Source organism: Zingiber officinale, chromosome 2A (genome assembly GCF_018446385.1).
Source record: "Zingiber officinale cultivar Zhangliang chromosome 2A, Zo_v1.1, whole genome shotgun sequence".
Lineage (NCBI taxonomy): Eukaryota > Viridiplantae > Streptophyta > Magnoliopsida > Zingiberales > Zingiberaceae > Zingiber > Zingiber officinale.
In genome coordinates this window covers 58,936,669-59,008,757 of record NC_055988.1, presented here as the reverse complement: position 1 = coordinate 59,008,757, position 72,089 = coordinate 58,936,669, and the positions used below count along the sequence as shown (strand labels likewise).

The following is a 72,089-nucleotide window of genomic DNA, read 5'->3' as shown; positions in this document are numbered from 1 at the left end:
ACTTTATGTCTTTGATATGCATAGTAGTGAATTTAACAAGTAGCAATAATTATGTTCCCTTATTTGTTTCGGTTAATCACTACCCGATACCCGTTATATGATTGATTGTTTGCTTGTTTTGCATCTCATGTATTCCTTACCTGCTTATACATGCTTATAGGGGTAGTGATATACCATGCTTCACCATGTTCAGGACCTAGGTTTTATACCTTCAGTGTACCTTTGATTTGATTCGTTGACCTATGGTGCACATTTATATATATATGGATTAGCTCAGGATATTTTGTGGTTAGTGCCATGCACCATTTGCATGATTGCATGCTGTGCGATAGTCCGCTCCATTATTGTTGAGCACATCGCCAGTTACATGGATCTGCACACACCACCACTCATGGGTTAGTGGTCGATTCAGGTAGTGTGTGTTACAGCAGGGACTTTGTTTGGCTCTGTTGGTCCGCTCATGGGTAGCATGATGCAACGTGTTAGCCGGCAGGGATTCCTCCCCGTCATCGTGTACCGGGAGTTGAGAGCATTGCGCTCCCCCATTTATGATTTGGGATTGGAGGATAGGTGTACTCCGACAGCATCCCGTCCACTCGATCACTCATCAGGAGCAGTGACGACAGAGTGCACGGTTGTCAGAGCCCTACCCACTCGGCCTCACTATTGTGTGTGAGATGAACGACTGGCGTCAGGAGTGACCAGGACGCATCATTGGCATCATATGCATGATGCATTTATTGCTTGTGTTTGTGTTTGCTGCATTTATATGCTGTATATTGTTTGGACGCCTATGTTTGACATGCATACAGGATTTCTATGCCACTCGGACTATTTGTCCTTATACCCAGGTCCTGGTTAGTACAGTTTCTCTTCTGTTTACTTCAGTTGCATTTTTATCTTTCTTTGATCAGGAGACTGTACGCATGATTATTGCTAGGTGTTATTTCCCTACTTTGCATATCAGTTGTACCTGCTGAGTGTTGGACTCACCCCGCCTCCATTGTTGTTATTTTTCAGGTTGATGCAGTCAGGAGAGAGTTCCAGTTGCTAGTCCCTGCAGACCTCGAGGATATTATTGGTCTTTTGGTTTTCTTACATAGACTATGCTAAATTTGTTTTGTTTGATGGTATGGATATGGTATGGATTTTTGTGATGTCGATGGATGTGGTTTGGTTTTGCTTTTACTACATGCCTGCCTAGACGACAGAAGAGGTAAATTGATCTTATCGTCGGATTTGTGTTTTATGAGTGTAGTTGAGTAGGGTGGATTTTGAGTCTTCTTATCATTGCTTATTAAATTGCATGGAATGTCTGTGTGTTGTATTTTATTTCTGTTATTATTCCAACCGCATGTGGCTAAGGTATATGGAGATGTAGAAAGTTTCAGATTGTCCGCCGTATAGGGGAGATGCTGCCGAAATTTCTTCGGACAAGGACTCATCCGGGGCGTGACAATTTATTTGGTATCAGAGCCAGGTTTGCAAGTCAAACTGGGCATTTTCGGATTTTCGTTATGGTTATGTTTCAGATTTTCGTTTCGGATTTATATGGATTTCCGACGATTTTCTCGTTCGGAATTTTGAGGTCAAATTGGGGACTGGTCAGCGACGGAACATCTCCAGACATCAAATAGGTATGATGTTTATTTTATGATTATTATATTGGTAGTAATATTTGTAATATAACTTAACAGATATGAGGAGATCTACGCGTATTGCGACGAGACGTGGTGCTGGACGACCACGTACGAGGACCACGGGATCTCTGGACATGCCAGAGATGCCTACTGTTGATGAGCCTGTCAGTCAAGGACAGACTCAGCATATTGCAGGCGCGTCGGGATCTCAGACCCCGATGGCTCCTATAGAGGTACCTATCTCGGCTGTGCCGAGTGTACCTATCCCTACGGTATTTCCGGTACCACCAGGGGTACTACCGGCATACCCCACACCTGCACCGACCCAGCCTACAGTGTACCCGACACCAGTGGCACCTGTGCCCCCAGTGCCTACAGTAGTAGCAGCTGCTCCACATCCGGTACCATTACCTACTGTACCTCCAGCTGCGGCCACTTTTGTTCACCCGGCAGTACCACCGACGGCTTATGCTCCAGTTTATACAGCAGCACCGGGAGTTCCTCCTCCGGTTTTTTCCGCGGTACGACCTGTAACACCAGTTCTAGTGGTTCCTCCAGTTCCTGCAGCCGTCCCGACACAGCTCACTGATATTGTCGCAGCACGAGCTAGGATTCCAGCATTGGCTGAGTCGATGAAGACTCGATTCACTCTCTTCCGAGGAGACCTCGATCCGGATATGGCTCTATCATGGATAGAGACCATGGAGTAGACCTTCTTCTATATGGCTTGCTCCGAGTGGGAGAAAGCAGAGCTGGCTACTTTTCATTTACGGGATGAGGCTAACGCCTGGTGGATTACTCAGCGTTCTATCATCGGCGAGCGGAACGTCACTTGGACCAGGTTCAGAGAGGCTTTTGAAAGCCGTTTTTTCCCAGTATCATATCAGATGGCTCGCCGGCAGGATTTCATGAGTCTGCATCAGAACAATCGCACGATGACAGAGTATAATACTGAATTCAACCGGTTGGCTAAGTTTTGTCCAGAGTTAGTTGTGGAGGACAGATCTCGTATGATGCAGTTTATACAGGGACTGGATGGTTATCTGAAAGTACGGCTTGCCAGTTTAGGGATCGTATCTTACTCAGATACACTGGATCGAGCTTTGATGATAGAGTTAGCTCAGTAGAGAGCATTTCCGGACAGGAAGAGGAAGCATACGGGTCAGGCATCCGGACAGATCCAGCAGACACCGGCAATAGGACAGCAGCAGAGTTGTCGCAGTCGGTCAGGTCAGGGTACTTCTGGGGTATCTCATAGGCCTCAGAAGTCAGGGCGGTCTTCTTCAGGACGTTCTCGGTTTTCTCAATAAAACCAGCAACCACCTCCCAGTGATACTCATTGTTTCAGATGTGGATCCAGAGATCACCTCACCCCAGCTTGCTCTCTGGAACAGCCGGTTTGCTTTTATTGCAAACTGCCTGGGCACCAGAGCCGAGATTGTCAGCTGAAGGCTCAGCACACAGCTTCCGGAGGTCAGGACAGAGGGTACAGTCTAGTTAGTCAGGGGCATATCGAGGAGGGCAGAAAGCTCAATCTTCACATCGTCATCAGGGGACAGCTTCACCTGCAGCAGCATTTGGCATGCTTGGACAGGAGTACTCCAGTGCTTCCATAACACCCCAGAGTTCTGTTCCAGGACCTTATTATCCGACGCAGGGGCAGTATCAGATGCAGCCTCAGCCTCTAGGCCAGTACCAGACTCAGTCCTAGTCATCGGCACAGTATCAGTCACCGTCCTCTCAGTCTCCTCTGGCACATTATCCAGCACCGCCTTAGTGGCAGGCTTCTGCCCAGCCGTAGCAGCCGCTAGCAGCATTACCACCTCCTCCTCCGCCAGAGACTGGACGTGTTCATGCGATTACCAGAGAGGATGCGCAGCGAGCCGACAGATCCATTTTCCGCGGTACGATTTTCATTTATGCATTTCCGCTGATATATTGATTGATACTGGTAGCTCACACTCTTTTATATCCCGTACCTTTATGCGGGAGATTGGTAGATTACCTACTTTTAGACTGCAGCGATTGACCGTCTCCCTACCGTCCGGTGATACTTTAGACGTCACCCAGGAGGTCAGAGGTTGCCCGTTAGACTTTGGCAACATGATACTTACGGTAGATCTTCTAGTATTGGAGATGATCGAGTTTGATATCATACTTGGCATGGATTGGCTGTCAGTATATCATGCTACCATTGATTGCCAGACGAGGGTGGTCACCTTTCGGCCTCCGAACCAATCCTCGTGGAGTTTCACTGGCATCAGAGACGACGGCATCTCGATTATTTCGGCGATTCAGGCGCAGAAGCTGCTGTCTCACGGCTGTCACAGTTTCCTGTTATCTCTGATTAGTACTGAAGACAGCAGTAATTCGCAACTCTCCGACGTTCCTATGGTCCGTGAGTACCCGGATGTGTTTCCAGAGGAGCTACCTGGTTTGCCTCCCAGAAGGCCAGTGGAGTTCGCTATTGAGCTGATTCCGAGAACCGCGCCGACATTGAAAGCTCCTTATCGTATGGCACCAAAAGAGTTGAACGAGCTGAAGGTTCAACTCCAAGAGCTTTTAGACAGGGGATTCATTCGCCCTAGTGTGTCCCCATGGGATTCTCCACTTTATTTGTCAAGAAAAAGGACGGCACTATGAGGCTATGTATTGACTATAGACAGCTGAATGCAGTTACCGTCAGAAATAAACATCCTTTACCACGGATCGAGGATTTGTTTGATCAGCTCAGAGGTACATCAGTGTATTCTAAGATTGATCTGTGATCCGGATATCATCAGTTGAGGGTCAGAGACTCAGATATCCAGAAGACAGCTTTCCGTACGAGATACGGTCATTATGAGTTTTTGGTAATGCCATTTGGGCTTACCAATGCTCCAGCAGTGTTTTTGGACTTGATGAACCGCATTTTTCTGGAGTATCTGGATCAGTTTGTTATCGTTTTCATTGATGACATATTGGTCTACTCGCATTCCGAGGAGGAGCATGCACAGCATCTTCGTATAGTCTTGGAGACTCTTCGACAACATCGTCTATATGCGAAGTTCAGCAAGTGTGCTTTTTGGCTATCCTCAGTCAGTTTTCTGGGACACGTGGTTTCTAGTAGAAGTATTTCCGTAGATCCTCAGAAGATCGAGGCTGTCATTGGCTGGGAGCAACTGAAATCAGTTCAGGAGATCTGTAGTGTTCTGGGATTGGCCGGATATTACCGACGTTTTGTCGAGGGTTTCTCGCGTATTGCTATGCCGCTGACACGCCTTACCAGGAAAGGCGTGAAGTTCATGTGGTCCGAGGATTGCGAGATCAGCTTTCAGGAGCTAAAGCGGAGATTAGTGTCGGCTCCAGTTTTGGTTTTACCTTCTGGAGAGGACGGATTTGTACTCTACACCGACGCTTCTCTACAGGGTTTGGGTGCTGTTCTGATGCAGCACGACAGAGTAGTCTCTTATGCTTCTCGAAAGTTGAAGGAGCATGAGAAGAACTACCCAGTTCATGACTTAGAGTTAGCTGCCATCATCTTTGCTCTGAAGCTTTGGCGGCATCATTTATATGGTATTACATTTGAGATTCTCACTGATCATAAGAGTCTCAAATATATTTTCACTCAGAAGGAGCTTAATCTCCGACAGAGGAGATGGATGGAGTTCCTGAAGGACTATGATTGTACCATTAGCTACCACCCGGGGAAAGCTAATGTGGTTGCAGATGCACTCAGCAGGAAGTCCAGAGGGACTTTGGCTTGCCACCAAGTTTCAGTTACATACTTGGTTCAGGGTTTCTCTGAATTAGATCTTGAGGAGCAGGGACCGACAGAGCAGGGTATTCTTGTTACCATGGTTGCTCAGTCGTCGATCAGACGAGGATCCGAGAGGCCCAAGCCAGTGATCAGCATTTGCATTTTATTGGCAGTCAGATAGCTTCCGGGCAGCAAACCGAGTTTACACGAGACGAGGAGGGTATTATATACTTCCGAGGCAGATTATGCGTACCTCAGTCTCATCCGGTCTTACAGGAGCTACTCCAGGAGGCACACCGCTCTCGATTTACGATCCACCCAGGCGGGACCCGTATGTATCTAGACTTTAGGCGTTCCTATTGGCGGAACGGCATGAAGAAAGACATCGCGGATTTTGTAGCTAGATGTCTTGTTTGTCAGCAAGTGAAGGCTGAGCACCAGAGACCTGCAGGATTACTTCAGCGGATTCCTATTCCTGAGTGGAAGTGGGATCACATCACTATGGATTTTGTAGTGGGATTGCCGAGGACACGACGAGGCCATGACGCGATTTGGGTAATCGTTGATCGATTAACCAAATCTACGCACTTTTTAGCAATTCGGAGGACTGATTCCCTGGATCGATTGGCAGATCTGTGTTGCCGAGAGATCATCAGACTACATGGTGTTCCGTTGAGTATCATTTCGGATAGAGATCCACGGTTCACGTCTCGTTTCTGGCAGAGTCTGCAGCAGGCCTTGGGCACATAGCTCCGTTTCAGTACAGCCTTCCATCCACAGACAGATGGACAATCAGAGCGGACCATTCAGACTTTAGAGGATCTGTTGAGGTCATGTGTTATGGATTTCGGAGGCAGTTGGGAGGACCATCTGCCGTTGGTAGAGTTTGCCTACAACAACAGCTTTCATTCGGCTATCCAGATGGCACCGTTTGAGGCGTTGTATGGTAGACCTTGTTGGACACCCGTCCTCTGGGATGAGGTTGGAGAGGCCCAGTTGTTGGGACCTCATAGAGTTCAGCAGGATGCAGAGTTGGTCCGCACTATCAGACGGAGGATGTCAGAGGCGCAGGACCACCAAAAGAGTTATGCTGATCGGAGACGTAGACCACTAGAGTTCTCTGTTGGTGACCATGTATTTCTACGAGTTTCACCCACGAAAGGGGTGAAGAGATTTGGCTTCAGAGGTAAGCTAGCTCCGCGGTACATTGGTCCTTTCGAGATCTTGGAGAGGATCGGAGCGGTAGCTTACCGACTGGCACTACCACCGTCCCTGTCAGGCGTCCACGATGTATTCCACGTATCTATGCTGAGGAGATACGTACCCGACCCAACACATGTGCTGGCAGATATCCCAGTTCCAGTTCAGCCTAACATTACTTATGAGGAGGTTACGGTACGGATTCTCGACCGGAAAGAGCGTCAGTTGCGGAACAAGACTATCTGGCTGGTTAAAGTCGGATGGCAGCATCATTCGGACGAAGAGGCTATTTGGGAGCTCGAGGATACGATCCGAGCTCGATACCCCCATCTTTTCACTTGAGATATGTGATTTAATTTACCGTTCAGCATTCATCTTTCTATTTGTTGTTAGTACTTGCTGATGGTATATAATGAAATTTGGGGACCAAATTTTTATTAGTGGGGGAGAATGTAAAATACCGAAAATAGGCGAATATTAATAAGGGAATTTTTCAAAATTTTTAGAAATTTTCCGGGAATTTTTCGGAGCTCGTATGGACGAGTTAACGGGGATAAAAATGGGGCCCGGAAAAGCCTGTTTAAGTTACCCCGTTTTAGCGAGGAAATGTTTCTATTTCTTTATCTTTATTTCCTTTTCTTTATTTGTTTTCTTTCTTCTCTTCCTCGCCGAAAACCCGCGCGCCCCTCTTCCTTCCCCGTCGCGATTGTGCCCTAACCGCACTCGGCAGTTTCATCTCCTTCCGCGTGATTAAGCCGTGAGCACTCCTCTTCGTTTTCCCTCTTCTTCTTCACCTTCCTCCCGACTTCTCTCCGCTGGATCCTTTCTTCTTCTTTCCCTTCCGATGCCGATCCTTGGCCACAGGAGTTTCAGCGCTGGCAGCCGAGCCCTAGCCGCCGTCGTCGCACGGAGCAGAGCCTCTCCTTCTCTGCCTTCGTGTCGGCGCCACCGCCGGCCAGCCCGTGCCCTAGCCGAGCCTTCTTCCTCTGCAAAGTGTCACCACCGCACGAGATAGCGATGGCCACCCTCGACCGCTGTGCCCTAAAGTCCTCACTCTCCTCTGCCGTCGCCCCTGGCCGTGGAGTTCCCAGCGCCGCCGCCGCCTCACGGGACATCGCCAAACCCGATTTCCCTCGTCTCTCCTCCTTCCCGAGCCGCACCAAGCGCTGCCATCACTTGAGGCCGGACGGAGCAGTGCAGACCACTACCTCTTCAGTTGCCCTAGCCTTTGTCCACTGCAGATCAACTCACTTGTTGTTGTGCCATCGACAGTGTTGATTTGGGGCTCAAATCATAGAGGTTAGGGTAATGCCCTAATTGGTTGTATAGGGTATTTAATTGTTGCTGTGGGTTTTATTGTGATTCTGGCAGTGTGGAGGATTTCCAGCAGCAATTACTTCGTTGGCAGCAAGTTGTCCTACGGGGCAACACCTGCGGAGGTTTCGGATTAAGGTAAGGGTTTAGTGTATGGATTGAGTTGGCACGTTCTTGATACAGGTTGTTTTAGATATAAATTGTTACATATATATATAATTTATTATGGAGTGATTTAGGTACGTTTTGATATATGATAAATTATAGTTCATATTTGGAATTTGATATTGGTTAGGTATGATTATTTTGTTGTTGGTGAATTATACTGGGTGGTTAGGTTGATTAGGGTTTACCCTAATTTAGCCTTAAGGATTTTATTTAGCCATTTCTTTGGATTGTATCTAAATAAAAGTATACACATTGATATCACAGGACTTTGACGCGAGACAGGTATCTCGATGTCGGATTTGGACATTCCTATTGGAGGCGAGTACTTTTGACTTTATCTCTTTGATATGCATAGTAGTGAATTTAACAAGTAGCAATAATTATGCTCCCTTATTTGTTTCGGTTAATCACTACCCGATACCCGTTATATGATTGATTGTTTGCTTGTTTTGCATCTCATGTATTCCTTCCCTGCTTATACATGCTTATAGGGGTAGTGATATACCATGCTTCACCATGTTCAGGACCTAGGTTTTATACCTTCAGTGTACCTTTGATTTGATTCGTTGACCTATGGTGCACATTTATATATATGTGGATTAGCTCAGGATATTTTATGGTTAGTGTCATGCACCATTTGCATGATTGCATGCTGTGCGATAGTCCGCTCCATTATTGTTGAGCACATCGCCAGTTACATGGATCTGCACACACCACCACTCATGGGTTAGTGGTCGATTCAGGCAGTGTGTGTTGCAGCAAGGACTTTGTTTGGCTCCGTTGGTCCGCTCATGGGTAGCGTGATGCAACGTGTTAGCCGGCAGGGATTCCTCCCCGTCATCGTGTACCGGGAGTTGAGAGCATTGCGCTCCCCCATTTATGATTTGGGGTAGGAGGATAGGTGTACTCCGATCACTCATCAGAGTGCAGTGACGACAGAGTGCACGATTGTCACAGCCCTACCCACTTCAGATTACTTCAGTTGTATTTTTATCTTTCTTTGATCAGGAGACTGTACGCATGATTAGTGCTAGGTGTTATTTCCTTACTTTACATATCAGTTGTACCTGCTGAGTGTTGGACTCACCCCGCCTCCATTGTTGTTATTTTTCAGGTTGATGCAGTCAGGAGAGAGTTCCAGTTGCTAGTCCCTGCAGACCTCGAGGATATTATTGGTCTTTTAGTTTTCTTACATAGACTATGCTAAATTTGTTTTGTTTGATGGTATGGATATGGTATGGATTTTTGTGATGTCGATGGATGTGGTTTGGTTTTGCTTTTACTACATGCCTGCCTAGACGGCAGAAGAGGTAAATTGATCTTATTGTCGGATTTGTGTTTTATGAGTGTAGTTGAGTAGGGTGGATTTTGCTTATTAAATTGCGTGGAATGTCTGTGTGTTGTATTTTATTTCTATTATTATTCCAGCCGCATGTGGCTGAGGTATATGGAGATGTAGAAAGTTTTAGATTGTCCGCCGTACAGGGGAGATGCTGCCGAAATTTTTCGGACAGGGACTCCTCCGGGGCGTGACAGCAACTCTTAGGCCTTTGCTTGTCATATCATAAAGCATGCATACTTGAGCATATAGCCCATCATAAGAGTCATTATCATGCATGATTCATAAGCATACAAAAATGAGCATATGACATATCATAGGGAAACATAATCATACATGGAAATCATTAACTAGCATCTCCTAATTCATATCATAGCATGTGAGACACATAGTAAATCATAATTTGGGTCTCTAACTCTAATTCCATGAAGTGGCCGAAACTTGCCAACCCTAGGTTACAAGTAACATAAAAGCATGTAAACCCTAAACCAATTTCATATCATAAACCATAAAGAACATCATGAGCATATTTAGTTTAGGTTCTAAGCTTCCTAGGTCTTTGGTCTTGTTATGGTCGAAAGTTACCATGCCTAACCCTAGGTTACAGGTAACATAAAAGCATGTGAACCCTAAACCAATTTCATATCATATACCATAAAGAACATCATGAGCATGTTTAGTTTAGGTTTTAAGCTTCCTAGGTCTTTTGGTTTTGTTATGGCCGAAACTTACCAAGCCTAACCCTAGGTTACAAGCAACATAAAAGCATGTGAACCCTAAACCAATTTCATATCATAAACCATAAAGAACATCATGAGCATGTTTAGTTTAAGTTCCAAGCTTCCTAGGTCCTTGGTCTTGTTATGGCCGAAAGTTACCAAGCCTAACCCTAAGTTACAAGCAACATAAAAGCATGTGAACCCTAAACCAATTTCATATCATAAACAATAAAGAACATCATGAGCATGTTTAGTTTAAGTTCCAAGCTTCCTAGGTTCTTGGTCTTGTTATGGCCGAAAGTTACCAAGCCTAACCCTAGGTTACAAGCAACATAAAAAGCATGTGAACCCTAAACCAATTTCATATTATAAACCATAAAGAACATCATGAGCATGTTTAGTTTAAGTTCCAAGCTTCCTAGATCCTTGGTCTTGTTATGGCCGAAAGTTACCAAGCCTAACCCTAGGTTACAAGCAACATAAAAGCATGTGAACCCTAAACCAATTTCATATCATAAACCACAAAGAATATCATGAGCATGTTTAGTTTAAGTTCCAAGCTTCCTAGGTCCTTGGTCTTGTTATGGCCGAAAGTCACCAAGCCTAACCCTAGGTTACAAGCAACATAAAAGCATGTGAACCTTAAACCAATTTCATATCATGTACCATAAAGAACATCATAAGCATGTTTAGTTTAAGTTCTAAGCCTCCTAGGTCTTTGGTCTTGTTATGGCCGAAAGTTCAAGGATATGAAACTAGGCCTAAGCAACATACAAGTATAAGAATATCAAGCTAACTCCATGTCCTATCATAAGGAAAACCATGAGCATATTAGATTTGGTTTTTAAGCTTTCTTAGGCCTTTATTCTCATCATGGCCGAAAGTTTAAGGAACATGAATATAAGTTCTAAGCGTCATACAAGCATAAGGACATTAAACTAATCTTCTATCATAGGGTACATATCATAAGAAACATAGTGAGCATGTTTAGTTTAGGTCTTAAGCTTCCTTAAGTTTTGTTTTTGTACTTTGGTGGCCGAAAGTTTCAAGAGGCAACCCTAGATTTTTTTTTCATAATCTTAACTCATGGAAAAACACATGAACTACTTGTACCACAGGTGAGGGGATACTTACATTCTTTTGCTTGGTTTTTCTTAAAAAGAAGTACCCTTGTGAAGAGGAAGAAGAAAGCTTCTCCTCCTAGTTATTCTTTGTGCTTCTCTTGCTTGTAAGGAGTAGATCTTGAGGACTCCTTCTTGTGGATTAGTTTTCTTAGGGAGAAAACCTTAGCTTGGATTCAGAAATGGAAGAGGGAAGAGTCCTAGGTCTCGGTGGAGGAGGAAGAAGGAGAAAGAAGGAGGAGGAAGAAGAAGTAGCCAAACTTTCTTTCCCTTCTCTTCTCTCATTCCTATTTATTCTCGATGAAAATGAAAAATGTCCCAATTCATCCCCTTGACTCCTGTATTCTCTCACCCTCTTCATTCCCACGAAAATAGCAAGAAGGGAGGAGAAAAAGACAACTTGTCTTTGTCTTTTGCTTGCCTCTTCTCTTAACCAAGAGAAAGAGGAGGAAAGCTACTTGATTTTCTCTTGTTCCCTTACTTACTCATACTCTTACTTTTAACTACAATTTTCATTCTTTTCTATTCATATATCATTCATGACTCTAGTGGTTATCATACACCAATTTAGCTTTATCTATTATGAGGGGTTCATGGTTCAAGCCTTAACTTCTCTTTCTTTTTATTTCTTTTTGGTTCTATTTCCATTTCCCTTTTATTCTAAAAGAGAATACTCATATGTATAGCTTAAATATTTCATGGGTGTTACAGCTTGTAGAACCACCAAATGGTGTAAAAACTGTTGGGTGCAAGTGGATCTACAAAAGGAAAAGAGGGACAGACGGGAAGGTAGAAACCTTCAAAGCAAGGCTTGTTGCGAAAGGGTACACTCAGAAAGAGAGAATCGATTATGAGGAGACCTTTTCACCGGTAGCTATGCTTAAGTCTATTCGGATACTCTTATCCATTACTGCTCATATGGATTATGAGGTTTGGCAAATGGATGTCAAGACAGCTTTCCTTAACGGAAGTCTTGAAGAAAACATCCATATGAAGCAACCAGAGGGGTTCATTGAAAAAGGCAAAGAACATCTAGTGTGCAAGCTCAATCAGTCCATTTATGGACTGAAGCAAGCTTCAAGATCTTGGAACATCTGGTAATCCAGTCATATGGATTTATTCAGTGTCCGGATGAGTCTTGTGCATACAAGAAGTGTAACAAAAGCATGGTGGTATTTCTTGTACTATACTTAGATGACATTTTGTTAATAGGCAACAATGTCAATGTGTTATCGGACGTAAGGGTATGGTTGTCCAAACAATTCAATATGAAGGACTTAGGAGAATGTGCACACATTATTGGGATCAAAGTCATAAGAGATCGCAAGAAAAGGATGTTGTGTCTATCTCAAACTTCATATATAGCATGCAAAACTCCAAGAAAGGTTTCTTGCCTTTTAGGCATGGAGTAGCTTTATCTAAAGAGATGTCTCCGAAGACATCAAAGGAGATAGAGGACATGAAGGCAGTTCCTTATGCTTCGGCTGTGGGAAGCCTAATGTATGCAATGCTGTGTACGAGACTAGATATCTATTTTGTCGTGGGCATGGTTAGCAGATATCAAAGTAACCCTGGACAAGGACATTGGACTGCTGTAAAGCATATATTGAAGTACCTAAAAAGGACTAGAGATTATATGCTAGTTTACCAAGCAGGTGATTTGCTCCCTGTGGGGTACACGGATTCAGACTTCCAATCAGATAGGGACAATAGTAAGTTTACATCAGGCTATGTGTTTACTTTAGGAGGTGGAGTCATTGCATGGAGGAGTGTTAAGCATAAATGCGTTTCAGACTCAACCATGGAAGCTAAGTATGTGGCAGCCTCTGAGGCAGCCAAAGAAGATGTATGGCTTAGGAACTTCCTAATGGACTTAGATGTGATTCCTGGTTTGCCCAAAATCATCATAATTTATTGTGATAATAGCGGTGCAGTTGCAAACTCGAAGGAACCACGAGCCCATAAGGCAAGTAAACATATAAAGCACAAGTACCACCTGATACGAGACATCGTGAAGCGAGCAGAAGTTGTCGTCGCCAAGATTGCATCAGCAGGTAACCTGCCAGATCCTTTCACTAAGGCCCTTCCGACGAAATCTTTTAATCGGCATATGGAGGGGATAGGAATCAGATGTATGACAGTAGATATGGCAGCTTAGTCTTTTAGTATAAGTGGGAGATTGTTAGTGTGTATATTAAAAGCCTAGCTTTTGTAAACATTTATTTTGAAATAAAGAATCACATTGGTCAAAAATATCTACATTTGTAGTTGTTTAATTAAGTGGGAGATTGTTAGTGTGTATATTAAAAGTCTAGCTTTTGTAAACATTTATTTTGAAATAAAGAATCACATTGGTCAAAAATATCTACATTTGTAGTTGTTCAATTAATTTATATTGGTGATAACATGGTGTGTGGTGTCACACACAGAAGATCATGTTATCAGTTCTTTATAAATTATAAACAGATGCTCACTACTAAGATGGAAAGGAACAAACCGTTGGAATAGTCGTAGTGTAATTAGGTATTAGTTTATCTTGACTAATAAATTACACTAGTACACTCTAAGTGTATTGAGTAGAACCATTTAAGGTAAGTTCTTTTTATACTGACTTAATAAAAGAACAACACCTTAGTTATTATGGAAGTGTGTGCTCTTAATCCTAATATAATAACAAGAACATATATTTAGTATATATTTCTTTAACTTATCAAAGGGTGAGATTTAGCTCGATAAATCAAAAGGCTTGATAAGTTGGGAAATGATATTACTTATAGTGTGTATTGTTGATTATAGAAGGAAACTGTGTCCTAGTAATCTAGGTTGAGAATGTCCCCAAGAGGAGCTCATAAGAATTGTCATGTTAAACCCTGCAGGTGGACTTAGTCCGACATGACGATGAAGTTGAGTGGTACTATTCTTAAACTAAGACATTAATTAAAATGAGTTGTCAGTAACTCAATTAATTAGTGGGCATTCGATATCTTAAACACAGGGAGATTAATACACACATGATAAGAAGAAGCCCATAATGTAATTTGGCATTGATGCGGTAGTACAATAATAACTCTCCAGTGGAATGAGTTGTTATTGATGAACTTGAGTTGTGTGTTCGGGGCGAACACGGGATACTCAAGCTCGTCGGGAGGCCAAAACCAATTTCTCCTCTAGGGCCCTGTCGTAGCCTCATTAATGCCTCACATCCACCCATGAAAAGCCCATCTTGGTGTCCAAGAGGGGGCCGGCCCAAGTCTTGGTGACCAAGCCAAGGGTCGGCCACAATCTTCTCTAAAGGGGCGGCCATAAGTCTTGCAAAGGGGGCCGGCCACATAATTCAAATTATGAGGGGTGTTTTAAATTTTTAAAATCTTCTCTTTATAGATATCTACAAGTTTTGAAAGAGATATTTTAAATTATAAAACTTTCTTTATTTGAATTAGGTCACATGGTTTAAAAGAAAGTTTAAAAGTTTTAAAACTTTCCCTTTTTAACCATCCTTATGGTTTTTAAAAAGGGAGTTTTAAATTTGAAACTTTCCTTTTTTTTGTCACCATGTCAAAAAAGAAAATTTTAAATGAGAAGTTTTAAATTTTAAAACTTGTTTTAAAATAAAGAAAACTTTCCTTTTCTAAAACATCCACATTAGGAGATTAAAAGAGAGCTTGTAAAATTTTATAAGAGCTTTCTTTCTTTGCTTATAAAATTTTTACAAGGTTTTTATTTCCTTCCTCTTAGGGTCAGCCACCCTTGCTTGGTGCCCAATCAAGGGGCCGGCCAATCAATTAAATCAATCAAAGAGGAGAAAAAGGAATTAAAAAGGAGGAAAGGAAAAACAAGAGGAAGATTTTAATTTTTTGTAAAAATCTTTCCTTGTATGCATTGGGCAAGTATTATAAAAGAAGGGGAGGAGAGGTCTCATGATAGATCAATTCTTATTCTCTTACTTGTGCTCCCTCTTGTGGTCGGTCCTTTCCCCTTGCCTTTTCTCTTGCTCTCTTTTATTTCTTTGTGGTGGTGGTGGTCGGATTTTAGAGAAGGAGGAAGAAGCTTTTGGGTAGTGTTCATCTTGGAGGATCGTCGCCCACACGACGTCCAAGAGGAGGTGAGGAATACGGGAGAAGATCTCGAGGTTATTAGCATACAAAGAAAAGGTATAACTAGTAATTGTTTTCCGCATCATGCTAGTTTTTCTTTGTATGAATTCCAAACACAAGAGACATATAATTCTAGAGTTTTGAATTTGTGATTCAAGTTTGTGTTTTTTTTTTTTTGTTTTTCAAATTTGTGATTCGATTGTTCTTTTTAGTTAAACCTAGAGTTATATAAGGAAATTAAATATTAGCTTTCCTTGAAAGGCTTTGTCTAGGCGGTGGTGGATGATCCCATACCCAAGAAGGACTAGTGTCTCCCCATGCAATCCTAGAAGCCAATTTTAGAAATTAATATTTATTGAATTTATAACATAGGTGGATTTGGATCAATAATGTTAAGCATCGTTTGTGATCCAAATCTAAACCATTAAGAACAGATAAGTTAAATTTGGAATTAATAATGTTAAGTTTCGTTTGCGATTCCTAATTTATTTCTAAAGAACACAACAGGTTGTTTAGGAAAGGTTCGACACTTGTATAAAATCTTTATACAATGGAGCCGGTATGATCTTCCTAGGACCAACCAACAATAGGACCTAAAGTCTTCTGATGACGACTCATCCCACGTTGCTTGTAGCACCTTCTTTTTTCATTGCTTCTTTGTTTCCTTCTAGTTTGGACAGTTTGCCTTGATATGTCCCTTTTTGTTGCAGACGTAGGAAATGACTTCGGACTTAGCTTTTGGACTTGGTTGCGTCATCTTTGACTGAATCACCTTCTTGATTTCTCTTTTGGTGAATCCCTTCTTCTTCTTATATAGCTTCCAAACTAGGTTCACGAGTTCAGCGGTAATTTCATCATCTTCTTCTGAGTCTGATTTATCTTTGGACTCGGGTTCGATCGGATACTTTTTCTTTATGTCCTTCGTCTTGCTTGTACCTGCAACCAACGCAATACCTTTCTCGGCCGGAAGTGCGTTAGTCTGTTCATGCAATTCCAATTCTGAAAATAATTCATCTAACCTAATTTAAGAGAGATCCTTAGAAACTTTGTAAGTATCTATCATGGATGCCCACAAAGTATTTCTTGGAAAAGCATTGAGGGTATACTTTATAATATCACGATTTTCTACTTTTTGACCAATTATGTGGAGACCGTTGAGCGGATCTTGGATCCGAGCATGGAGTTGACTCGCTGACTCACCATCCTGTATTTTAATATTGTATAGCTTATTCAAAATTAAGTCTCGTTTGCTTACCTTGGTGTCGGAGGTGCCCTCATGCAACTTGATTAGTTTTTCCCATAATTTTTTGGCACTGTTGAAGGGGCCTACTCGGTTCAACTCTTCTTTGGTTAAGTCGCACTGGAGGATCTGGGTTGCCTTTGCATCAGCTTCAATCTTCTTACAGGTTCGTGCGTCCCATTTGCACAGGGGATGAGTACTCCATCTTTGGTGGGGCATGTGTTCTTCTAGTAGCCAAAATCCTCGCCGGAGAATAGTGGTAGTCGTGTAGTGTTGTAGCCTTCTTGGTGGGTCATTTAAAAAAAGACTCTTGCAAAGATAAAAATGATGAAGCTTATTCCAAGACTTAGTCTTGGATTAGTAGTGCAGTAAGAAAATAAGGTAATAAATCGGCTCGAATGGTGTTGCACCAATTTCAAGAAAAATACAACGGATCGACAAAATTTGTCAGAAGAGGTTATTAGACCAATCCAGACTTATAGCACAAATTTGAAAATGAAAAAGAAAAAAAACATAAGACTTTATATTAAAAAATGGATGAAAAAGCGACAAAAAATGCTCAAACAGTAGTTGTACCAATTCAGAGCAGCCCCACTCTGATACCAATTATAGGATTATTGCTCACTAGAGGGGGGTGAATAGCGCTCATAGATTTCATGTTCGTTTTAAATCAAAAAAGAGATAAAGGAAGTGGAATAAAGATAGAAAGAAAACAAGACAATGCTAACACTTTGATTTACTTGATTCGGAGCTTGTGACGACTCCTACTCCAAGGCCGCACGTGAGAGTACTTTCGATGGGCAAATACTATAAATTCGAATAAGTTACAAATACGAATAAGTAATTAAGTACAAGTAACTTGACAATTAAACAATATCGGTGACTTTAGAAATAGATCTTGAATATAGTCATCGTCGAGGCAGTTTTCAAACGTTAAAGAGGCATTTTCTGAGCAGTATACAGAAGCGAAAGTTGTTCAGAATGTTGTATTGTAGCCTCTGGTTGAAGCCCCTTTATATAGCCCATTCCGGGCGCTTGGACCACACCCGGATGCCCAGACTATAACGTAGGTTGATCCAATCAACGCGCTCCAACTTGGCGACTAGATAAACTTCGGCGTTCCTGGCGCCCGAACCGCGAAGGCGCCTACCCAGGCACCTCGCCCGGGCGAAAGCTTCCCGATGCCTGGAGCAGCTCTGGGCGCCCGGACCACCAATTTCCAACACTTTATTTTTCTTGCAAAACAAGGTAAGCAATAATATATAATGAAATATAAGTTTTGACAGTTTTCGAACTATCCGGTTCTGACTTTGAGTTTCGCTGAAACTCTAAGTCGGACTAACACCTTCTGTTTCCTGTTCGAGAAACGTGTCCTCACCTACTCTTCTCAGGAGAAATTATCTTTTGCCAGATCGGTCCTCCAGACCATCTGGACTTCTGCTCAGCATCTGAGGCTTCAGGACTTTTCTGTTGGGCGTCCGATCCCCGACCCGTCCAATCTTCCGCCTGGTGTCCGCAACCCCCGGGGCTTCCACTTAGAATTCTCGATCTTAGGATTTCTCCTAATGTCTTCAACCTGCTAAGATTTCATCCAGTCCCCCAAACCAGGACTTCGTTACTTAACCGCAATTAGGACTTTCCTTTGCTTAAGATCACTTAAGACTTTCCCGTACACTTAGTTCAACTTATTAGATCACAAAATAACTTAACTCTGAACCCCTTTGTCATTATCAAAACACAGGTTCAATCATCTGGTACTTCCTGCACTAATAGATTCCTCATGCTGATCGATTGGTAAACACCAATCGATCAGCTGATTGATTCTGAACCCTTCTGTTTGCGAACTTGAGAACCTCAATCGATCAAGCCTTACGCCAATCGATTGGTAAGCACCAATCGATCAACCGATCAATTTGGGAAGCTTCTGTTCGCAAATACGTAACTCTCAATTTTCCAATCGATTGATATCATAAAACACCCATTTCTAAACGTGATTTTCTGCCCTAAAATCGCACTGCCAATCTTGTTCTTCGCATATGATGCGAAAAACTCAATTCATAGGTTAAATCTTAATCTATCCAACATTCAACGAATATATATCAATTTCACTCATCCATATGGAATCAAATGCAAAAATTGATGTATTTGTATCAAAACGTTGAAAAATAATCCTTACACCTTAAGAACTTATAATAATCCAATCCTATGCTCTGATACCAATTGTTAGATTTGCAATACATCATATATATACTAAAGGATGTATCTACAACAGGATCTAACTTCTATCAATTTCTAAAGCTCAATAGAAAATGAAACAATAGCTCATGAATAGCTGACCTAATTCCATCACAATGCTATAGCCTCTTACGTTTCACCAGAATATCCAACGAACGCAGCAGATGTCTTCCACAGGATTGAGCTGGCAAAATAACCACATTTCTTCTCAATGAGGGAGAAGAAGCTGGAAGAAGCGAGCTAGGTTCAACATGCCCTAATGAACCTTATCTCTTCCTTTTTATACTTGGCCCAACCTATCGAGATTATCCACCATAAAAGCCCATGTCTCATTAACAGTTCATCAATATTAATAAACCGGGTTATTGAATCTACATATTAAATCAACATCCATTTAATTCAAACCCTCTTTATATGTATTGAAGCATTAGATCACTTAATTGGATTTAATTACTTTATAACAATTAGTTATGTTTGTATCAATCAAGTGTGAGTTCAACCTTATTGAGATTAAATCCACCCATATGGACTCAATTGGATCTAGTTCACTCACGTAAACTTAATCCTACACTAACACCAAATACAACACTCATAGCAAAAGCCATTCACTAGTTATTTCTGAAAGGGGTAAAAAACAGACTTCAATCAGCTGAGAATACTTTATATTCCAACTGGTAAGCTTTTGTGAAAAAAGAAGGCCAACACAAATACGTCGATAAGATACTGCTAACGGTGGATGCTCCGATAAGCATGTTCATGACAACTATCTGGAGTTGGATTGCCTCCAAAGGTGATGCACCACCCATAATGAGCCCTGTCATTGCACCTGGAAGAGAAATGAGACCCACTGTTTTGGCATTGTCCACAACTGGGGACAGTGCAATCACAAGAGACTTCTTAACTTGCTGATGTGCTGCTTGACGCGGAGTTGCGCCGAGAGCCAATGCCGTCTCCACCTAACAAAGAGGTAAAAAAAAACTTTTCTACTTAGCCTAATCTGAATAGAAATTAGCATAATCATACGAGATTTATGCAATCTCAACTAACAATCACCAATATTTGGTGCTTCAAGTTATGGGGAGATCCAGAAAAATTAAGCAGACGAGTTAAGGGACCGACCAGGTTCTTTTGCACTTTAAGATCTTCCCGCAGCTTCTTCATGGTAACACCAGTGACGGTCATTGCATTGCCAACCATCATGCCGGCAACAGGAATGATGTACCTTGGAGTAAAGGGGAAGACATTCAGCACGACAAGCAAGAACATCGTCACTGATGTACCTGCCAGAATAGAGATTCCAGCTATACATTTCCCTCGCGGTACATGTTTTGCCCGTTGACCAGCTGTATAACCCGCAACAGATACCTACAAAAATAAATGCATGACAAACACATTGAAATTTCATTCTAAACATGCACGATTGATGGTAGAATTACTATCCTTAAGCTAACCTTAGAAAATATAGCACGATAGAAACTACTAGGTGGAAATGTTTTACAAACTTAAGTGATAACTACTTCAATTGAATATGTATAGACTATTACAATTTACAGCCTATACCGGAATTGATAGGTCAAATTTTTCGTAAAACCTTTCATTCGTTGTCTTCTTCGTACATGACAGCAAAAGTAAGCCACTTTGCCAACATCACAAATAACAAGAGCAGCAGAGAAGATGATTCTTTTAAGATATAGTAAAAGATTATCATATACTAACGGCATAATCCAGGTAGGTTTACCATTGTCAATGTACGATTTAATTTGTAGAGAAAGAAGAATCCATATTCTGCATACACCCATTATATTCTAGTTTTATATACAGAGATGTGGAGGTGTGTGAATGACTTGCCAATCAATCAAAGATAGCTGCCATAGGTAGAATTACAGGTACAAATGTTATTGTGCAGCATACAACTGGTACTATTTATAGTTGATATTTCGACTGTGTCTATGCTATATTACCGTTGATTTTTTTACTATTACATCGCTGCAAACTCTACAAGAGGTGGTGGACATTGAGTTTGGTCTCCAATAAGTGGAAACATTGCCTTGGTAGAGATTTTGTAAAAATATCAACAATTTGATCACAGACTATTGTCAACTTGCTATACATTCTTGTTCAAAGTAAAAAAATTATCCCCCGTAGTAACCAACTACAACTTCTCGATTTACCTCTTCACAGATGATAATGGGGTCGACCGTGTAGGGCTATTGGGTGGCGGATTCCATCTTTTTTGCTACAATTGTTCAAAGTAAAAAAATCAACTTCTATCTAGTTTGTACGGGAATTAAAAATAGATTGGCAACTAGATAAGTTGCCCCAATGTTGTTACGCCAAATGTTGGATACGTTGTTGATGGATAGGTGTAGCTCAGATAGAAGGGGGATTGAATTCAAATGACTTTCAATGTAGGCTTGGGATGACCATGTATTCTACTTGAGTTCTAAAAAAAAACATTATTGATTACATTTTGGTGGCCCAAGAGCTCAAATTCCTCCCAATAAATATAACGAACCCACAACATTTGTCTTTACCAGAACTAGTCTAATCCACGTCATTATATGCATGTAGTTCCCTCGTCAAGTGACAACATACGAAGAATTATGCCATTGAGGGGAGTATTCATTTAACCACTTCCCAATGTTGCTTAGGAGGTGAATGAATAAGTCGAAAGACACAATTGACTATAAAGGCAATATCTAGTGTGTAATGGTAACATAATAGAGTGCTCCAATGATGCTCATATATATAAGGATCAAGCAGAGGATTGAAGGATGTTAAAGTTTTACTACGATTTTTGCAGAGATATGACGTGTTCTATGCAGTTTTGCTCATTTAAGTAACCTAGAGATATATTCACTTTGAGATAGAAGACAACCTTCTCAATGTGGAAGACACTTAATACCAAGGAAGAATCAAATACTATGTCTTAAATACGAAATTTTTAGCTGGTATAACAAAGCAAATCCTTAGTGATTAAAATGTCACCACCACATAAATAAGGATGTGTATCGTGGAGCTAGTAGTACCACTAAATATGATAGATGAACCAATTTTAGATTCAGAGCAACCTTAAGTGTATAGCTAATTGGTTAGACGATCAAGTCATGCTCAAAGTGCTTAGCTAAAGACCGTAAACAAATCTCTTAAGTTGACAGGCATGTGTAGGGTATTGCAAATGAACAAACCCTATGATTGTTTCATAATCTCAACTTGAACTTGAACTTGAACTTGAATTTGACCTTGACCTTCTTAATAATTGGTCAAAAATTATGAGATACGTATAACCTCATTTATAGACGAGTTGACCCATTTAATTAAACGTGTAAGACAGCTTATACACAATTCATGTGGCAAGACTCATTTAATTAAACATGTCATAAGCACACATGAAGCCATTTAACAAACTCAAATAATACAACTATTTTTAATTATGCAAATTCTTAAAATCCATATGATTATATATTATAATATATATGCTACTATACTATATGTTTATATCTTCTTTATTAGAATATATATTTATAACTTATGCAAATTACTACCAAATAACATGTTTACCTTAAACCTAATCCCACAAAATTGGAGATCAAGTTGTGCGAATGGGTTGTGTCAATTTTTGTATACAAAATGAAAATATACATATCATTGTGAACTGAAAGAATATCTAGATGGATTGAGAAACAATTGTAGACAAATCAAAATAGAAGCTTCATAGCTATGCTTGTGACCAACATAACAAGTCATCTACAGCTTAAAAAATTAAAAAACATTGTTTGCTATATAGGACCAAATGAACATTGACTTTGATACCATGTAAAATAAGACGATTGTGGAGTAATTTTTTTTAATATGTTAAAGTGATCATAACGATATGTTATTTCATAGAGATGATGGGATACATAAAAGCAAATACATATGTGTTAGTACACTACATGAAAAGTATATCACAAGTTTGAAAACTTTAGGAGGCTAATCAAGAAACAATCAAAGATAACAGAACAAAAATAAATGCAAATCAGTAAGAGAACAACAGATTATTAAACAATCTCTTTAATCTAAATAGAGAAGAAGTTGCAGCCAGCGTTATTATAATTAATATCAGGTGTGAAGTCAAGAATAGGAGCTAACTAAGGACAAACAACAGCGACGGAGATTCAAGCAGACTCTTTGGAAAGCTGCCCATTGAAAGGAAACAAATGAGTCCCTTGGTCGAGAATCTATCAAACAACTTCAGTTCATGTTATAAGAAACTCTTGATCTTCTCATTCCGTCTCCTATTGGTTGAGACTTCAGCATTCAAAGACTCAATAAGCTCGTACATTGGTTGATCTACAATGCTACAAAAGAGCAAGAAGTCTTAGTTCTTTCACTCTATAGTAAACAGGATCCAACTACAGCCTTTGATCTGAATTGCCTTCCTTTTTTAGTAGTTTGTAGCATTGTGTCGTAAACTTTTTTATAATTCCTCCCTCTTTGTTCCTCTCTTATGAGCTATCAGATCCTCAATAGTTTAGTCAAGTTCCTTCCTATTGAAGGATCTCTTTGATCAAAATAGTGGTCTTGATCATGGTTTGAAATCTCATACCATACCAAGTAAAATGGTCAAAACATATCGTTCAGATAAATTATTAAAACTCGATACCCCTTGGCATAGACAATGTATCCTTTCTATGTTTCATCTCCTTCCTCCCTCAACATTCAATCAATCATTGACACCATACATCGGAACGTCGGCACAATATTGAAATAGTATTGTTCTAGTCAAACACCAAAACTCTAACACGACTTGAGATTAGGAACCTTGGTCCTAATTAACTTTTACAAAAGCATAGAATTATTTTTTAATGGTTGAAATCAAGTAGCGACCATAAGGTAATTTTCTCTGTGTGTTGAAAATTTTACTCCAATTTAAAAATTAAGATACATTTTTTGAATGAATCTAATTTTTCAAAGATAGCCTCTAGCTAGAGGCAAATGAAAGTGAATTGTACACGAGGATGAAAGATATTGATATTATACTCTTATTTGACTTAAGATAAAGGGTTGTTTTATATGGATCCAATTCTTCAAAAATAGCCTAGGCAAATGAAATGAATATGTATAAAAGGATGAAACATTTTGAAATTATACTCTGATTTAACTTAAGATAAAAGGTTGTTTTATATGGATCCAATTCTTCAAAAATAGCCTATAGAGGCAAATGAAATGAATTGTATATAAGCATGAAAGCTATTGATATTTCCTCTCTAAAGGTAAAAAAAGAATGCCACAAGGAGAACTATTTGAAAGCATAAAAGGTACTCGACAAGTAAAGGCCTTGCTTGCAAAAATAATGCCATGATGAATGCTAACAATCTGGCTTTAGAATGGTGAAAGTAAGTGTTTGGGTATATGATTGCTATTTAGCTCAAATACCCTCTTTTTAGACTAAGAATTAGATGGGAATGACAAAAAGGGCCTTCATGTATTGCAACAAAAGGTGAAGTCGCCACCTTAGCAAAGGACCCTTCATGTATTGGGCAAAAAAAAAAGGCAATTACGCTCACCCTAGCGCCCCGTCAGCACACCCTAGGACCATCACAAGGAAGGTAAATCATGATGACTGAGAGGTAAGATGGATGGGAAGGTGAGTTGTGTCGGGTGTTGGGATTTATGCCCCCGCCAGTCTCAATATTCGACCTTTCGCTCATTGGGCAAATCTGTTAATAATAAAGTTTAGAATAAGTATTATATTAGTTTTTATTCTTTTCTTTTATTCACTTAAGTTGTCACGTGTATTATTATATACCTGTGGTATATATATATGTTGAGGGATGTACAACAAAAATCTAATCTCAATAATAATCCTGATTCTTTACTCCGCCGTCTCTTCTTCCTCACCTATGTTATTCTTCGCACTTCTCACAGAAAGTTCATCATGGTATCAGAGCTACCGCCGCCGCCAGCAAACACGATCATTTCTCCAACATCATCAACCACACAAACAAATCCGGGTATGATTCATCAAACTACAGTTTCTACTTAGCAGATTCCTATCATTCAATCTACTCTCAATCCTCTTCCAACACTTCCTTCGATGAATCAACCTTTTTCTGTGAAGTTAGATGAAAACAACTATTTGATTTGGAAAAATCAGTTCTTGAATATTGTGAATGCTAATGGATTAGAGGAGTTTATAGATGGGGCTCGCCCTTGCCCTCCCAAATTTCTTGATTCCAACAATCTAGTTGCAAATGCTGAGTATACCAGTTGGCAACGCTACAATCGTATGATAATGAGCTAGATTTACTCATCGTTGACTGAAGGTCTCTTAACTCATATTTTTGGGTATTCAACAACACACGATATTTGTTTAGCTTTAGATCAAATTTATTATGCCCCATCATTTGCTTGTGTGGCAGAATTAAGAAGTATGTTGCAAAATCTGAAGAAAGACGGTCTCTCGGCAATGGAATACATTCAGAAATTAAATGGTATTTCCAACAAGCTTACTTCCATTGGAGAACCTATTTCTTACAATGATCATTTGTTATATATATTGGCTGGTCTTGGGAGGGATTACAATGCTTTTGTAACTTCTATACAAAATCGTGGCGACTGACCCTCCATTGAAGAAGTGCATAGCTTATTGCTAAGCTACGAATATAGATTAGAACGGCAAGATTCTGCAGATCAATTGAGCTCTCTTCAAACCAATATAGCTCATTTGTCTATGACAAAAAACCACCCTCATCCTAGACAGCATCGAGTCTCCACACCATCAAGCTTTCCAAATACTCCTCAATCCAAATTCCTTACACCTTACACCTTACACCTCTCCAAATGGTCTTCTCAACAAGCCTTCAACTACACAATTTTACAACTAATGGAAACCTCAACAGAATCAAACCACTCATGCCTCAAAACCACGTTGTCAAATTTGTCTCAAACTTTGGCACACTGCAAATATTTGCTATCATAGGGCAAATCTTAATTATCAACCAGCGCTTTCTCAACCAAAGGCTTTCAATAATTTTATTACCACTGATATGTCTTCATCTTCCAGTAGCTCAGCTGTGTCTAGTTTCATTGCGACGGCTGATACAGTGGGAGATCCTAATTGGTACATACATGGATTCAGGAGCAACTCATCACTTTACCCTGGATATGAATATGCCGGATTCTGCCACTCCTTTTACTAGCGTTGAGCGTGTGACAGTTGGTGATGGTAAGAACATTGTTATTTCAGATATTGGCAATTCAATTTTACCTGCCTATTCTAAATCTATCAAGTTGTCTAATATTTTCCATACTCCTGCCATGTCTAAACATCTGATTAGTGTTTCTCACTTGTGTCTTGATAATAAAGCTTATGTTGAGTTTCATTCCACATTTTTCTTGGTTAAGGATCAGGTCACACACAAAGTCATTCTTCGGGGAATCCTTGATCATGGTCTTTACAGAGTATGCCCTCCCGCATCGTCTTCTGCTTCATCTTCTACATTGCCTTCAAGTCTTTTTCAAGTTCATGTTGCTATTTCCTCTGATCTGAATCTCTGGCACAAGCGTCTTGGTCATCCGTCTTTTGAAGTTGTTAATCAAGTTTTAAGGTCTTGTAATGTCTCTATAAACAAGTCTATTTCTCTTGATTTTTGTAATTCCTATCAATTGGCTAAGAGCCATAAACTGTCTTTTGCTTTATCAAACTCTCGTGCACTCAATAAATTTGATCTTGTTCATACTGACTTGTGGGGTCCTTCACCTATTTCATCTGTAACTGGTCATAAATATTTTATGTTGATTATCGATGATTCTTCCAATTCTCTTGGCTGTATTTGTTGCATTCTAAAGATGAAGCATATACCACTTTTGTTACATTTTACAATATGGTGCATAATCAATTTAATATTTCTATCAAAAATGTTCCTTCTGATTGGGGTGGTGAATTTCGATCCCTCACAAAAATTTTTGCTTCCAAAGGTATTCATCATCAATTATCATGTGCTTATACTCTAGAACAAAATGGAAGAGTTCAGCATAAAAATCGTCATATTGTCGAAATGGGTCTCTCTTTTGACTTACTCTAATATGCCTCTTAAATTTTGGCCCTATGCATTTTCTACGGTCATATTTCTTATTAATTGGTTGCCTACAACAATCTTACAACTCAAGTCTCCTTATAGTGTTATCATAGGCGCCAAATTATACCTATTTTCGGACTTTTGGTTGTGCTTGTTTTCCCTTTTTACGTCCCTTCAATTCCAATAAATTAGAGTTTAGGTCACGTCAATGTGTATTTTTTGGTTATAGCTCTAAATATAAAGGATATCTTTGTTTTGATCCTTCCAATTCCAAACTATATATATCTCGTCATGTGATTTTTAATGAGGCATTTTTCCCTTTTAGTTCCCCATCATCCTCTTATTATGTTAATCTTTCAGGTTCTTCACAAATCGTTACAACTCTTCCTATCGTTAGTTCTTTTCAACCATCTGTATCTCTATCACCACCCTCTAATGCTTCACTACTTCCTACAACATCTTCTACACAGTCTTCTTCTAGTCCTTCAGTCCCACTTCCACTGCCACCTTCTAATGCTTCACCATTTCTTGCAACATCTTCTACCCGTCTTCTTCTAATCCTTCTGCCCCACCTCCACCTCCTATTCAGTCTCCTCCTTACACTTCATCTTCTTCTCATCCCTCCAACTCTTTAGACGTTGGCTTGCCACATATTGATACAAATGTCATAGCACTAACTACAAATGCTCATCACATGGTAACTCGAAGTAAGTTTGCCATATTTAAACCACGTGTTTTGCTGACTATTCTTTCTAGTAATCAATCTGAACCAAATACATACAAGTAGGTTGCTAGTGTTCCTGAGTGACAACAAGCTGTGCTAACTGAGTTTCATGCGTTGATGCTTTAAAACACATGGTCTCTTGTTCCAAAATCAGAAAATATGAAAGTTATTGGTTGTAAATGGGTTTATCGTTTGAAGTTAAAACTGGATGGTTCTATTGATCAATACAAGGCCTGTTTGGTTGCTAAAGGATATCATCAAACTACATTTATTGACTATATTAAAACTTTTAGTCTTGTTGTCAAACCTCAAATAATTCGGGTGGTTCTTACCATTGCTGTGTCTCACAATTGGCCTATTCGTCAATTTGATATTCAGAATGCTTTTCTTCATGTTGACTTACTGAGACAGTTTATATGGAGCAACCTCTTGGGTTCATTGATTCTTTTTGCCCAGATATGGTGTGTAAACTACATAAATCATTGTATGGGTTGAAATAGTCGCCTCGTGCATGGTTTACAAAACTTAGTCAAGCACTTCTGAATTGGGGTTTTTCTGGTTCTAAGGCTGATACCTCCTTATTTTTCTTCTCTTCAAGCCGTGGTATTCTTATTGTGCTTGTCTATGTCGATGATATCATTATTACTGGTCGCACACAGAGTCTTATTACTTTCTTGATTGATTTTCTTAATTAATAATTTACTCTGAAGGATCTTGGACAATTGCATTATTTTTTGGGTATTGAAGTACATCACTCTGATATGGGTTTGCATCTCAATCAAACGAAATATATTACTGATCCTTTGAAGAAAACTGGCATGTTTGATTCCAAACCATCTGATACTCCTATGTCTTCAACTGCTTCCTTGTCTCTATATGATGGTGTTCCCTTAGAAGATGGCTCAGACTATCGCAGCGCTGTTGGTGCTCTTCAGTATTGCACAATAACACGTCCTGATCTATCTTTTGCTGTAAATAAAGTATGTTAGTTCATGCATTCCCCTACTATCTCTCATTAACAAGCTGTTAAGCAAATTTTGAGGTATTTGCGTGAAACCTTGTACCATGATTTATCTATTTCCCCAATTTCCTCTTCATCTTTGGTGTGTTATACTGATGCTAAATAGGCTTCTTGTCCGGATAATCATCGTAGTACAAGTGGCTATTGCATATTTTTTGGAGGTAATTTTGTTTCATGGGCTTCTTCGAAGCAAAAGGTTGTGTCACGTTCTAGTACTGAATCAGAATATCGTGTTGTTGCTAATGGAGCTACTGAAATTGCCTGGTTGGAATCTTTGCTTCGTGAGCTTCTTGTTCCTTTGGATTCTATACTGTGCATTCTTTGCGATAATATGAGCACTATCTCCCTTTCTGCAAACCCGATCTTGCATGCCAGAACCAAGCACGTTGAAATTGATTATCATTTTGTTAGGGAACCTATTGCGGCTCAAACTCTACTTGCTCAGTAGACTCGCTCATCTGATCAGCTTGCGGATACATTGACTAAAAGTCTGCCAACTTTCATATTTCTCTCTTTACGTTCCAAACTTAATGTTCTTCATAGACCCTTAAGTTTGAGGGGGGATGATAATAAAGTTTAGAATAAGTATTGTATTAGTTTTTATTCTTTTGTTTTATTCACTTAAGTTGCCACGTGTATTATTATATACCTGTGATATATATATATGTTGAGGGATGTACAACAAAAACCTAATCTCAATAATAATCCTAATTCTTTACTCCGCCGTCTCTTCTTCCTCGCCTCTATTCTTCTTCGCACTTCTCACAGAAAGATCATCATCTGTCATTCACTCATCATCTCAACTAAACCCATGGGGCAAAGGGCCCTTCATACATGTGGAACCGTCACATTAACGGCCACCCTACAACGACCCATGTCATATGGAGAGAGGTTCAACAAGAGCACAGGTGGCAAGCGTATGGCGAGGCCTCTACAGGCAGTGAAACCCTGGGATCGACCCCCGTCCGATTTAGACAGAATATCATGTGCTTACCATCTATGTCAAGCCCTGGGGCAAGGGCCCTTCATGTATTGTAGCATATAAAAGGGTGTTTTTTTGTTCATGCATGAATCTTAAAATGGCTTCATGTACAAACCTTAAAGTACTATTTTTTTTTTTTTTTGTTTGTTTCATAACTCCAAGGTGACATAAATTATATTATAGGTGTTATCAAATTATATAATAGTTGTCACCAAATTGTAGTTGAGGTGGTACTAAAATATATCTTATATGTTACTAAGTTGTATCGAAGGCGTTATCAAATATATTTTAAAAGACATCAAATTTACCTTCCCAAAAAGAAGTGAATTTCCACCCAAGCTGGAAAATCACAAGACAAATTAAGAAGAGTATACAGCAACCCAGTTGCGATCGAAGCTTCGATTTTGTTTCGAGTAAAGAAGAGTACCATGAATAAGTAAGCGAGGATGATCCAGGCGGTGTTCTTCTGGGCAAAGATGAACTGGAGGACGAAGCCGATGATAGATAGCTGGAAGAAGGCGCGGGCGATGGCGTAGATCATCTCGCCCTCGAGCTTGAGCTTCTGGGCGAAGGAGAGAGCGACGGCCATCAGCACCACCGACAGCGCCGCCACCGGCTTCAGCATCCCCTGGAGGAAGTCCACCCAGAACGACGCGCCCGACGGATCCATCGACTCCGTCACCCCGCGAAGTGACAGTAGAGCTAGGGAAGTGACAGTAGGAGAGAATCAAGAGATCGCAAGGGAGCCTGCAGTCCACGTTGCCTTATGGGGGAGGGGGGAGGGAGGGAATACAGCGGTGGTGGTGGTGGCGGATAGTGACATACAGAGAGAGCGAAAGAGGTAGTATGTGGGCGAGGGCGCTTCCGAGGGAAGGGATCATCTCGTCGCGTCGTCGATGACCACCCACCCACCCACCATTTTTTTTCTCTCCTTTTTCTTTGTAAGGGTACGTTTACATCAGACAAATGTCCCAACGCTCTCCGATTTTAATTGGTATATTTTACACTTCTTTGTACGGATGTGCAATACTTAAACTGTCTAAATAATTAATAGTTAAAAAAAAGTCAACTAATAAGTATACACTGTTATTAACTAGGCGAGTAAGAAATTAAGGGTGCGTTTCATACGTGCGTTTTTCATTTTCATTTTTTAGAAACACGTATTTTCTAGAAAACAGAAAATAATTTTTTATCATTTTCTGTTTTTCTAGAAAACGCTAGCTATTTTTTTAGAAAACAAGCACGAAAAACACAAACCAAACACTATTTTTCAGAAAATACACGTTTTCCAGAAAATGAAAATGAAAAACACATATACCAAACGCACCCTAAGATTTTAATTCTTTTAAAAGACCAAACTAATCGCTATTGCTTTTGAGGAGGCCAGATCCTCTGATCCAGAATCTTTTGGATCAGAGGAGGCTCTGCATATTCATTGGTGGGATGAACTGGATCCCACCTATTTAACAGATGGGGTACAGTTCACTCATCCAATAAACATGCAAAGGTCCAGGATTGATCCAGGGATCCTGGAGCAAGGATCCCTGCCCCTTTTGAGATAGGGGCATAATTCAAAACAGTATTGATATTTGTTGACAGAGCCGACCCTGGGTTAGGATTATCGGGCTCCTCTCCAGGGCCTAAAAACATCTAAAAGGCTATATATATATATATATATATTAATGTTTTTCATCCCTCACCGAAGCCCTCGTCAAATTCCTCACTAAAGCCGAACACCAGCGATTCTCCTCGCCAAAGCGTCGATTCTCCTCACCGAAGTGCCCTCGTGATTCTCCTTGCTGAAGCCCTCCTCGCCAGGCCTTCCCTCTTTTGTTGTGACGACTACGGGCCCTCCTCGCCACGCCTTTCCTTCCTCATTGCAACGACTACTAGCCCTCTCTGGCTCTCTTAAAGGTGTGACTTGTTACTTCATGCTTCTGTAAACTCTAAAAGGTCTTCATCTTTACTTTTATGTTTTTATCTCATCTGTTCCAATCAAACCGTACAACTTTGAATTAAAAATAGGGTTTGTGCTCCCATTAAACATAAAAGTGAGAACAATGATATATGATGTCAATCAAAAAAGATAAAGAATACATCAATTTGATGCACAATTTTGCATCAAAGCAGGATATTTATTGTAGGTGTATGGTTCATTAGCAAACAAATAGACGTGGATAGGCCTATGACAACGCAGTTTAGATGATTAGGTCAAATTGCTCAAATAAGGAGTCATTCCTAGAATTCTTCTAGACATTATGGATAGAAACAAATTGAATCACATACTGCAATCAGAGTTTTATAACTCTCAATTATAATATGTATCAAATGAATCAAATATGTACTCTCAATTACAAAATGATTTTTGGTGGAATATTTTTTATAATGACTCCAAAGTTAAGGGTGTTCTACTAACTGAGTTATAATTCTTGTTATAGGCATTTCATATTTGAATATAGAGACAATTTCATATTAAGGTAAATGCATGTTTCATAATTTCACATAATAGCTCTGTAAGATTTTTTATTGTATTCAAGCTTAATATAAAGAAATTAGTATTACTTGAAAATCTTATTCTATTTATAGTTTCTGAAATGATGGATATTGTTTTAATAAACAATCTAGTTAACTCACTGAGTGGTTAGAATATTTTTTTTTTGGAATCTTATTTTACTACTATCTTTAATTATATGAATAAAGTATTAACTCCTAAATAATTCAATTATTTTTTTTATATAAACTTGCAGGATATCTATGCAAGATCTTATATTAGTGGATTTCGAATTAAAAAAAATTCTCCATATCATGTTTTATTGTTCTTTATTTATTGCTTTTTTGTTCATAATTATCTATCATCATGAAAACAATTCTCTGGATATCAAAAAAGATTAAAAAATAAAAAAGAAGAAGAAGAAGAGATAGCACAAAGCTTAAGAGATTCATTGAATAAATATTTTGAAAAAGAATCACATAACACAACAGAAAACTTAATTCAGATTTTAGCTAATGAATCAAATGCAAATGAAAATTTTGTTGAAAATAAGAATGATGATAATGAAGAATTTGTGAGAAATGAAAGTGATGAAAATGAGAAATTTATAGAAAATGAGAATGAAGAGAATACAATTTTAATAATTTGGATGAAATTGAACTTGACAAAACTAAAAAAAATGTGGAACCGCCACATTAGCGGCCCCCCTAGAGCCGGTCCCACGAATATGGAGGGAGGTAAATGCAGGTATACAGCTGAAAGTGCATAGCCGAGACGCTAACCCCAGACAATGACACCCCAAGGATCGAACCCTGGACCTCTCGACCACGAAACCATGCGCCCCCAGCTGTGCTACGCCCTGGGGATGAACTTGACAAAACTAAAGATATTGATAAGTGTTGTGATGATGAGCATACAAATGAATATCAATGTTCGACACCTAAATATGATTTGAACATATTTGATCCAAGATTTGGGATACTCTTGATACAAAAATAAGAGATTTACTTATGGAAAGAGGTCCTAAAAGAGAAGATATTCTCAAATTTTCTTTAGATAAAGAATCTCGACACTTTTCTCATACTTACTATGTCCAAATGTTACCAAATGGTGAGACTCACTATGTCCAAATGTTCCCAAATGGTGAGACTCGTGATCGAAAATGGTTAGTGCACTCGAAAGAGTTGGACAAAGTATTTTGTATTTGTTATAAGTTGTTTAAAGTAATACATACCCAAAGTAATTTAGCAAGAGAAAGAGTTAATGACTGGAAACATTTATTGACAAACTTAAACAACATGAAAATAGTGTTGAACACCTCACTAATCTAAGAGCTTTTGTTGAACTACAAATGAGATTAAAGAAAACATTGATAATTGATAAGGAAATACAAGAAAAAATTAAAAAGAACACAAAACATTGGAAACACATTATGCTAAGAATAGTTACTGTTATTAAATGTCTTGCTATACATAATTTGGCGTTTCGTGGTACACATGACAAAATCTATGAAGATGGTAATGGTAATTTTTTGGGTCTACCTGAAATAATTACAGATTTTGATCCAATAATGCAAGAGCATTTTTGACTCATTCAAGATAAAAAGATTCATTATCATTATCTTAGTTATAAAATTCAAAACAAGTTAATATCTATTCTAGCCTCCAAAGTTAGGAATGCAATAATTAAAAAGGTAAAAGAGATAAAGTATTTTTCAGTAATTGTTGATTGTACACCGGATGCAAGTCACAAAAAATAAATGACTCTCATATTAAGATGTGTAGATGTTTCAGATACTCCAATTAAAATAGAAGAGTATTTCTTAGAATTTATAAATGTAGAAGATGTTGGTGCAACATCCCTCAGGTCAAGGTTGACCTGGTTGACCAAGCTTGAGTCCTGGTTTGGGTTTCGATATGGTTTCGATGTTTGACAATGCAAGGTTGATTGAAGAAGAGTTAAGTAGGTCAAGGATGACCGGATACTTGACTGGGAAGTCCTAACTGGGATGTTAGGCAGAAAGGAAATCCTGGTGAGTGAAGCCAGGTGAAAGTCCTAGTGAGTGAAGCTAGGCAGAAGGAAATCCTGGTGAGTGAAGCCAGGTGAAAGTCCTAGTGAGTGAAGCTAGGCAGAAGGAAATCCTGGTGAGTGAAGCCAGGTGAAAGTCCTAGTGAGTGAAGCTAGGCAGAAGGAAATCCTGGTGAGTGAAGCCAGGTGAAAGTCCTAGTGAGTGAAGCTAGGCAGAATGGAAGTCCTGGTGAGTGAAGCCAGGTGAAAGTCCTAGTGAGTGAAGCTAGGCAGAATGGAAGTCCTGGTGAGTGAAGCCAGGCAAGGGAAAATCCAGATCGGACATCTGGTGTTGAGAAGTCCAAGTAGGTCAAGGGAGTGACCGAATACTTGGCACAAAGAGAAAAGTCCAAGTGGGTCAAAGGGATTGACCGGACACTTGGTGGGAAGGCCTAGCAGGTCAAAGGAGTGACCAGATGCTAGGCATGATGTACCAATAGGTCAAGGTTGACCGAATGTTGGTTTGAGAGGCTTAGGACTTGGTTTTGGGCAAAAACCAAGAGCTGGATCGATCAGTGGATCGATCCAGGCCTTTCACGGCGAACAAAGAGCCTCTGGATCGATCAGTGGATCGATTGAGACGCTGCTGGTTCGCGCGATAAGCGCTGGATCGATCCGTGGATCGATCCAGGCGTTTTCTCCAGAGCACAGAGGCGCTCTGGATCACTCCATGGATCGATCCAAAGCCTCCCCGATGGATTGGGAGTTTTCGAATCGATCGGGATCCGACCGTTGCGTCGTATTTGAGCTGCAGGCGTGCGATGGCTGCGGAACGCTCTTCACCGATTCATCTCAGATCTTCACCAGCTTCTCCACAGCTCTTCTCAAGCTCGAGATCGCCAGTTCTTGAAGGTTCTTGGAGGCTCTTCCAAGTCAAGAGGTGGATCAAAGCAAGAAGAAGAAACTAGGGTTAGGGTTTGTGCACTCATTGTAAGCTTGTAAGCTTGTATTTCTTTACTACCCTTTCTTCTTCTTGTATTGAGTCTTGTAGGGCTTCTCCTCCTTTGGTAGTTACCATAAAGGAGAGTTTTATTAGTGGAGGGTGTGTGTGTTGGTGTGGATCCTTGGACTAGTCACCTCTTGTGAGGTGGATACCAAGTAAACCAACCGTGTTAGCGTTGTGTGATTTGTTTCTGTATTTTCCGCTGCGCATCTTTGAAGAAACAAGCAACGCCGAACACCGGGCACGCGACGAGCTATTCACCCCCCCCCCCCTCTAGCTACTTTTGGTCCTAACAAGTGGTATCAGAGCGAGGCCGCTCTTCACCGGAATCATCGCCGGAAGGGTCAAGCATAACAAGAGGAGCTAGAGGGTGAAGAAGTTGAAGCAAAATTATCAAAGTCAAAGAAATTCAAAAGCTCAACTTCTACAATGGAATTCCGAGATGGACTCGGATTCGACACGAGGGTGGCTCCACCATACACTTCCACGAGCTTCGATTCTTGGAAATCAAGAATCGAAAATTTTCTTATGATGGAGATAGAGCAATGGTTTGCTCTAATGGAAGGATTCAAAGCTCCAACAAACTCCAAGGGCAAGCTTCTCAAGAAAAGCAAATGGAGCTCGGAGCAAGTCCAAAGGTGTGAGGCCAATGACAAAGTGACCAAGCTTTTGGTCAATTTATTGCCAAGCACCATCCTTTGCAAAATTGGAGAATTTGAAGATGCAAAGGAATTATGGAGCAGATTGGCCAAGCTTCATGAAGAGATCCCCTCCACTGTACAAGAGCAAGAAGAATCCAGAGAGGGTGACTCTTTGGAGCAAGACCAAGAGGAGGACTCCGAGGTTGAGAGATGCTCAACCTCCGAAGAAGAAGTCCAAGAAGAAGCTTCATCTTCAAGGGAGTGCAATGAAGAGAACAAGGAGGGAGCATATTCCTTGTTCAATGTACAAGATGATGAAGCCTCCACCTCTAGGATTGAGGGGGAGTGTAGATCAATGAACCCGGAGCAAGAAGAGGCCTCCACATCCGGGTCAAGTGAAGAAGAAGAAGATGGTGCCACCTCCAAAATTCAAGAAATATCAAATGGAGGAGCAAGTGTCATCCCTACACAAGAAGGTATAAATGTTTCAATTAAAAATAAAAATCATATAATATGTTTTGAGTGTAGGGAAAGTGGGCACTACAAGAGCAAGTGTCCCAAATTGGCCAAGAAGAAGGGTCAAGTGACACAAAAGGGCAAGGAGAAGCCCAGGAGACCACCCCCGGGACAAAGAAGAGCAAGGAGCACATTGTGTGCTTCTTGTGTCAACAAAAAGGGCATTACCGAAGTCAATGCCCCAAGGGGAAGAAGATGGTCAAGGCTCAAGGAGGCACTAGTCAAGGGGGAGCCTCCAAGGTAAAGAAGAAGGTAACGTTTATTGAGCCTATCCCTTTACGTTATGATAAAAAGCATGATAGTTCTAATTTTTATCATTTTAATGCAATTTACCATAAGAATAGAAAGCATGAGGGCTTTAAGGAAAAGCATATGGCCCTACATGTCAAAACTACCCAACCTAAGGTTAGGAAGGTAGATAGACACTTGGGCGGGAACACTAAGGATAATAGATACAAGTCCAAGAATAAAAATGCTCATGGATCAAATGAAAAATCAAATACTAAGGACTTAGTGAGGGAAAATCAAGTCTTGAGGTCAAGGCTTGATAAAATGGAAAAGACCCTAAAAAGGGATAGAAAATATCCTAAAATGGCAAAATAAACATAGTCTAGGTCTAGGAGCACAAAGGTCATATAATGGCCATAGAGGTTTGGGACACAAACCCAAGGCTAAGAAGGATGTGCCCTCTTACCATAGGGTTCCATATAGTTATGGAACCAACCCTAGGTCTAGTGGTCAAGTCAAAAATACTAGGAAGGTTATTCCTAAGAGTATTTTTGCAATAAATGTGACTAAGACTTCTAAGAAGTCTAAGAAAGTCACTAACAAGGTCACAAGGGAAGCAATCCCTAGAGTTGACCTAGAAAATGTGACCAAGGCTTCTAAGAAGCCCAACAAGGTCACTAGGAAGGTATCTAGGGAAGTTATCCCTAGTGAGTACCTAGAGCATCCAAGGAGCACCAATAGGTGTTGGGTTCCTAGGAGCATCTTCTCTACCCCATAGATGGGTTAGAGAGTGTCAATTCCGATTAGAAGGGTAGTTAACCCAACTTTGAGGAAATTGACACTCAAGGAGCATTTTCAAGGTTTTTGTTAACCTTTGAAAATGAAATAGAATTATTATTTACTCCTTGAAAGAGTAAAATGTGTCTAATGGTGGAAAAATTGATTTTATCTTAAAATGGCATAAATTGGGAAAACCTAGAGAAATATCAAGTTGGGATTTTGGTATTCTCTTAGAAATTTAAGGCAATCCGGGCCTTGATTTATATGATTACTCTTGAGGAAAAATGGAATATGCCAACATTTGAGGACATGCTTATTTTTTAAGTGGCATAAACAAATCAAGAGAAATAGAAATGTCAATTTAGGTTTTGGCATTTCTGTGAAGCATTTAGGGCAATCTAGATTAACTTCTTTAAGTTAAAACAAGTAGTATATTTAGAGTTTAGCTAAGTGGTTAAGGATACTTAGGTAGGTAATCTAGGTATATTTTATTTATGCTAAACCTTGCCATGATTGTTTGCCCATAATATGCCATGACATCATATTTTATTTGTATTTTGCATTTATGACTTATCATGAAAAATACAAAAATACCATGTCATGACATTCATACATCATGTAGTTATAGGATATTTTCTTTTGAAAATTATTTCCTTTTGATGTATGTCATAACATAATCATGTATTAAGTTTAATTCCTTGTAATTAAGGACAAATGGCATTTGACAACACTTATTAACAAGTGACATCCTAGGTGGATGTCTAATATCTCTAAAATGTCTAGATAGATATGCATGATCCCTAGAATAGGGCAAAACCAAAATCTCACATCTCACAAGGACTATAAGGTGACTTGTATGTGTTTTAGTGCACATTAGATACAAGTGAGATGTTAGGAAGATGAATAAAACTCATGATGTTGATTTAGTGCATTCCTTTGAGTTTTAGGTTCATCAAAACACAGAGTTATGTGTTTTACCATTATTGGGAAAGCTAATGTACACATCATGTGCATTAAGCCCAAGGAATGTGATGGGATATTGGTTTTGAAAATTATTTTAAAAGGCTTTTGGAAAACCTTGGTGAAGGCTATCTTTTGATAGTAATCACCATTGAATAGTTAAACACAAACTCGAAGAAAACGCTAAAGTTTTAGCAAGTTTTCAAGCTTGTGTCAATCTTTGAAAATATGATGTATTTTCATAGAAAACTATTTTTCCATGATAAAGTATGCCCTAAATAATGTTTACACAAAATTTCATGATTTTTGGATTTTTGTAGAATTTTCTAGGGGTTTCTGAAGTTGGTTGAATTTGAAATTTAGCAACTATCAGAGCTCCGATCGATCCATGGATCGATTGGAGTGTCTGAATCGATCAGTGGATCGATTCAGAAGGCCATTCTCATGAGCAAAAGCTCGCTGGATCGATCAGCTGATCGATCCACCTATCCTGAATCGATCAGTGGATCGATTCAAATAGGTTGAATCGATTGGAACCCAACTCCAATCGATCCAGGACGCTGATTTTGGCTGGGAAAGCTTACTTTCAGCATTTTGAACCTATTTTAGTCTAAGTAACCATTCCAAACCCCTAAAAATACATTTGTATACATAAAACGGGTGTTTTCGTGTGGAAAACAAGGATGGATTGGTTAAGGAAGGCTAAGTTGAAGTTTAGGTTGAGGTTTGTTTCAAATTTTGAATATTTGAACCTCAAAACTTCTAAAATTGGGTTTCCTAAAGCTTTAGGGATTCCAAGTCATTGTTGGTGCAATGACAGAAGTTACCACCATGTCTTTAGGGGGAGGGACTCTTTAAAGACATAAAAATTATTTTTCATGAACCTTGGAAGGTGGTTAACCTTCCGTTAAGAACAAGCTCAAGGTTGAGCATTTGAACTTTAATGGGGAGTGGATATCCTCATTGTTCAAGTGGTTTCAAGTGGAAAATGCTCAAGGATGGGCATTTGCCTACATTGGGGGAGAATGTAGGGTTAAGGATAATGAAGGGTATGACACCTTCATTATCGTGTTGATCACAACGAGTGAAGTTGTGAACAACGATGAGCAACTCTTCAGGGGGAGAGTTTTCAACAAGTGAATTTGTTGATGTGTGCCCAAGAATGGGGCATGGTTTGATGTGTGCCAATAGGGGGAGAATGAAAGGGAGTAAGTTAGGCTTTCATTACCTAGAGGGAGTTTGCCCTCTTAGGGGGAGAATGAAGGGCTTAACTTATGTATTCATTACCTAGTGGCATGAAGAAGGTTTAGGCTATGGGATTAGCCTAACTTGTTAGTTAGAGCCCTAGAGCCAATCATTTGATGATTGTATGGACTCATGTATATCATATTCTTGTATATATATTAAGGCATTTGGTTTTTGGTTATTATGCTTATTTGTATTAGTGCCAGATAAAATAAGTATAGTAACATCCTTGAGTAGAAGGTTCTTACCTATATCAATCGATTAGTTGAATCGATAGTGAGATGATATAGGGAACACTACTCTAAATTATTCCTAGTCGAGTATTAACATTCAGGAACAATGTTAATACAATAAGACCAGCATATAGGTCAGCTCGATGACTTGATCTCACAAGTTATGGATATAGAGATATCAAGCTGACACATGGGTATGCATTAGAGAATGTATACTGAATGACCCGCCATGAGAAAGTATCATGGATCGTTATATGAGTGTCATATACTTTCTCATGTGGCTATTAGTATGACTATTAGTCCTTTGACCTGAAGTCACCATGGATCCCTACATAAGGAGTTATGTACTTTGGTTTCGTCTAACGTCACCCGTAATAGGATGGACTATAAAGGCGATTACTGGGTATGTAACAAATTATGCAGAGGGATGTGAGTGATGTAGATGGGATCTATCCCTCCCATATGACGGGAGCGACATCAATATTCTTGATAAAGTAGACCATGAAGTGCATGACCATGCCCAAATGAGTCAACATTAGATGTTGAGCTCATTTGATCGAGTGAGTCTACTTGGAGTTCAAGATTTAGATTGATTAGAGGATGACACGGTCTATGCCTCACATTGATCAATCTAGATGTCTAGGATAGAAGGACAATGTCATATATTGTGAGGAGTCGCAATTAGTAATCACAAGGTGATGTTGGATCTCGACATTCTTGTAACTTGGGTAGTAATGATGTGTTGCTAGATACTGCTCATTACTTATGCTCCTAAATGGGTTTAGGGCATTGCCAACGTTACAAGAACCTATAGGGTCACACACTAAGGACAATTAGATGGAGATTTGGTTCATATGATGAACCAAGAGGATTAGATTCATTTGATGAATCATATTGGATTAAGAGTAATCCAAATTGGGCTAATTGAGTTGGACTCAAGTTGATTCATGTATTCAATGAGTCTAATTTAGATTATGACTCATTAAATCAACTTAATTTAATGAATTAGATTCATTATATTAAGTTGGCTTGAATCATATGATTGGATTAGATCAACCATGAGAGAGATTTGATCAAGTTTGACTTGATTTGAGAGGAAGAGAAAAAGTCATGTTTGACTTGACTTTTTGCCACATCAATAGTGAGTTGGCAAGATGTGGACCAATAGGATTGCTCCACATCATCAATGTGTGCCACCTCATGGAGGTTACAAGCCTCCATAGCATTTAATGTGGCCGGCCCACATTAAATGAGGAGGTTACACTTATTGCCATGTCATTTAGTGAGGTGGCAAGATGTGGACCAATGGTGTTGATCCACATCATCCTAGAGTGCCACCTCATGGGGGTTACAACTCTTAATGGTCTCCACATTAATTGGAATTAATGTGGAGGTTACACCTCCTAGAGTGGCCGGCCACTTTGTGAATGAATGGGAATTCATTTTTCATTCATGTGGTGTATTAACTCTTCTTCTCCCTTGAGTGCTCTCTCTTCTCTCCATGGTGGTTGCCGTGAGGTTCCAAGAGTGGAGAGGGTGATTTGAGTTAATCCAAGAAGTCCAAGAAGAAAGGTAATACTTTAGAGGAGTGTATTGTATTCTCTTCCTTGCTTTCCTTTCTTCTTCCATTCCCATCCGAGAGCCCTAGAAAGTGCTAGCACACTTGGGGTCTCTCTTCTCCATCCTTGAGTGCTAGAGAGCACTCCTTGTTCGTGTGGATATCACTAGAGAAGTATCTACTTTGATACTTTAGAGATCCGACGTGTACCTTGGACGAGCGGGATAAGCGAAGGGCACGCTTCGAAGGTATAACCCTCATCTAGTGTAGATCTAAAGGTTTTACAAACTCGTACAAGAAAAAGGTTTTTCGATAATTTTGTTTACGAATCTTTGCACGAGATCCATGGCTTTGGGTGACTCGGGGTTTCTGCGACGCGAAAAAGCGGTTTTCGCGGCCCGAAGAACCCAACAGTGGTATCAGAGCCACGTGCAAAGACTTGTACGAGTTCGTTTGTATTTTTATGAAAAATATACCTTCTGTGATTTTCTGTAAAAATTGAGTTTTTAGAGTTTTTATGAGTAATTTTTCCGTAGAAGCGAAGCACAAGTGTCTCGGCACTTGTAGGCTTCGGCTACCGGAAAGTTTTCGTTTTGTCCCAAATCCGTTTGGGACAGCGGGGTCGGGTGCCATTAGATCGCAAAGGAGCAACTCACGATGGTTAGATCGTGGGTAGGGCCATTGCCCCTAACCCCGCAAGGGAATTTGCTTCGCGATTGCACCCGAAATCGCTAAAAACGAACCCGCCGGGAAGATTTTTCCGAAACGGCAATATCTCGACCCAAATCGTTTTGGGACAGCGGGTTTAGGCGCTGTTGGATCGCAAAGGAACCCTCGCGATGGTTAGATCGCGGGTAGGGGCGCTGCCCCTGGGCCCCGCAAGGGGATCCGTTCCGCGATTGCGTCCGAAACCGCTAAACGAGACCGCCGGGAAATTTTACTCGTAAAAATTGTAAAAATTAATTTTAAAATTATAGAAAATTATGAAAATATATAATTTTGAATTATATATTAACTTTGTGATAGTCATGACCCAAAAACCCAATATGATTGGTTGTGTTGTAATTCATAATACGGCCTGCGTGCCGTTATGTGTTTGCGCGTGTTGTATGTTTTATTTATTCGCGACCTGCGCGTCGTGCCTTCTCTTATATTCTTGTTGTAAATTAGATTTAGACTCGAATGTAACTCGAGTTTCAAATTGTAATGTACAAATTGGAGCGGTGGAGGGTCCACACGAGACAGAGTTCCGAGGCGGGCACGAGCAACACAAGGTGGTCAAAGGGAGGAGCTTGGAGAAGTTGTTGACCCTAGGTTGACCAATCGATCTTCTCATTGGCTTGAGAAGATCGTAGTAGGGCCATGACTAAATCACAAATAGATTAATTAATTGCTTGTGTATGTGATGCATATTTAATAAGTAGTTAATTAATTAGTGCCTTACGATTAGATTAGATCTAAGTCGTGCACATGATGCACCCTTGCGATTAGATTAGATCTAAGTCGTGCACAAGGTGCATCCTTTTTCGATTAGATTAGATCTCAATCGACTCAACTCTAATGTCTAACCGTGCTGTGATACCTATCACTACCTCGATCACATGTATTGTTGAATCTGCCAAAACAGAGCAATACATATTATCTTGGTAGGGTACGGAGGGACAATTTTGGTCCCGGCTATCAACGCATGGGTGAATACAAACTCAATTAGATTAAGTATTCCTAGTTACTCGGGTGGATCGAGTTAACTATAGGCATTCTTCCAACGGTTGGAAAAGATAGGTCAAAATCACATCTATATTAACTCTCGGGCGTATTAGCCAAAGCTAACTCGAGTTTTAATATAAATGCGGATATTGATTTTATAAACAAGAGTTGCATAGAGATGTAATTGGTAATCGTTACCTACCGATCATACTAAGCCTTGGGCGTATTAACCAAAGCTAACTCAAGGGTTAGTATGATATGGATCTTGTCCCACAAGAACTATAGAATTCAGTGGGAGCATCATTTAATTAAAGGCCTAATTAAATGATTTTAAAAGAATATGATTTTCTGCAAATTTTCTGTTGTAGATAACCATGACGTCAAACATGAATTCCTTCTCCCTGCGATCTGTCCTTGAGAAGGACAAGCTCAACGGAGCAAACTTCCTGGACTGGTACAGGAACCTGAGAAGGAACGTAAACTGTACGTTCTGGAGCAGCCCATTCCGGAGGCTCCTCCTGCCAATGCCCCGCGAGCAGACAAAGATGCTTACAAGAAGCATCAAGATGACGCATTAGATGTGTCTTGTCTAATGCTCGCGACCATGAACTCTGAGCTTCAGAAGCAACACGAGTTGATGGGCGCTTTCGATATGGTTGAGCATCTTCGCCAACTATATCAGGGACAAGCGAGGCATGAGAGATTTGAGATCTCGAAGGCACTGTTTCAGTGCAAGATGTCAGATGGGGCTCCTGTAGGTCCTTATGTACTCAAGATGATTGGGTACATAGAGAACCTACAAAGACTGGGGTTCCCACTTGGCCAAGAGCTGGCCACTGACTTAATCTTGCAATCCTTGCCGGATAGCTATAGTCAATTCGTTTTGAACTATAACATGAACGAGATTGACAAGCCACTGCCCGAGCTACTTAGCATGTTACGAACTGCTGAGATTAACCTTAAGAAGGTTAAGCCCATTCTGATGGTCCAGAAGCATAAGGGCAAAGGCAAGCCCAAAGGCAAAGGAAAGTCCCAAGCCAAGGGCAAAGGCAAGGCACTGAAGCCTAAAGGAGGGGTCGCCAAGGATGCTACCTGCTTCCACTGCAGTCAGACCGGGCACTGGAAGAGGAACTGCAAAGTATACTTGGAGGATCTTAAGAAGAAGCGAAGTGAGACTTTCACTTCAGGTATATATGTTATAGAAGTCAATTTATCTATTTCTACATCATGGGTATTAGATACTGGATGTGCTTCTCACATTTGTACTAATGTGCAGGCGCTGAGAAATAGCAGAGCATTGGCAAAGGGCGAGGTAGACCTACGAGTAGTTATCAGCTATCTCTGCCCTCTGGGCTTGTACTAAATTTAGATGATTGTTGTTATGTGCCTGCTCTTACTAAGAACATAGTTTCAGTTTCTTGTTTAGACAAGAAAGGATACTCTTTTATAATAAAAGATAAATGTTGTTCTGTTTATTTAAAAGATATGTTCTATTGTAGTGCACCACTAATAAACGGACTCTATTTCTAGACCTTGAGAGCCCTATCTATAACATTAGTACCAAGAGGTTCAAGTCAAATGACATGAACCAAACTTATCTCTGGCACTGTCGCTTAGGTCATATAAATGACAAGCGCTTATCCCAGCTCCATAAGGATGGTTTGCTGGACTCATTTGATTTTGAATCATATGAGATATGCGAGTCATGCCTACGAGGCAAGATGACCAAGACTCCCTTTAGTGGGCACAGCGAGAGAGCAACTGATTTGTTAGGACTCATACATAGTGATGTATGTGGCCCTTTCAATGTCGCTGCTAGAGGCGGTTATAGATACTTCATCACATTTACTGATGACTTCAGTAGATATGGTTATGTGTACTTGATGACACATAAGTCGGAATCCTTTGAAAAGTTCAAATAATTCAAGAATGAAGTACAGAACCAGCTTGGCAAGAGTATTAAGGTACTTCGATCAGATCGAGGTGGTGAATACTTAAGCCATGAGTTTCGTGACTACCTAGCTGAGTGTGAGATTCTCTCCCAACTCACTCCTCTTGGAACACCACAGTGGAATGGTGTATCCGAAAGGAGGAATCGTACTCTATTAGATATGGTACGATCTATGATGAGTCACACAGATCTTCCGACATACCTTTGGGGCTATGCTCTAGACACGGCAGCTTTCATTCTCAACCGAGTTCCATTCAAGGCCGTGATAAAGACACCATATAGGATATGGACTGGGAGAGATGCCCAGGTGTCTTTCATGAGGATTTGGGGTTGTGAGGCTTACGTACGACGTCAAGTCTCAGACAAATTAGGACTCAAATCCGACAAGTGCTATTTCATCAGATATCCTGAGGAAACTAAGGGATATTACTTCTACATTCCCAGTCAGCACAAGGTAGTTGTGGCAAAGACTGGGGTCTTTCTAGAAAGGGATTTTGTTTCTAGAAAGACTAGTGGGAGCATGTTCGATCTTGAAGAAGTTCAAGATGCGAATAATAGCACTGAAGCCTCGATGGAAGTTGAACTGGAACCACAAAGTGTTGTGGATGATGTTGTTCCACAAAGAGTTGAGGAACAACAACCAGTTCAAGTAGACATACCTCTTCACAGGTCTGATAGGGTATGTCATCAGCCAGAGAGATATTCATTTCTCTTGTCTGACCATGATGACATTGTGCTCATAGAGGATGAGCCTACCACCTACCAGGAAGCTGTGATGAGACCAGATTCTGAGATATAGCAGATGGATGTCAAAACCGCGTTTCTGAATGGAAACCTACTCGAGGATGTGTACATGACACAACCTGAGGGTTTTGTAGATCCACAGCATACTAGTAGAGTATGCAAGCTGCATAGGTCCATTTATGGACTAAAGCAAGCTTCGTTTGGTTTCGATGATGCAATCAAACAGTTTGGTTTCATCAAGAACGAAGATGAACCTTGTGTCTGCAAGAAGGTTATAGGGGACGTAGTTGTCTTCCTCATATTGTATGTGGATGACATACTCCTCATTGGGAAGGACATCCCTATGCTTCAGTCTGTCAAGAACTGGCTAGGGAGTTGCTTCTCAATGAAGGACTTAGGTGAAGTATCTCGTATTCTAGGAATACAGATCTATAGGGATAGATCTAGGAGATTGTTTGGCCTAAGTCAAAGTACATACATTGACAAGGTACTACTTCGGTTTGCCATGCAGAACTCCAAGAAGGGATTTCTGCCGATGTCACATGGCGTGAGTCTTTTGAAGACTCAAGGTCCCTCTTCTAGAGAGGAGAGAGACCGCATGGATCAGATCCCTTATGCCTCAGCCATAGGATCGATCATGTACGTCATGCTATGTACTCGACCTGATGTCTCGTATGCTTTGAGCATGATGAGTAGATACCAGTCAGATCCAGGTGAAAGTCACTGGATAGCGGTCAAGAATATTCTTAAGTACTTAAGAAGGACTAAAGAATATTTCTTGAAATATAGAGGCAATGATGAGCTAACTGTAAAGGATTACAGTGATGCCAGTTTCTAGACCGATCAGGATGATTAAAAATCACAGTCGAGGTTCGTGTTTTGCTTGAATGGTAGTGCTATGAGCTAGCAGAGTTCACAGCAGTTCTACAACGTTTCCATCTCATTCGAGAGATTATCGATAGAAGATATGTGAAGATTTGTAGAGAACCTACAGAAGCTAACATCGCAGATCCCTTGACCAAGGCTTTGGCACAGTGAAAGCATGATGATCACACTAGGTCATTAGGCCTTAGAGCCTATACTGATTGGCACTAGTGCTAGTGGGAGATTGTTAGTTAGAGCCCTAAAGCCAATCATTTGATGATTGTATGGACTCATGTATATCATATTCTTGTATATATATTAAGGCATTTGGTTTTTGGTTATTATGCTTATTTGTATTAGTGCCAGATAAAATAAGTATAGTAACGTCATTGAGTAGAAGGTTCTTACCTATATCAATCGATTAGTTGAATCGATAGTGAGATGATATAGGGAACACTACTCTAAATTATTCCTAGTCGAGTATTAACATTCAGGGACAATGTTAATACAATAAGACTAGCATGTAGGTCAGCTCGATGACTTGATCTCACAAGTCATGGATATAGAGATATCAAGCTGACACATGGGTATGCATTAGAGAATGTATACTGAATGACCCGCCATGAGAAAGTATCATGGATCGTTATATGAGTGTCATATACTTTCTCATGTGGCTATTAGTATGACTATTAGTCCTTTAACCTGAAGTCACCATGGATCCCTACATAAGGAGTTATGTACTTTGGTTTCGTCAAACGTCACCCGTAACAGGGTGGACTATAAAGGCGATTACTGGGTATGTAACAAATTATGCAGAGGGATGTGAGTGATGTAGATGGGATCTATCCCTCCCATATGACGGGAGCGACATCAATATTCTTGATAAAGTAGACCACGAAGTGCATGGCCATGCCCAAATGAGTCAACATTAGATGTTGAGCTCATTTGATCGAGTGAGTCTACTTGGAGTTCAAGATTTAGATTGATTAGAGGATGACACGGTCTATGCCTCACATTGATCAATCTAGATGTCTAGGATAGAAGGACAATGTCATATATTGTGAGGAGTCACAATTAGTAGTCACAAGGTTATGTTGGATCTCGACATTCTTGTAACTTGGGTAGTAATGATGTGTTGCTAGATACCGCTCATTACTTATGCTCCTAAATGGGTTTAGGGCATTGCCAACGTTACAAGAACCTATAGGGTCACACACTAAGGACAATTAGATGGAGATTTGGTTCATATGATGAACCAAGAGGATTAGATTCATTTGATGAATCATATTGGATTAAGAGTAATTCAAATTGGGCTAATTGAGTTGGACTCAAGTTGATTCATGTATTCAATGAGTCTAATTTAGATTATGACTCATTAAATCAACTTAATTTAATGAATTAGATTCATTATATTAAGTTGGCTTGAATCATATGGTTGGATTAGATCAACCATGAGAGAGATTTGATCAAGTTTGACTTGATTTGAGAGGAAGAGAAAAAGTCATGTTTGACTTGACTTTTTGCCACATCACTAGTGAGTTGGCAAGATGTGGACCAATAGGATTGTTCCACATCATCAATGTGTGCCACCTCATGGAGGTTACAAGCCTCCATAGCATTTAATGTGGCCGACCCACATTAAATGAGGAGGTTACACTTATTGCCATGTCATTTAGTGAGGTGGCAAGATGTGGACCAATGGTGTTGATCCACATCATCCTAGAGTGCCACCTCATGGGGGTTACAACTCTTAATGGTCTCCACATTAATTGGAATTAATGTGGAGGTTACACCTCCTAGAGTGGCCGGCCACTTTGTGAATGAATGGGAATTCATTTTTCATTCATGTGGTGTATTAACTCTTCTTCTCCCTTGAGTGCTCTCTCTTCTCTCCATGGTGGTTGTCGTGAGGTTCCAAGAGTGGAGAGGGTGATTTGAGTTAATCCAAGAAGTCCAAGAAGAAAGGTAATACTTTAGAGGAGTGTATTGTATTCTCTTCCTTGCTTTCCTTTCTTCTTCCATTCCCATCCGAGAGCCCTAGAAAGTGCTAGCACACTTGGGGTCTCTCTTCTCCATCCTTAAGTGCTAGAGTGCACTGCTTGTTCGTGTGGATATCACTAGAGAAGTATCTACTTTGATACTTTGGAGATCCGACGTGTACCTTGGACGAGCGGGATAAGCGAAGGGCACGCTTCGAAGGTATAACCCTCATCTAGTGTAGATCTAAAGGTTTTACAAACTCGTACAAGAAAAAGGTTTTTCGAAAATTTTGTTTACGAATCTTTGCACGAGATCCATGGCTTTGGGTGACTCGGGGTTTCCGCGACGCGAAAAGTGGTTTTCGCGGCCCGAAGAACCCAACATAACTTACATGTGGTATTGTAAGTGATAGTGTTGGTATTGTCAAACATCAAAAAGGGGGAGATTGTTGATGCAACATCCCTCAGGTCAAGGTTGACCTGGTTGACCAAGCTTGAGTCCTGGTTTGGGTTTCTATATGGTTTCGATGTTTGACAATGCAAGGTTGATTGAAGAAGAGTCAAGTAGGTCAAGGATGACCGGATACTTGACTGGGAAGTCCTAACTGGGATGTTAGGCAGAAAGGAAATCCTGGTGAGTGAAGCCAGGTGAAAGTCCTAGTGAGTGAAGCTAGGCAGAAGGAAATCCTGGTGAGTGAAGCCAGGTGAAAGTCCTAGTGAGTGAAGCTAGGCAGAATGGAAGTCCTGGTGAGTGAAGCCAGGTGAAAGTCCTAGTGAGTGAAGCTAGGCAGAATGGAAGTCCTGGTGAGTGAAGCCAGGCAAGGGAAAATCCAGATCGGACATCTGGTGTTGGGAAGTCCAAGTAGGTCAAGGGAGTGACCGGATACTTGGCACAAAGAGAAAAGTCCAAGTGGGTCAATTGGATTGACCGGACACTTGGTGGGAAGGCCTAGCAGGTCAAAGGAGTGACCAGATGCTAGGCATGATGTATCAATAGGTCAAGGTTGACCGGATGTTGGTTTGAGAGGCTTAGGACTTGGTTTTGGGCAAAAACCAAGAGCTGGATCGATCAGTGGATCGATCCAAGAGCTGGATCGATCAGTGGATCGATCCAGGCCTTTCCCGGCGAACAGAGAGCCTCTGGATCGATCAGTGGATCGATCTAGAGGTCCCAATCGATCAGTGGATCGATTGAGACGCTGCTGGTTCGCACGATAAGCGCTGGATCGATCCGTGGATCGATCCAGGTGTTTTCTCCAGAGCACAGAGGCGCTCTGGATCAATCCATGGATCGATCCAAAGCCTCCCCGATCGATTGGGAGTTTTCGAATCGATCGGGATCCGACCGTTGCGTCGTATTTGAGATGCAGGCGTGCGATGGCTGCGGAACGCTCTTCACCGATTCATCTCAGATCTTCACCAGCTTCTCCACAGCTCTTCTCAAGCTCGAGATCGCCAGTTCTTGAAGGTTCTTGGAGGCTCTTCCAAGTCAAGAGGCGGATCAAAGCAAGAAGAAGAAACTAGGGTTAGGGTTTGTGCACTCATTGTAAGCTTATAAGCTTGTATTTCTTTACTACCCTTTCTTCTTCTTGTATTGAGTCTTGTAGGGCTTCTCCGCCTTTGGTAGTTACCATAAAGGAGAGTTTTATTAGTGGAGGGTGTGTGTGTTGGTGTGGATCCTTGGACTAGTCACCTCTTGTGAGGTGGATACCAAGTAAACCTACCGTGTTAGCGTTGTGTGATTTGTTTCTGTATTTTTCGCTGCGCATCTTTGAAGAAACAAGCAACGCCGAACACCGGGCACGCGACGATCTATTCACCCCCCCCCCTCTAGCTACTTTTGGTCCTAACAGAAGATACAATGGTTTAGGTCTTTTCAATGAATTAAAATTTGTTCTACAATCTTTAGAATTTAATATTGATAATGTGAGAGAACAAGGTTATGATATATGATCTAATATGAAATACAACAACCAAGGTGTGCAAAGAAGATTGCTTGACATTAATCCTAGAGCATTTTACATGTTATGTGGTTCTCATTCTCTTAACTTAGTTGTTTTGTGATATGGCAAATTCTTGTGCTAAAGCAAAATTATTTTTTGGAGCATGTCAATGTATGTACACTGTGTTCTCTAATTCAACAAAAAAATGGAATGTTTTGCTTGAATATATTGATGGATTAACTTTAAAATCATTGTCAACTACAAGATGGGAAAGTCATATTGAAACAGTCAAAGCAATACTATCGCAAGCTTCCCAAATTAGAGAAGCTTTGTTCAAATTCGCATAAATAAGTGAAGATAGTAAATTAAGTAGAGATGCTGAAACTTTAGCATCTGGTGAACTTTCAAGTTTTGAATTTATATTAAGCCTTGTTATTTGGCATGATATTTTGTATAAAATTAACTTAGTTAGTAACAAATTATAGCCAAAGGATATGCGTCTTGATGTTACTGTAAAACAATTATCTGGTCTTGTTTCTTTTTTTGAAAAATATAGAGAAAATGGTTTTGCTTCTGCTATGGTCGATGCAAAAAAAAGTAGCATCTGATATGGAAATTGAACCTGTATTTCCTACAAAATGTAAAATTAGTAGAAAGAGACATTTTGATAAGATTGCTAATATTGAAAGGGAAAATCAATCACCAGAAGAGTCTTTTCGAATAGATTATTTTATCTTAGTGGTTGATATTGCTCTTGGACAATTGAAAAGTAGGTTTGAACAGTTGCAATATTTTGAATCTATATTTGGGTTCTTGTATAATGTTACAAAATTAGTTTCAATGGATAATGATGAATTGATGAATTCTTGTGTGAATCTTGAAAATACTTTAAAAAATGGTGGCAATTCTAATATTGATGCAAAATATATGTTTTCAGAACTACAAGTTTTGCAAGTAATGTTACCAAGTGAATCTTATGAAATAAATAAATGGTCTGCCATTCAAATATTAGAGTTTTTAAAAAACAATGGATATGTTTCCAAATGTGATGATTGCTTATAGGATATTATTGACAATACCTATGATAGTCGCATCTGCCGAAAGAAGTTTTTCAAAATTAAAATTAATAAAATCTTATTTATGGACCACAATGACTCAAGATAAGCTAAATGGATTAGCAATTTTATGCATTGAAAAGAATAGTTTAGTAAAAATTGAATATGATGATATTATTGATGATTTTGCCTTTAAAAGTGCATCACGAAGATACTTTAAATGAGATGTCTCTGTGTTTTTTATAGGTGTATGTATTTTAGCATTCACTCTCATTTTTTCTTCTGATTTAGTGAGGAGGAAGCGAAGAAGAAGGTTTATAATGTCTTAGATAGAGAGCTGGAGATTTGCATTTCCTTTGGATTTTCTGGCACAGTCTGATTTGCTGGCTGGAATTCATTATTTTGGGTGGTTTAGTTTTGGTTGGTGATTTGTCCTGGGACATAGAACTCTTTGTGAGCTTGATTGGTTATGACAATTCGGTGACCATGATAAGGCTATGGTGTTTATACATGTTTTCTTTGGGATTTATTGTGTTGATAAGTTCAATAGAGGATATTGTAGGAGATTAGTGGCCAGCTAGATGGGGGGTTGAATAGCTAGGTTACCCCCAATTTGATTTCTTCTTTACAAGGTTAGTTTGTGCAAGTAGAAATGAAACTAAAACAATGAAAGCAATAATTAAATAATATAAATGCTAACACGATTCCTTTACGTGGTTCGAAGATTGCTTGCTCCTACTCCATGACTTGTCCTTGAGCTGGACGAACCCTTAATCCTTTGGTAGATTAGTCCCTGGCAATCTCCGACTAGAGCTTTCTCCATCTCGGTGGAGCAAACCTCTCACAATGGTCTCTTCCTCTTTACAAGATAAAACTTAGGTTTGGAGAGGAAGAGAAGACTTAGAAGCTTTGGGCAAACACTTAGGAGTTATTCAAAGCTCCTCTTTTATAAGTGGAGATAGTTAATCAACAAATCAACTCAACCCAACATCAGTTGACTGGTCCATGCACCAGTCAACTGATATAGCCGTTAGACACAGCCAACGGCTCTCTGCGGAACTCATTTTCTGGCAACGACCATATACCAGTCGACTGGTGCCAACACCAGTCGACTAGTCTTTGCAGCTGATAAGCACAGAAGCATTCTGCGCTCTTCATAAATTTGTACCGGTCAACTGGTCCAAGTACCAATCGACTGGTATCTTACATTCACTCATACTCATCCTTTCCGAAGTCGCCTTTAAAGCCCTCTTCCTCGACCTTCGTCCCTCAAATGCACCCGAGCCCACGGTTCCTATCCATGCACCCTTCGCGTTGTCTTGAAGTCTACTTCCCTCAGCTTCACTCCGTTGCTCCTCATCCAGTGGTCCCTCGGATATCTTCCACCATCCTTCACCGACTCAAGGATCCGAGCCTTAGGATGAGCTTCCCAAACTTGACTGCACCAGGCAACTCATGTGTGTTTCACCAAGTCCTACATGACTCAAACACACATATCAAACCAATATAAAAGTCTAACTTAAACTCTTTGACACACACATCAAAACCATGATCGTACCAATCAAACTTAGGTCGATTGCACCAATAATCTCCCCTTTTTTGATGTGTGGCAATATGTTTAAGTTAGACACAAATAATAACTTTGAAAATTACAAGCAATGTGTAAACATGAAGCATAAAACCCAAGCTCCCCCTTAACAAATGCTCTCAACTTTAATTTTCAAGTTTTGCACACAAGTATGGAACTAAAGGTTTCTAACTTAAACTTATCCATTTCTCTCCCTTTGACATCATCAAAAAGATTGTACCAAACAATCATACATTCTATGGCATCAAATTTGACCAAATTTTATCAAAAAATTTGATTTCAGAAAGCAACAGAATGCTGGAAAGCTAATACCAGTAGACTGGTAACTGATGCAGTAAACTAGTACACCAGTAACCCGAATTTCAGCCTTTTAAAGCCAACTTCAGAAAAGCATAAAAAAAATTGAAAAATCATGAAATTTAGATAACATATTTCGTGAAATGTCCTTTAACTAGGAAAAATATATTTTCATGAAAATTCAAAGTATTTTTGAAATTTTGACCAAATCTCAAAAACATGCAAGTTTGTATCAAATTAAATCCAAGTTTTGAATACATATGTTTCAAAATAACTATTCACTGTAAATAAAACATAGAATTATTTTCAAAATATTTGAAATGTCCAAATATGATCTATGGGCAAGATGTCCATTAATTAAATATTTACTTTCCCCATAGTTGGCCTATGATTACTAAAGAAATTGATACATTTCATAATTCATCAAAATATCATAAGCATAAGTGAATTATTAGTATCATCCTATCATCTCACATTTATGTTTAGAAATAGAATGCAATTCATTGTGAGATGAAATGAAGGTAACCTCTACTTAGCCTTCATGAGGTTATATTCAAGGCAAAGTGCTCCTCCTTAAGATCTCAAGTCAACCATATAAAAAAATTGGAATTATGACTATCATGGTTGACTTGACCCAAAATCCTCTAATCCTTGAGGATTGATTTTGGTACCCAATAGAAGTTTTTTCTAATTGGATTAACCAAATACTCCTTGGGGATCCATTTCCTATCTATAATCTTTGTCTTGGATTGCCCCTAGCAAGTAAACAATGGTAGACTTTCTCATTTTTGGGTTCATCGTATCCTAATCCCTTTTTGTTAAAACTTGCCCTTTGGCTCCCAATGATCATGTTTAGGGTTCTAGATCCAATTTCAAATTTCTCAAGGGCCTAGGTAAGATATGTTGGTGCAGTTAGCACTAACGATTTAACCCAGGTTTTGATGAATGACAAATCAGGTTAAGTTAGTTTGTTGTTGTCTGATACTTTGATCAAGTGTGTAGGAGAAGTCCAGACAGGTCGACGGGCTGACTGGATGTCTGGCACGAAGCCCAGCTAGGTCGACGGGCAAACCGGATAGCTGGCGAGAAGTCCAAGCGGGTCGACGGGCTGACCGGACGCTTGGTGAGAAGTCCAGCTAGGTCGATGGGCCGACCGGATAGCTGGCGAGAAGTCCAGACGGGTCGAAGGGCTGACCGGGCGTCTGGCAGGTAAGTAACGTAAGTCACTGGAGGAGAGTGACTACGAGAACGCGTTCCCGGGAAGGGAACATTAGGCGTCGATCCGGCTTAGATCCATTTCGGATATCTAAGTCGAGATCGTGACTAGATTCTAGTCTCGGAAAGACGGAATCTAAGTCATACTCTTTGCTATTACTTTGTTGAACTTTAATTGTGCTAACAATCTATTTTACAGGATATATATTTGCCTCGGACTAACTCTATTTTGCAGAAGAAGGAGTTCTTGGAAATAGGAGGTCCGGGCGCCCGGAGGTAAGTTTTATCCAAACTCGCGCGTTGCCACGTGGAGCTTGCTGGTTGGACCTGCCACGTCCCACCAGGGCGCCCGGAAGGGATCCAGGGCGCCCCGAGCCTCATATAAAAGGAGGGTCAGAGGGGAGCTTCAGAACAACAACGAAAAGAAAGTCTTCTACTGCTTGCTCTACTTCTCTGCACTCCAGCGACGCTAACAAAGATCCGACAATACGCTCCTTTCCTTTTCTTTAATTCTTGTCGGTATTTTCTTTATTTTGCTAGCATTCCTGTACTTTAAATTGTAATCATTTTCGAACTGCTAGTGATTGTCCAACGAAAGTACTCACGGAGTACGGGCCTTCGAGTAGGAGTTGTTACAGGCTCCGAACGAAGTAAAAAATACCGTGTTCAGTTTGTTTAAGTTTTTCATTATTCCGCTGCGCTTAACTCTTATTAACGTTGTTTTTCAAATTGATATTCACCCCCCCTCTATCGACGTTTCACGATCTAACAAGTGGTATCAGAGTAGGTACCGCTCTGATTTGGTGCAACCACCAATTAGACAGGGGGTGAAAATATTTTTTCTTTACGCTTAATTCAAATCTGATATTATTATTAATTTAGGATTTTTTTCGTTGCAATTAAATCTATATTGGTGCAACACTAATTTAAATACTCCTATTATTTTTTTCCGCACTGCTAATCAAAGACCAAGTCTTGGAATATTTTTTCGTTGTTTACTTGTGTGCAGAATGTCTCAACTAGAAGGCTTCAGCACAGTACATCCTCCCCTATTCAACGGGGATGACTTCTCCTACTGGAAGAAAAGAATGGAGGTGTACCTAAAGACGGATTACGATCAGTGGTTCAGCGTTATAAAGGCCTACCGAGCTCCAACCGACAACTCCGGAAATCCACTAGACACGGAACATTGGACTCCGGACATGAGGAAAAAGGCATCGACAGAAAACAAAGCAATCAATACGCTACACTGCGGCCTAACACGAGAAGAGCTTAACCGGGTAGGACCACATCAGAATGCTAAAGAATTGTGGGACAAATTGATTGAGCTGCACGAAGGAACGAGCGACGCAAAGGTAACAAAAAGAGATTTACTTTTAAATAAAATATTTAATATAAAAATGCAGGAAGGGGAAACGGCAAGTCAACTGCACGCAAGAATCAAGGACATCCTCAACGGACTCCACGCGATAGGCCATCAGATGGAGAACAGAGATTTAATAAGGTACGCACTAAATGTCTTTCCTCGTAATAGCTTGTGGGCATCAATCGTAGATGCCTACAAAATTTTGAAAAATCTATCTAAGTTAAAATTAGACGAGCTTTTCTGTGAGTTAGAATTACATGAACAAACTAATGCTGGAGCCGAGAAAGGTATTGCTTTATTTGCAGGACCATCCAAAGAAAAGAAGAGCAAGTCTGAATCTGAAGAGGATTCCGGTCAAGATTCAGAAGACGAAGAATACCTGGTGAACTTGGTAAGAAAAATGTTCACCAGCAGAAAAAAGAGCTTCAGCAAAAAGGACCTACAAAAGATCAGTCCTCCCGCGGAACAAAAGAATGTGACTTGCTTCGGATGCAACAAAAAGGGGCACTACAAGAGCGAATGTCCAAGACTGAAGTTCGACAAACCGAAGCCAACCAAAAAGAAGGCCCTCAAAGCAACGTGGGATGACTCCTCGAACGAATCGGAGGTAGAAGAGCAGAAACACCAGAGCCACCTTGCGCTAATGGCCCGCGAAGCTGAAACGGAAGACGAGTCAGAAGACGGGTCCGAACCCGAATCAAGCCACGAGTCCGTACTCGTTTCCGAATGCCCGGATGAGGTATATTTTAATTTAAACAAAAAATTCTTTAAAATTATTTCTTGCTTAAATAGTAAGTTAATTAAAATAGAAAATGAAAACAAATCACTCCTTGAGAAAAATCAAGACCTCAAGGAACAAATAAAAAATTCAAATCCAACTCAAGATCTAATACTTGAAGAGAATTCATCATTAAAATCAGAAATTAATAACTTAAAAGAAATACTAGAAAAATTCACTACAAGATCAAAAAATCTAGACTTAATCCTGAACAATCAAAAAGCATGTTATAATAAAATCGGACTTGGATACAAGTCGAACTCAAATAAAACCTTTAAGTCATTAATAACCCAATACAAATCAACTAATTAAGCTTGGGTTTCGAAAGCGTGTTTAACCACGCAAGTAGGAATGAATCAATATTACATACCTAAAGAAAAAATATATTATATAAACTCAAATAAACCAAATCAAAAATCAAAATACAAGTCAAAGAAATCAAAAACTCAACCAAGTTAATTATAATTATAAAAGAAATCGACACAAACCTAAAACAAAAATTTACATTAAAGGCTAATAATTCAGGGGGAGGCTCCAGAATAGCTGGCACCTCCAAAACTAACTTACCCGACAGGGTAACTAATCCTGTCCGAAAGCTGAATCAACGGACGCTGGGCACGTGGCGCTCTCTGAGTTGCTGACGTAGATCTTCGACTGGTCATACGAATCTCCGGCGAACCTGCACAGAAGTCGGGCCGGGAAGGGGTTCCCGGCGGTGACCCTCCGACGCTCAAGTCAGGTAAGCAAATAACGAAGAAGTGGCTCCCAAAATTGTAGAACGCGTCCCTCTGGCGAAGGGTGAGGGCCTTTATATAGGGCTATGGAGAAGCGAGTACACACATACCGAGGTGTTCACGTGTCCTTTCCCATACCGTAGTGTGGGCTTGTCAGAGGAGCTTACCTGACACCATACTGCTACAGTTTGAGCACGTCTCGGATGGGACAATGGATCCTTCTGCTGTAGGATTTTGAGTATGGCCTGAATGTAGAACATGTCCGCTGTCAGAAAAAGATGTCCCTTGTCCTTTTCCCCTTACTCCCTGCCGGACATTCGGCCGGACAGCCTCCGCCTTACGTCCGGCCGGACATACATAGCGGTTTACTTGGGAGATTCTCGGTCATGTGCTTTGTGGAGACTGTTAGCAGTATGCTACCTTATGTCTTCGGCCGAGCGTGACTTCCGCTCGGCCCTTCGTTCCTGTTCAATCGAGCGCCGAAACCCCGACTCCCATCGGGGCACCTTTTGGCCGTCAATTAAACACCGGTTGGCCATCCGGTCAGTCAGCTACCCTTCTCCGGTCGGCCGATCGGTCCGACCTTCTCTCAAGCGTCCGGTCGGTCCATCCTTTTCCGATGGACCACCTGGCCCTTTGACTCCCACGTGGCGTTGACTCCTCAAAATGGGGGTCCCCTGTTCTTACCGCCGGATCACTTGCCTCCCCCTCAAGTCTAGTCGAAGGAGGCGAAGTCCGACTGACTGGACTGCCGATCTAACTGAGTAACGGCCGCTACACAAGTCCGCTCGGCAGGGTTTGGGGATGCTCATCCGCTCGGTTCACCCTCTTCGTTGCACCCGTTCGGCGGTGTCTTGCCCGTGCCTTGTGTTCCCTTGGAATCCATACCGAATCTTTCCCTTTACTGCCCAGCACGCGCACTGCGCGCAGTAAGGGGCGCTCATTAAATGCGACTTGTATCCTGCTGACACGTGGCGATCTCGCTTTTGTCAGCGTATAGCGGTGGCGTTATAGACGCCGATCGGTAGATTTTTACGTAGATTTTTACAGTCTGAGCTCGACGATCTGTCGATCGGTAGGTTTATAGACGCCGGCTCGTCTCTCGATTTTTAACGTCGGAGCTCGATGGTTGTAACGCCCGCCCTTCTTACCCAACCAAAGGCGGCGCTACGTTCTTTATACTACTTACGTACATGCTTTGGTTATACTATAGCAGCGGAAGAAAAAAAAACTTTTAAACTATTCATTTTATTTAAATAAGCATGATATCACAGATAAAATATGCATATATTGATTCTATAACTAATCATATTAATCTGTCCGAATCGTTCTTTGCCGAGCCACCACCACACACATCCTTATCCGCTCCTCCTGTTGCTCCTCTAGTTCATCCAGTTCTTTTATCTGCGGTACAAGGAAAGTAAGCTGTGAGCACTCATGGCTCAGTAAGTTCCTTTCCTACTCACTAAAACCGAAAATCATCGTATATTAATATCATGCGTAATATCATAAGCATATAACATACAAAGGTATCATATTCATATCATCATGGCATCATATCAAATCATTAGCTAATTCAAGCACATATGCAGGCAATGCATCATGAATTTGAAAACTTATACTTGTAAGTACTTGAAATTAATATCATTATCATTGGGGATCCCGGTTTGTACCACATACATCATACGTAGGTCCAAGGTAGCAAGTCTTGAACCCTACCATACATACATACTAGGCCCGAGTCTTACTCCATCGACCTAGGGCATCAGAAGCCCATTACTGACGAGGCCCGAGTCTTATTCCATCGACCCCGGGGCGTTTACGGAGCCCACCCTTGGTACAAACCATACAAAGTAATTTATCATGCATAACTATCATATCATATCCTTAACAATCTTTCATGCATTTCATTTTTCATTCTTCTCATTATGTATAGCATTTCATATGCTATTACATATCATGGCATTCACATAATTTCATTCTTCTCATTATGTATAGCATTTCATATGCTATCACATATCATGGCATTTACATATATTTCATTCTTCTCATTATGTATAGCATTTCATATGCTATCACATATCATGGCATTACATAAATTTCACATAAAAACATATAAAAAGCCTTGTACCACAGGTGAGGGGAAGCTTACCTTCTTCGCTTAAGTTTCCTAGAATTGAGAACTTGCTTGGACCTTTCTTCTTGCTTGCTAGGTTCGGCACCAATGGAGGGAAAGGAGTGGTTAGGTCTTTTGGTGGAGAGGGGAGGAAGAAGAAGCTTCTCCCTCTTGTGTTGCTCGGCAACAACAAGGAAGAAAGAAGAGGGAGGGAGTGAGGAGGAAGAGGAGCTTCCTTCCTCTTGTGTTGCTTGGCAACAAGAAGAAGAAGAGAGGGGTCTCGGCACAAGAGGGAGGAGGAGAGGGAGAGGAGTGGAGGATGAATTTGAAGTCACCCTCCATGCCTATTTATACTAAAATGAGGGGAGGAAATTTGACTTGATTCATCCTCCCCATTTATTCCTCTTCTTTATGATAGGAATATTCTAGAGATATGCCTTGTGAGTTCTCTCTTAATCTCTCTCTTTTCTCTCCTTTAATAAAATTTTCTATCTCTCCTCTTACAATATCCTCTCTTATCCCAATTGGTTAACACATGCATGCATCCACAAGAGAACCAAGGTTCAAAACTTGGTTATGCATATTTTTACTTCTTTTTCTTTTTAAGTAGAAAGAATCCTTTCTTATTCTTAACTACTTAATCCTTCCTCTCTTTACTAATAATTCTCCTATCCCCTTTGGTATCCTATACATGTTCCCTACAAGAGATCCAAGGTTCAATCTCTCTTCTAACATTTTATTTTCTTTTACACATAATAATTCATATATATTATGCATTATGCATAAATATTTCATACATGTACATATTATCTCTTATTTCTTTCTTTTGTCCACATTAATTCCATACATTTTAAATCATGTATAGATGATTATATTCTCAACTTTATTTTTCTTTCATAAAGTTTTAATCATCTAAATCCATCTTAATATTTAACATAGAGTATTTACATCCTCTTTTCATTCGTACTCCCATTACCCTTCTAGGCTTTCTAGGGGTGTTACAATGGTCTTCCGCTCGGAGAGTTTATAGACGCCGGCTTGTCTCTCGATTTTTGACGTCGGAGCTCGACGGTCTTCCGCTCGGAGAGTTTATAGATGCCGGCTCGTCTCTCGATTTTTAACGTCGGAGCTCGACGGTCTTCCGCTCGGAGAGTTTATAGACGCCGGCTCGTCTCTCGATTTTTAACGTCCGAGCTCGATGGTCTTCCGCTCGGAGAGTTTATAGACGCCGGCTCGTCTCTCGATTTTTAACGTCGGAACTCGACGGTCTTCCGCTCGGAGAGTTTATAGATGTCGGCTCATCTCTCGATTTTTAACGTCGGAGCTCGACGGTCTTCCGCTCGGAGAGTTTATAGACACCGGCTCGTCTCTCGATTTTAAACATCGGAGCTCGACGATCTTCCGCTCAGAGAGTTTATAGACGCCGGCTCGTCTCTCGATTTTTAACGTCGGAGCTCGACGGTCTTCCGCTCGGAGAGTTTATAGACGCCGGCTCGTCTCTCAATTTTTAACATCGGAGCTCGACGGTCTTCCGCTCGGAGAGTTTATAGACGCTGGCTCGTCTCTTGATTTTTAACGTCGAAGCTATACTGTCTTCCGCTCGGAGAGTTTATAGACGCCGGCTCGTCTCTCGATTTTTAACGTCGGAGCTCGACGGTCTTCCGCTTCGGATGAGAATGCCGGCTCATCTCTCGATTTTAACGCCGAGCTCAACGGTCTTCCGCAGAGAGTTTATAGACGCCTCATCTCTCGATTTTTAACGTCGGAGCTCGACGGTCTTCCGCTCGGAGGATTATCGGCTCGTCTCTCGATTTTTAACGTCGGAGCTCGACGGTCTTCCGCTCGGAGAGTTTATAGACGCCGGCTCGTCTCTCGATTTTTAACGTCGGAGCTCGACGGTCTTCCGCTCGGAGAGTTTATAGACGCCGGCTCATCTCTCGATTTTTAACGTCGGAGCTCGACGGTCTTCCGCTCGGAGAGTTTATAGACGCCGGCTCGTCTCTCGATTTTCGACGGTCTTCCGCTCGGAGAGTTTATAGACGCCGGCTCGTCTCTCGATTTTTAACGTCGGAGCTCGACGGTCTTCCGCTCGGAGGATTTATAGACGCCGGCTCGTCTCTCGATTTTTAACGTCGGAGCTCGACGGCCTTTAAGGCTAATTTCAACACGGATGATATACGCCCTACCGAGCGGCGAGGGGTCTTCGTCTTCAATGACTTGGCTCGGATAATTTTTACTCCCGGCCGAACGGCACGGGGTCTTCGCCATCGAGCTTTTGACTCGTGTAACTATACGCCCGACCGATCGGCACGGGGTCTTCGCCATTGAGCCGGTGGCTCGGATCTTATACATCATGGAGATAGGCCGCTCGGCGGGTAATGCCAATTGCGTTTTTTAACATTTTGCTTCCTGCATTTCAAATATATAGCCAAACAGAAAATATACAGCATACATTACATGGGCACACCTTTCACCCTGCCCCGGAAAGGCTGGAGATAATTTGCGCTTCATGGTTGATCCAAGTCCCAATCCATATTCATCCACTCGGCGGTGCTCCCCCTTGAATGTCGGTTGGATCTTTGTCTTGGGGGAGGCGTCCGCTCGGGGAGCCTTGCCTGTTGCGACTTTAGGAGACGTTCGGAATAAGGCTCGATGAAATGCAACCGTGGCAAGCGGTGCTTCCGCTCGGCCATCTGATGCTGACGTTGTTTGTTGCTCCAGCCACTCAGCTTGCGCATTCTCTCTCTGTTGCTCCACGAGCCTAGCTGCTCTTGCCTTGATTAGAGCGTCGAGCTCCTCCGTGGAGAGCATCACCGTGTGCGGTCGTCCAGCTTCGTCCATTGCTTCCGCTCGGATGCAGGTGCGTTCCCACAGACGGCGCCAAATTGATCCTGTCCGAAAGCTAAATCAACGGACGCTGGGCACGTGGCGCTCTCCGAGTTGCTGACGTAGATCTTCGACTGGTCGTATGAATCTCCGGCGAACCTGCACAGAAGTCGGGCCGGGAAGGGGTTCCCGGCGGCGACCCTCCGACGCTCAAGTCAGGTAAGCAAATAACGAAGAAGTGGCTCCCAAAATTGTAGAACGCGTCCCTCTGGCGAAGGGTGAGGGCCTTTATATAGAGCTGTGGAGAAGCGAGTGCACACATACCGAGGTGTACACGTGTCCTTTCCCATACCGTAGTGTGGGCTTGTCAGAGGAGCTTACCTGACACCATACTGCTACAATTTGAGCACGTCTCGGATGGGACAGCGGATCCTTCTGCTGTAGGATTTTGAGTATGGCCTGAACGTAGAACATGCCCGCTGTCAGAAAAAGATGTCCCTTGTCCTTTTCCCCTTCCTCCCTGCCGGACATCCGGCCGGACAGCCTCCGCCTTACGTCCGGCCGGACATACATAGCGATTTACTTGGGAGATTCTCGGTCATGTGCTTTGTGGAGACTGTTAGCAGTATGCTACCTTATGTCTTTGGCCAAGCGTGACTTCCGCTCGGCCCTTCGTTCCTGTTCAATCGAGCGCCGAAACCCCGACTCCCATCGGGGTGCCTTTTGGCCGTCAATTAAACACCGGTCGGCCATCCGGTCGGTCAGCTACCCTTCTCCGGTCGGCCGATTAGTCCGACCTTCTCTCAAGCGTCCGGTCGGTCCATCCTTTTCTGATGGACCACCTGGCCCTTTGACTCCCACGTGGCGTTGACTCCTCAAAATGGGGGTCCCCTGTTCTTACCGCCGGATCAGTAACCTAAACAAACTAACCCGGCAGGGTAATTATGATTAGTTAAAAAGAGACCAAGTTTAACTTGAATCATGGTACTGGTGAAGTTTTTGGATGATAGTACGTTAGGGAAGCTTGGGCATCGCATGTCTAGAAAGATATGGTTTCGATCTGGTGCATTTGGCCAAGTGGAACTGACTGAAGCTACCCTTAAATGGATCCTAACTAGTTAGACCAAGATTTAGTACTAAGCTTCGTGGATAGGACTATTTGGAAAACCTCAAAAGGTTGGTTACTTCTAATGACGTCCATGTGACTCACCAAGCTTAGAAGTTTATCCGAAGAATGCCTATTTGTAGAGACCAAAGCTAAACCTGAATCTAACACAAGTTAAACCAAACTCCATAATTAAAATCCAACCCATCTCACAAAATTATAGGATTCCCTAATTGAAAACTTAAATCGGGTGAGATGACGAAAGATCAAAATTAAATTTCGAATTTCAAATTAAAATTCAAATTTCAAATGAATTAAAATTAAATTTTGAATTTCAAATTAAATTAAATTAAATTAAAATTAAATTTTGAATTTAAAATTAAATTTCAAATTTCAAATGAATTAAAATTTAAATTTTGAATTTCAAATTAAATTAAATTAAAATTAAATTTCGAATTTAAAATTAAATTTCAAATTTCAAATGAATTAAAATTAAAATTTTGAATTTCAAATTAAATTAAATTAAAATCGAATTTCAAATTTTAAATTAAATTTTGAATTTCAAATTAAACTAAATTAAAATTAAATTTCAAATTTCAAATTTAAATTAAATTTCGAATTAAAACTAAATTTCTTTTAAATTTATTTTAAACTTTAAAAATTATTTTAAAATTATTTTTAAAAAAAACTATTTTAAAAATTATTAAATTAACTTTAAAAATAAAAGACTAACCTTAATTCCTACTCATTGTAGGAAATCAAGTGGATTTTGGACAGTGGTTGCTCCAAACACATGACTGGATATCACACCAAGTTCACTCAACTCACTTACAAAAGCTTAGGAACAGTTGCCTTTGGAAACAACGGCAAACTCAAGGTAATCGGAATAGGTAATATTGAATTAAAAATAGATTTCATAATTACAAATGTTCTACTTGTCGAGAATTTTAAATACAATCTCCTGAGTATAAGTCAATTGTCTGATACTAGGTATAAGGTTAAATTTCTATCCACAGAGTGTTTAATCAAACATCTAGATAATCCTACTATAAGTCTAAAAGGTTTTAGAAAAGACAACATCTATGCTATCAACTTAACCACCTCTTCAATTAAGTGTTATTTAACACAAAAAGAAGAAACTTGGTTATGGCATAGGAGAATGTCTCACACCAACTTTATAAATATAAGTAAATTAAATGGACTAGTGAGAGGCTTACCGAAATTACCTAACCTAGATTCAACCATATGTAATGCTTGTCAACAAGGTAAACAAACAAAATCCACTCACAAACCAACCAATCAGCCACAAACCAATTCGGTATTAGAACTTCTACATTTAGACCTTTTTTACTCCCATGGAGTCAAATCCATAAATGGAAACTTATACTGCTTAGTAATAATAGATGACTATTCTAGATTTACTTGGGTTAAATTCTTAAAACATAAAGACAAAACTTTTGAAATCTTTGCAAACTTTTGCAAACAAATTGAAAATGAAAAAGATATTAAAATTAAAAGAATTAGGAGTGACAACGGGGGAGAATTTAAAAATCATAATTTCAACAAATTCTGTCTTGAGAATGGCTACCATCACGAATTCTCGTGTCCTAAAACCCCCCCAACAAAATAGAATTGTAGAAAGAAAAAATAGAACTTTATTAGAAGCCTCTAGAATTATGTTAAATGAATATAACTTACCTAAATATTTTTGGGCAGAAGCTGTTAGTACAACCTGCTATGTACAAAACAGAACAACATTAAATAAAAGACATAATAAAACTTTCTTTGAAATATTTTATAACAAACAACCCAACATAAAATATTTTAAAGTATTTGGGTGTCTAGCCTACATCTTAAATACTAGAGAACACTTAGAAAATTTTACCTCTAAAATAGAAAATGGAATTTTTATAGGATATTCTCTAAACAGTAGGGGTTACAGAATATATAATAAAATTACATTAAAAATCGAGAAAACCACAAACGTAAAATTTGAAGAAAACCAAGAACAAATTCAACTTCAACCTATTGAAAATAATAATTCCGAAGAAACCAATCAATCCCTAGATCATGAAGAAGATGAACACACTCAAGCAAATCAACCTCCAAGAACTATAAGAATCAACCCTAACCATCCAACTGATCAAATAATTGGTGACCCAGATCTAAGGGTTCAGACCAGATCATCCTTTAGGAACCTAAGTCAAAGTTCCTTGATTTCAAAAATTGAGCCCAAAACAGTAGCTGAATCCCTACTTGATCCAGATTGGATCATCGCTATGCAAGAGGAACTAGCTCAATTTGAGCATAATGAAGTTTGGGATCTAGTACCACCACCTAAAGATAAGAAAATAATAGAAACAAAATGGGTATTTAGAAACAAATTAAGTGAATCTGGGGAAATTACTAGGAATAAAGCTAGGCTAGTTGCCAAGGGGTTCAGTCAAGTTGAAGGACTTGATTACGATAAAACCTATGCCCCAGTAGCCAGATTAGAATCCATTAGAATGTTACTAAGTTATGCAGCCCATAAGGGATTCAAACTATATCAAATAGATGTTAAGTCAGCCTTTCTCAATGGACTGATAAAAGAAGAAGTTTATGTAGGTCAGCCTCCTGGATTTGAAAATCTAGAACATCCTGATTATGTCTTTAAATTAAAGAAAGCATTATATGGACTTAAACAAGCACCCAGGGCATGGTATGAAAGGCTAACATCTTACTTAACATCCAAAGGATTCAACCAAGGTCAAATTGACCCAACCTTGTTTGTTAAATTACTAAAGAATGACATATTTATAGCACAAATATATATAGATGATATAATATTTGGTTCAACTAACTCAGACTTTTTAGAAGAATTTATCAACCTAATGGAACAAGAATTTGAAATGAGTTTAGTAGGAAAATTGACATATTTTCTAGGATTACAAATTAAACAAACAAATGAAGGAAATTACATTTATCAACATAAATACACTAAAGAATTACTTAAAAAATTCGGAATGGAAAATACAAAAGAAATAAAAACACCCATGGCAGTAAACACAATCTTAGACAATGACCCAAATGGAAAACCAGTGGATCTAAAATATTATAGAAGTGCAATAGGTAGTCTACTTTACTTAACTGCAAGCCGACCTGATATCTTATTTGCAGTTAGTATGTGTGCTAGATACCAAACTTGTGCTAAAGAATCCCATTTGACACAAGTCAAAAGGATTATTAGATATCTTAAGGGAACAACAAACGTAGGAATTTGGTATCCTTGGACCAATGACTTTGAATTAATAGGATATTCTGATTCAGATTATGCTGGATGTAAATTAGACCGCAAAAGCACAAGTGGTGGATGCCAACTACTAGGTCCCTCACTTGTTAGCTGGTTTAGTAGAAAGCAACATTGTGTTGCACTATCTACAACTGAGTCAGAATACATAGCCATAGGAGAATGTGTAGCCCAATTATTATGGATGATGCACACTTTAAAAGATTTCAACTTAAAAATCACAAATGTCAAAGTTTTAATTGATAATATTAGCTCAATAAATTTAACAAAAAATCCAGTGCATCATTCAAGAACCAAACACATTGAAATCAGGCACCACTTTATCAGGGATCATGTTACTAAGGGTGACATTGAACTCAAATACGTTGAGTCCAAGTTAAACTTAGCTGACATATTCACTAAACCACTCCCTGAAAGTGAATTTAGCAATTTACGGAGAAAACTAGGAATGTGCTTCATAGACTAGGAGTTTCAAATTTTAAAAATATTTTTCAAAAATGGTTATTCTCAAATTATAGGTTAAAACATATTTCATTTTCAAAATTTTCCTATTTTTAGATTTTTAAATATATTTTTAGCCTTAGACTAGTTCAAAATCCTTAGAAAGCATGTACCCATAGGACTAGTTTTGAGCATCTCACCAAAACTCTAGGTTTACCTTGCTTATGATTGACGAACATAGAAAGGGGTGAGATGTATAGGCCACTTGCCTAAGACTTAAGATGCTTATTTCAGTGCATCGAGATAAGTCTGGGCATTAAATATAAAATATACATTAATCAAGTTAAGGTTGAACTTAACTTGACTAACCAAGTGAAAGCTGCTATCTTCTGATAAGTCAGTCAGTAACAAACTGGTTAGACATTTGAGTTAATGTCAGGTTCAGGGGGAGAAATAAAACTACTTCAGTATTTCAAATTGAATTGTTAAAATTATTTTTGAAAATCAAAGTCTAAACTCAACTTGGTTAAAAAAAAATGCAATTTTTTATTCTTGAAAATTTGATTCTGAAAAAGAATTTTACAAAATTATTTTGAAAACTCCTTTGTTTTAAAAAAAAAATATTCTGCTTTGAATATTTTTAGCAAATACTTTCAACATTTTATGTTAGTGATTGAAAAATGTTTTCTTAAATATTTCTTAAACTTATTTTTGAAAACTAACTCTTATAAAACTAAGTTGTTTTGGGCTTTACTTTTTGTTAAAAATTTTATTTTGAAAATTATATCTAACTTAGTTTTGAAAATTGAATTTAAAAATCCAGTTCTTAAAATTTGATTTTACTTAATCTTGACAATTTGATTTTACACAAATTAGTTTCAAAAATTGCTTTGTTATTGAAAATTGTGAAAATTAGATTTTTTTTAAAACTTAAGTTTACAAAATCATTTTTCCTTAATTTTGAAAATTGAATCTTTTACAAACTTAGTGTTGAAAAATAAATTTCAAAGTTTTAAAACTGATTGTTTTCCTTAGTTCTAAAACTTAGTTTTAGAATTTTGTTTTTGAAAACTTATGTTTGAAAAGCGTTTCAAAGTTGAAACTTGTTTTGAAAATTTAAACTTGATCTTGAAATTTAGAACTTATACAATTATATTTGAAAATTAGACTATCTAAACTTAGCTATTTTTCTAAAAAAAAAAAAAAAAAAGCTAATGCTTTAAACAAGTTTTCAAAAGTTTAAACTCCCCCAAATTAACTTGACATTATTTCTTACTTTGTCTGAAGTCTATGTTTATGCTTACTTAATCCATGCTTATTTTTTTGATGAATGCCAAAGGGGGAGGGTTAGGTGGTTAAGTTAGCTAAACCAATTTGACCAATTTGAAAATATAAACTAAAATGCATGTTGTTTCTTGCATATGTTTTCACTAACTTACCCAGCTTGTCATTCCATCAAAAAGGGGGAGATTATTGGTGTGGTTAGCACTAACGATTTAACCCAGGTTTTGATGAATGACAAATCAGGTTAAGTTAGTTTGTTGTTATCTGACACTTTGATCAAGTGTGTAGGAGAAGTCCAGACAGGTCGACGGGCTGACCGGATGTCTGGCACGAAGCCCAGCTAGGTCAACGGATTGACCGGATAGCTGGCGAGAAGTCCAAGCGGGTCGACGGGCTAACCGGACGCTTGGCGAGAAGTCCAGCTAGGTCGACGGGCCGACCGAATAGCTGGCGAGAAGTCCAGACGGGTCGAAGGGCTGACCGGACGTCTGGCAGGTAAGTAAGGTAAGTCACTGGAGGAGAGTGACTGCGAGGACGCGTTCCCGGGAAGGGAACATTAGGCGTCGATCCGGCTTAGATCCATTTTGGATATCTAAGTCGAGATCGTGACTAGATTCCGGTCTCGGAAAGATGGAATCTAAGTCATACTCTTTGCTATTACTTTGTTGAACTTTAATTGTGCTAACAATCTGTTTTACAGGATATATATTTGCCTCGGACTAACTCTATTTTGCAGGAGAAGGAGTTCCTGGAAATAGGAGGTTCGGGCGCCCGGAGGTAAGTTTTATCCAAACTCGCGCGTCGCCACGTAAAGCTTGCTGGTTGGACCTGCCACGTCCCACCAGGGCGCCCGGAAGGGATCCAGGGCGCCCCGAGCCTCATATAAAAGGAGGGTCAGAGGGGAGCTTCAGAACAACAACGAAAAGAAAGTTTTCTACTGCTTGCTCTACTGCTCTGCGCTCCAGCGACGCTAACAAAGATCCGACAATATGCTCCTTTCCTTTTCTTTAATTCTTGTCGGTATTTTCTTTATTTTGCTAGCATTCCTGTACTTTAAATTGTAATCATTTTCAAACTGCTAGTGATTGCCCAACGAAAGTACTCACGGAGTACGGGCCTTCGAGTAGGAGTCGTCACAGGCTCCGAACGAAGTAAAAAACACCGTGTTCAGTTTGTCTAAGTTTTTCATTATTCCGCTGCGCTTAACTCTTATTAACACTGTTTTTCGAATCGATATTCACCCCCCCCCCTCTATCGACGTTTCACGATCCAACAAGATATTCTACCTTTTCCCTTAATTTCTTATTTTTTTTTCTTCTAATCATGAATCATTTAAACTAAAAGAAAAAGCACGCATATCATTATCCTTAATAATCATGGATTCTAATTTTTCTTCAAGCATGCTAATATCATGTTTCAAAGACTTGTTTTTCCTTTTTGCCTTAAACAAATCATCATTTGTACTTGAAATAATTTTAATTAAAACATGAGGAGGAAGATTGTATACCTCACTTACCGAGACGTCCGAATCTGATGTTTGCCCTCCCCCTTCACTTGAGCTCCCTTCTTCATCTTCTCTTGAGCTCCTTCCTTCTTCTTTTTCGGATTAGGTGGAGGCTATGCCATCAACTCCCATTAATGCAAAGTGGGAGACATGGTGTTCTTCTTCCTCCGATGATGATGGATCATCCCATGTAGCCTTTAGGGTTTTAACCTTCTTCTCCTTTTCTTTTGTCTTCTTCTTCTCTTCCTTCTTCTTTACTTCTTCAAGAGGGGGAATTCATCCCTTATGTGTCCTTCTCCTTGACAATTATAGCAAATGATCTTCCTTTTCCTACTTTTGCTTTTTGAACTTTTCCTAGCATAAGATTTGTTAGATGAAAAATTTTTAAATGCTCTTCTCATTTTTCTTACCATATACGCCTCTTGATCGCTATCCATTGAGGCGCTTGATTCTTCAGAGTCGGAAGATGGTGGAGATAGAGATTTCTTCTTCTTCCCTTTTCCCTTGTTTTCGACAAGGGCTACTCCTCTTGATCTATGGGCTTCTCTATCTAGTCCTTCAATCCGAGTCTCATGGAGCTCTATTATTGAGAAGAATTCATCTAGAGAAATTTCTCTAGATCCTTTGAAATATAGAACGAGTCTACAATTGAGCTCCATATCGAGGTTCTTGGGAAAGTATTGATGGCTTTCATTATGATGTCTCGGTTTGTAAGTGTCTCACCTACACTTGTTAGTCCATTTAAAATTTCCTTTTCTAGAATATAAAATTGATACCTTTTCTCCTTTTTCAAGCTTGATATTGGTGAGTTGAGTTCGAAGGAGGTCTCTTCTTGCTAATTTCGCTTCCGATGTCCCTTCATGAAGCTCCACTAGCTTTTCCCATAATTCTTTGGCGCTTGAGTAGTTTCCAACCCTTATTACTTCTTGTTGGGGAAGGACATTTAGTAGATGATGTATTATTCGCTAAATGTTCTTCCCTTTGCTTCTTGCTCCACCTTATTTTCTCGAGTATCTTATTGTTGTGATCCCTAGGCATTTTGAAACCATTTTCCATGATTAGCATAATATCAAAATCAATTTCAAAAAATACCTCCATTCTCTTCTTCCACCAAGAGAAATCTCCTTCGAATTTTGGTGGGTGAATGTTTGAGTCGACCATGTGTTGATGTTGCTCTTCTCGGTGATTAGTTCGTTGAAGGGCGTCCTCGCTCTGATACCACTTATAGGAGATCAGTGGCCGGCTAGAAGGGGGTTGAATAGCTAGGTCACCCCCAATTTGATTTCTTCTCTACAAGGTTAGTTTGTACAAGTGAAAATGAAACTAAAACAATGAAAGCAATAAGTAAAGAACACAAATGTAACACGTTTCCTTTATATGGTTTTGAGATTGCTTGCTTCTACTCTACGGCTTGTCCTTGAGGTGGGCGAACCCTTAATCCTTCAGTGGATTAGTCCCTGACAATCTCCGGCTAGAGCTTTCTCCTTCTCAGTGGAGCAAACCTCTCACAATTGTCTCTTCCTCTTTATAAGATGAAATTTAGGTTTGGAGAGGAAGAGAAGACTTGGAAGCTTTGGGCAAAAATTTAGGAGTTATTCAACAAGCATGAGTAATCTCCTTCATGTCCCAAAGCTCCTCTTTTATAAGTGGAGAGAGTTGATCAATAAATCAACTCAACCCGACATCAGTTGACTGGTCCATGCACCAGTCGACTAATGTAGCTGTTAGACACAACTAACGACTCTCTGCAGAACTCATTTTCCGCCAACGACCATATACTAGTCGACTGGTGCCAACACCAGTCGACTGGTCTTCGCAGCTAACAAGCACAGAAGCATTCTGTGCTCTTTGTGAATTTGGATCAATTGACTGGTCCAAGTACCAGTCGACTGGTACCTTACATTCACTCACACTCATCCTTTCCAGAGTCACCTTTGAAGCCCTCTTCCTCGTCCTTCGTCTCTCAGATGCACCCGAGCCCTCAGCTCCTATCCATGCACCCTTTGCGTTGCCTTAAAGTCCACTTTCCTCAGCTTCACTCC

The 72,089-nt window shown here is 40.1% G+C and overlaps 1 protein-coding gene across 1 annotated transcript; it reads right to left on the bottom strand.

The window, feature by feature from the left end:
* Positions 1-19,449: 19,449 nt before the first annotated feature.
* On the bottom strand, positions 19,450-30,513 carry LOC122041135 (UPF0014 membrane protein STAR2-like). The gene is made up of 3 exons (XM_042600735.1): positions 30,027-30,513; positions 19,929-20,174; positions 19,450-19,765 (listed from the first exon to the last, which is right to left on the bottom strand). Exons 1-3 carry the CDS (start codon positions 30,267-30,269, stop codon positions 19,451-19,453), a joined length of 804 nt encoding a protein of 267 aa, XP_042456669.1. The 5' UTR covers positions 30,270-30,513; the 3' UTR covers position 19,450.
* Positions 30,514-72,089: the final 41,576 nt, after the last annotated feature.

Bases quoted from the DNA above. Each gene is read 5' to 3' on its own strand.
- LOC122041135 (XM_042600735.1), bottom strand. From the start codon at position 30,269: ATGGATCCGTCGGGCGCGTCGTTCTGGGTGGACTTCCTCCAGGGGATG. The intron at 20,175-30,026 runs GTACTCTTCTTT...TTATTTTTGTAG, and splicing joins TCCTCGCTTACTTATTCATG to GTATCTGTTGCGGGTTATAC. The intron at 19,766-19,928 runs GTCGGTCCCTTA...CCTCTTTGTTAG, and splicing joins TTAAAGTGCAAAAGAACCTG to GTGGAGACGGCATTGGCTCT.